The 66,944-nt window shown below is 41.6% G+C and overlaps 1 long non-coding RNA gene across 1 annotated transcript; it reads left to right on the top strand.

The window, feature by feature from the left end:
- The first annotated feature begins 35,278 nt into the window (after positions 1 to 35,278).
- Positions 35,279 to 55,069, top strand: LOC129644633 (uncharacterized). Its single transcript, XR_008710899.1, has 3 exons — positions 35,279 to 35,482; positions 54,043 to 54,132; positions 54,733 to 55,069. It is a non-coding gene; the product is annotated as an uncharacterized LOC129644633 (long non-coding RNA).
- Positions 55,070 to 66,944: the final 11,875 nt, after the last annotated feature.

Here is a 66,944-nt window from a genome sequence, read left to right as displayed (position 1 = left end):
TAAAACAGCAGTTTTCAAATTTTTGGTTTCTAGATCCCTTCATACTCTTAAAAAATTATAGGACTTCAGGGAGCTTTGTCATATGGAATATATCTATCAATATTTTCCATATTAGAAATGGAGACTGGTAGTTTAGAAATATTTATTAATTCATTAAAAATAACCTTAACAATGCACATTGTATTTAAATCTCTATACCATCCGTGCATGCATGCTAAGTTGCCTCAGTTATGTCCAACTCTTTGCAACCCTATGGACTGTAGCCCACCAGGCTCCTCTATCCATGGGATTATCCAGGCAAGAGTACTGGAGTGGGTTGCCATACCCTCCTCCAGGGTATTTTCCCAACTCAGGGATCGAACCCACGTCTCCTACAGCTCCTGCATTGCAGGTGGATTCTTTTACCGCTGAGCCACTGGGGAAACCCATATATACCATATTCATTATGAAAAATAACTTTGTTTTCTAAAACAAAAGAATAGTGAAAGGGGAGCCCTTACAGTTTTGCAAATCTCTGTAATGTTTGGCTTAATAAAAGAGAACTAGATCCTAATCTGCTTCTGTATTCCGTCAGCTGTGATATGCTCTTTTGATTGAAGTATATGAAAACAAATTTAGCCTTACACATGTATGTAGTTAGAAAAGGAAAAGGTATTTTAATAACTTGCTCAGATAAGTGTGGATGTTTTTGTTTGATACTACATCACAACCTGGTAATTAGTGACTTCATAGAGGTTAGTAAAACTGTGGAATCTGAAATCTTATCAATGAAATTTTTGTACTCTAGTTTATTAAAATCTCTTGATCATCTTGAAGCTTAAATAGATCTTTTACCCATTCATTTTGTAATATGATGCATAGGCTATTTGGCAAATACTTGTTTAAGGAGTTATGCTGATTTTGCAAATATTCGCACATTTCATTATACAAAATTGTAAAGTTCTTTTCATTAATATAACCACTGAGCTCATCAAAAATGTTGTCAACTGTTGGAAAGCTGACAAGCTTACTATGGTGAATACAAGTTTTCAGAATTATAATTTTCATTTAAAAGCTTAAATTTTAAGCTTAATAATAAACATTGTCAATTGTTTTCTTTAAACCTACATGCCCACTTCACTTTAAAAATATGTTTGTCATAGTTTTCCTGTCATTTGTTCTTTCAAGTAAAAATGGTGTTCCATGAAAAAAGTAGATTGAGTTTTATTTTTTTTAAATTGCCAAACTTCGAGTTAATAGTTTTTGGTTCTTAGAGTTGAGGATAAGGAATGTGGACCCGAACTACATTTCTTTCATTACTGATACCTACATTTCTTAGTTCACACTTTGGAAATTGTTTTGATGGACTGAATAATCGATTTATTTTACAAATATATATTTGCTGACCTCTGCTGTGGACCAGACGTTATTGTTCCTGGCCCCAAGTATAACACAGCCAAACTGTGAATCTTATATGTTCATGAGGTGAGACAGATTATAGTTGACCCTTGAAGTCAGAGTTGGAGGTGCTAACCATCCAAATATTGGAAAATCCTTGTCAGACTTTACTGTCTGCCCTCCATATCCATGGTTCTGTATCAGGGGATTCAACCAGGGATGGTATCATAGTGTAGTATGGATTTAGTGAAAAAAAAATCTGAGTCTCAGCAGACCCTCATAGTTCAAACCCATGTTGTTTAAAGGACAACTGTATAAACATTTAAACAGATAAATAGAATCCCCAGTAGTGTAAAAGTTAGCAGGAGGGGAAACTTCCCCGGTGGTCTAGTGGTTAAGAATCTGCCCACCAGTGCAGAGGACACAGGTTCGATCCCTGGTCTGGGATGATCCCACGTGGCTCAGAGTAACTAAGCCCATGCATGACAACTACTGAGCACGCACTCCAGAGCCTGCACTCCAGAACAAGAGGAGCCACCCCAAGGAGAAGCCCATGCACTGCAACGAAGAGTAGCCCCCATTCACTGCAACTAGAGAAAGCCTGCCCTTAACCAGCAACAGCCAAAAGACCCAGCACAGCCAAACATTAAAAACAAATAAAATAATTAAGCAATAAAAGCTATCAGGTGAAATAAAGCAGGATACAGACATAGAAAATGACACAGGTGTGATCAGGGGGCAGGGGTGAAGTGGGAGAGGAGCTGTGGAGGGTGAGCAGCAGAGCTGATGGAGCAGGGTGGTCAGGGGAGGGCAGCTTGGCCTTTTGACCAGAGTGCTGTGTGAAGTAGGGCAACAGACAATGTGAGTATCTGAGGGAAAACCTTTCTGGACAGAGTGAGAAGCAAGCAGTCTGGGAATAGGAATATTTCAGCATGGTGGGGGGTGGGGCATAAGAAGCCAGAGCGGCCCCAGCAGAAATAGCAAGGAAGAGAGTGGAAAGAGAGTCTGCAGCCAGATGCCATCCCATAAGGACTTGGAATCTTATTCCCAGCGGATGGCGCACCTTCTATGAGGGTGCTGACCAAGGAGGGGTGGGATCACGAGGCTTAAACTTGACCGAGTTGAAATGGACCAGTATAATAGGTCCTAGAGTCTGATGATCAGTATCTACTCCAGCCTCTTTCTAGAGCACCTCTTCGTCCTGGATACACCAGAAAGATAAAACCCACATTCCTGGGTTCCTGTTTAGCAGGAGCTCTGGAGGTGATGTAGGTTCCACCGAACAAATGCAGTCCCATGAGATTTAATAGGGTTGAGGCCGTGAGATGGCTGGTTCCTCTGTTTTCTGCTGGCTGGTCTCATTGCCAGGAGAAGCAGCTTCTGATCACGCTGGCTTCCTGTTTGTGGTGAGGCTGTACGGTTTGGGGTGTGTCGCCTCACCAGTCGAGTGATTATACGTGGCGGTAGCTCTCTTGGTGGCCTGGTTCTACCGTATGGATCATCAAAGTTTTGATTGTGACTCAAGCTGGTGTTTGTTTCGGTAGCCTTTTTACTGCTTCTCTTGAAACAGCTTCTAGTCAATTCCTTTCTGCATTATTAGCAAGATGAGATTCTAGTCTATGCCTCAGGAGAGGGAGCCATGGTGGAGTCTGGGAGGCTAATTAGGGGGCTTCTGCCGAACCAGGGTTGGGGATGCTCGGTATTCTGTGGTTTGGACCATGTTCACACACAGGGCTGTGTGAAAACAGTATTAGGAAGCAGTCTTGTCTCTTGTTTTGATGCCTGGTGGTTGCAGCATGGCCTTGTTTAAGGTGGATTTTCTGTGAAATTGTTTATGTTTAAGGGGAGTCCAGCAGTGCATGCAGGCCAGATACTGGCAACACCAAGTTCTGACTGTTAGCATCAGGCTAGCTCCAGGCTCTTGGCTGCCATTCTCCTTCTCAGAAGAAACCAGAAGAGTGTGGTGTTATCAAAGCCAGGATATCAAGATGACTCAAGAAGGGAAAAATGATCAGTTGTTTAAAACCCTGCCACAAAGTCTGGTGAGATGGAACTGAGACCGTCCTATTGGACTTTATAATACGGAGTTTTTGGAGACCGTAACAAAAATGTGGAAAGTTAATTGGATTAAAACTTTCTAGAAAAAAATTTGAGTTCTAGTTTTAGCTATTTAAAAAAAAAAAAAAAAAGCAAAACTGAGGAATTCTCTGGAGGTCCAGTGGTTAGAGGGCTTCCCAGATGGTGCTAGTGGTAAAGAACCTGCCTGCCAATGCAGAAGACACCACAGACTTGGATACGATCCCTGGATTGAGAAGATCCCCTGGAGGAGGGAATGGCAGCCCACTCCAGTATTCTTGCCTGGAGATTCCCATGGATTGAGGAGTCTGGTAGGCTGTGGTCCATAGGGTTGCAAAGAGTCAGACACGACTGAAGCGACTTGGCTTGCATGCACGCCGGTGGTTAGGATTCAGATTCAATCTCTGGTTAGGGAACTAAGATCAGATCCCACAAACCATGGTGTGGTGGGGAGAACCTACCAATTTGACCTTGGGAAAGTCAGTTTGCTTTTCTGAATCTAAGCTATCTATTTGTAGTAGATGAGGTTGACCTTGATGCTTCCTAAACTTTTGGGGGAGACAGCATGGGATAGACTTTATTTTCTTGGGTTACAAAATCACTGCAGACGGTGACTGCAGCCATGAAATTAAAAGACCCTTGCTCTTTGGAAGAAAAACTATGAACAACCTAGAGAGCATATTAAAAAGCAGAGACATTACTTTACCAACAAAGGCCCGTCTAGTCAAAGCTATGGTTTTTCCAGTAGTCATGTATGGATTTGAGAGTTGGACTATAAAGAAAGCTGAGTACCGAAGAATTGATGCTTTTGAACTGCATTGTTGGAGAAGACTCTTGAGAGTCCGTTGGTCTGCAAGGAGATCCAACCAGTCAATCCTGAAGGAAATCAGTCCTGAATATTCACTGGAAGGACTGATGTTGAAGCTGAAGCTCCAATACTTTGGCCACCTGATGGGAAGAGCTGACTCATTTGAAAAGACCCTGATGCTGGGAAAGATTGAAGGCAGGAGGAGAAGGGGATGACAGGGGATGAGATGGTTGGATGGCATCAGCAACTCGATGGACATGAGTTTGAGCAAGCTCTGGGTGTTGGTGATGGACAGGGAAGTCTGTAGCGCTGCAGTCCATGGGGTCGCACAGAGTCAGACACGACTGAGTGACTGAACTGAATGAACTGAAGTCATGTCTGACTCTTTGTGACCACATGGAGTGTAACTTACCTGGCTCATCTGTGCATGGGATTTCCCAGGCAAGAATGCTGGAATAGGTTGCTATTTCCTCTCCAGGAGATCTTCTGGACCCAGGGATTGACACTGAGTCTCCTGCATTTGCAGGCGGGTTCTTTACCACTGATTCACCAGGGAAGCCAGACACAGTACCAAATCCTGGTTCCACTTCCTAGCTAGTGTATTTTAAGGCTGCCATTCAAACTCTTGGAGTCTCAATTGCCCCAACTCTGTGTATTTGACAAGCTGCTGCTTCCCACACCTCTGGCCCTGGCAAACTCTGTTCTCAGTCCATGCCGTTTTTGAAGTAAGACTTAATGTTCCTCCACTGTTGATTTTATTAAAATATGGGGGATTTTTTGGAAGGTAGAGTGGAAATGGTTTATAGTGCAAATATTTAGCAAGAAAAAAATTTTAATTCTTTAAAACACTTTTTTCCCTCCTGACGTCCCTCCTTCCTGGCCTCCTCTTGGCTTCCTTCTCTTCATCCTTGGATGCTGTCTTATGCAGCCTCTTCTTTCTCTTCTTCTATTTATCTTCTCTATTTTTCTCTGCTTTTCTTAAGCAGAGGCATTTGATACCAAAATCTCCAAGTTATACAATACTTCTACTCTCTCAAGATCAGCACACATTGGGCTTTTAGGTGATCAGAGCTTACATGAAGTAACCCTTAACAGATTTGAAAAATCAAAAGCATTTAGCTTGTATCAAGTAACAAGTTAGTAAGACTGTTTCTACCTTTATGGGTGTTTGGAGGATTAAATGAGATCTAAAATGTGATGTGTCTAGCTTAGTGTTTGACCCATAATATGTGATCAGTAAAAACAAGTTCTTAGGCTTCCCTACTTCCAGATCTCAATTATTGTGATCTACGATTTTATCTCTTTTATGTTTTAAGAATAATCATGGAAAATACCGCACACGCAATTGGAGAGCATTCCCAGATACAGAGTCCTGCTCATCCCAGTGTTCCTTGCCCTTTCAGCACAGTTGATAAGGACTCACCAGTGGGTTGTTCTGATCCCTTATAATGGTTGCCTTGGGAGTCAGACATAAGGGAATATGCCAGTGGATCAAAGTAAGATAAAGACAATGTAAAAGACTTTTGGGGTATATTTTCATTTCCATCTCCCAGTTCTTATCTGTCAGTTCCTACCCGGTAGCTAAAAGATTGGAAAGCTTAAACTTAATGTTCTAGCTTAAATTCAATGTTCCCAAAACCTTCCAATCTGACAGCAGTAAAATATTTAAGTCTGTTAGTCGTATGGTTCCAGGAATTTCACTGAGATGCTTTTGTCAGATGATTTCCAGCAAGGACATATTAAGATGCATTTATCTCATCTGTCTGTGAAGACCTTGAGCTGAAAACAGACCGTTGCAGGGATTTTGCCATAGGATCAGGTCCTTCTTTCAAGTCCTCATCACCTGGCTCTTAGTTTATGACATCTGAAGCACTAACTCGCCAACAGAGATGAAAGGTAACTATTGATCCAAGATATTGACAGTGCGTGGTTGGACTCCTACGTATAACCCAGACACTGGAATGGATTTTTAAATTAACCTCGCTACCCAGTCTTCTCTTCAGCCCCCAGATCTGGAAAAACACTCCATTAACCATCAAATGCTGAGATAATATTTAAAAGCTGCATCTCTCTGTTACCCAGTAACCTCGGATATCATTCCTTTCCTTGCGCCTCAGATCTGCCTCCCACCTTGGAGATGCAGGCATCTTCCATATGCATTTTTCTCCCCCCAGGATGCAGTGTAATGCCTTATACATGGTAGAAGGAAATCAACAATTATTGAAGCCTGCAGAAAAAACTGAGTACTTATAAGATCCACAATTCAGAGTCCTGAAGTGGTTTATGATTTCTGAATAAGATCCTTGCATTTAGGTCTTATCATCTCAGGAAGCAAGCTGAAGCTCTTTATATAAGAATGCTCGGACCACCCCCACCCACCCCCCCCCCCCAAAAAACCTCTGTTTTCTCACAGGGAAGCAGTGTGTCCTCAGAGACTGCTTCACTAAATTAAAAACATGGTCCTACCTTCAGAGCCATGTAGCCCAGTTCCTAAATATCACCTTTCCAAATGTAAAATGCTCCTGTCTGAGTCCAGGGTCCACAGGTTTGGGACCAAGGGACATGGTCTACTGACGTTTTCTCAGTAAGGAAATTGTCACCAGACTTTTTGGACCATCGTTCAAACTCCACATTTATGAAGAGGCCCACCAGGAAGCATCTATGTGCAGGCCATAGAATCAGGATAGTAAAGGGACGTAAAATTTATAGGATTTTACATTGCAAACCACTTTCATTAAAGGTCTGGATTAAGGGAGGGATAATTTTAGCTACTGGCTTCCCTGATAGCTCAGTTGGTAAAGAATTTGCCTGCAATGAAGGAGACACCAGTCTGATTCTTGGGCCGGGAATATCTGCTGGAGAAGGGATAGGCTACCCACTCCAGTATTCCTGGGCTTCCTTTGTGGCTCAGCTGGTAAACAATCTGCCTGCAATGTGGGAGACCTGGGTTTGATCCCTGGGTTGGGAAGATCCCCTGGAGAAGGGAAAGGCTACCCACTCCAGTATTCTGGCTTGGAGAATCCCAGGGACGGGGCAGCCTGGTGGGCTGCCGTCTATGGGGTCACACAGAGTCGGACACAACTGAAGTGACTTAGCAATAGCAATACAGTCCATGGCGTCGCAGAGTCGAACATGACTGAGTGACTTTCACTAATTTTAGCTTTACATAAACCAATAGTTAAGATGGCTAGGAAATCCTCCAATTGAGCTGAGCTTTTTCTTTGTTTTCTTTCTCCTTTCATCTTCTCCTTCCTCCCTCTCTTCTTTCCTTGTCTGTAGAAAGGAGTAAACAAAACCATATTGCTATTTTGTGTTGGGAGCAGTATACATTCAGCTGGGTCGTAACCTTTTTGTTATTTTGATGCAATTATTTCATTAGCAAATGACATATTATTCCTGGTTGATTCCTCTGATCAAGATTTGTATTAAATCAATAGACGAGATTAAATCAAGGTAAACTGAATAGATTTGTAATTCTTTAAATGCAGTCATTCATTTCTAAATCGAATTCCAGTGACAAGCCTAGGCTTGAGTCATCTGCCTTCTCTGATAGGGAAATTTTGTACTAGGCAGGACCCACCTCTGGACAAAGAGGACATAGTAATGCTTTCAGGCTTTGGCTTCAGGAGAACAGACTCAGTGAATGCAGAATAGCTCTCTACAGAGTGCATAAGCAGTGAGAATTAAAGAGATGGTGGAGGACATTTGGAAGAGTCTTTCCTTCCTTTTCCCACACACTCTATACATGGATAGGCACATATACCTTGGTAGAGTCCCCAGCTGGTAAATGAAAAAACTGCACACAAATGTCCGGCCCCTCCAGGCTAGAAGGAACAGCTCAAAACGGGTGACCTTAAAGGAAATCAGTCCTTAATGTTCATTGGAAGGACTGATGCTGAAGCTGAAGCTGCAGTACTTTGGCCACCTGATGCGAAGAACTGAGTCATTGGAAAAAACCTTGATGCTGGAAAAGATTGAAGGCAGGAGGAGAAGGGGATGACAGAGGATTAGATGGTTGGATGGCATCATCAACTTGATGGACATGAGTTTGAGCAAGCTCTGGGAGTTGGTGATGGACAGGGAAGACTGTAGTGCAGTCCATGGGGTTGCAAAGAGTCAGACACGACTGAGCGACTGAACTGAACTGTGCTTGAGAGGCATGAGGTGGGTCGGGCCAGAGAGGCCCACCTCCCAGCCCTAAGATGGAAGGTGTAACTCCACTGTATTAACACAATCATTTAAAAATTCTAAAAATAATAAAAATTTTAGAATAACATCTAGTTGAGATCCTTTGTAGGAGGATATTCTGGTTTGCAGGCAAGTCACGTAGTGAAACAAGGTGTTAAGTGACTCTGGAGCATGGCAACAGTAGGTTGGGGAGCAGCAGCGGGTGGAGGATACTGTTTGCACTCTGAGAGGAGGGCCATTCAAACCTGATGGGAGCCCTGCTGCTCAGGAGCTTACCAAAGAGAACTGAATGGTTTCATCTGGAAATCATACTGCACGCCTTGTGACTACATTTTTTAAAAAAGTAAATTCTAACTTCCAGCAATAATCTTTATTTAGTCAAAGTATTGGCTAATTATTTGTGGTTTTGTTTCCAGATTCCTGCCAACAATTTAATGTTGATTTTTGCCATCTGTCACTTAGCTGTGTGTCTCTCAGATTTGTTTCAACTACATGATTGCTTACTATGTACATATCCAAATCACAAAAATGTTAAACAGGAGATCAAAGATGAGACCTGCATGGTGCTTTGCAATTACTTCTGTAGTTTATAAGCCTTAGAATTTTGGAGATAAATGGATTTTTCAGAATATCTCATGAAGCAGTCATATTGATGAGAAACAGAGACCTGGAAAGTGGGTTGAATGGTTCAAGGACATACAACTGGCTTTTCATTTTTTCAAGAATTGTGTGAGTGTGGTTGTTGTTTAATCCATTATTATATGAACTCACTTTTAGTGGAAGAGTCCAGATTCTCCCCTGACTCCAAGACCACTACTCTTTTCTACTAATTCTTTTGACAAAGACTCATGAATCATCACTGCTGAATACAAATATTTATTACGTAACTCTCATCTATCTGCAGGGATCTCATGGGGTCGTCTGTTAAATACTCTGCTAATATTAATGTAAATTTGACTGAGCCTTCTCCTGCCCTAATAAGTAAATGGTTTTGTGGATTTAACTTGGCGTTGCTTGTATGAAAATTAATAAAGAAAAACTTCACCACAACGGCGTCTGGAGGGCAGAAGAGGGAGCGCTCACATATGTAGATATGCACAAGGCCAGTATGTATTCCAGCAGGAAGTGGTGCACCTTGCCTTTCTAGAAGGAAGTGAACACTACGTTACTACCACCCACAGGAGCAAGAAAGATTTTGCTCCCAGTCTAGCACCAGCTCAGCCACTGAACTTCACACTTCCACTTTCATCCAATGAACTTTTTGTTTAGACATCCCTTCCCAATTTCCCCTTCTCCTCTATAAAATAGAGTTTCCTTCCTTTTGCTTTACTGATTTGTATATGGTTCTCCATAGTAGCACATTGCGGTTCCTTGCTGCTCTCAAGTAAACCTGTTTTGCAGGTAAAATAACTGGCTCTTTTATTGTTTTTAGATTGACTCTTGTGTTTTAGTGAACATGTTTATTCACTCCATCCCCCTTCCTCTTCCATGCTCTTCTATTCACCCAACTTAGGAAATCTTACTCATTGTGATGACTCCCACATACGTATCATCAATTCCTGTCTTTCCTTAAACTTTCAAACTTTTCTCTTCCCATGTATAGCAGACCTCAAACTCAACATATTCAAAACCAAACTCATTGTCTCTTCTTTGTCAGTTCCATTTCTTGTCCTGAACTTAATAGTAGACATTTCTTGTCTACTATTTCCTACTCTGTTCCTCCTCAAGTTATCTTTATTCTGCCTCCAAATTCTTTCGGTTTAGATGCTCATTTTATCTTGTTTTGATAGCCACGATAGCATCTTAACCAGTTTCCAAGATTCCACACTTCTGATACTCTCTCTGGAGTATTCTTTTTACAACATCTGTCCAGTTTTTTACCAAACTGGGCAGCTGTGAAATATTATTTTGCAATATCCTAAAATATTTTCCATGGAAAAAAGTTGCTTATTGTGGTAGGCAGAATTTTAAAATGGATCTTCAAGATTCTGGGTTCCTCAATCAAATGTCATTACTGCTGTGAAGAGATTTTGCAGATGTAATTAAAGGCCCAAATTGATTGACTTTAAAATGGAAATTTTATCCTGGTGGGCCTAAGCTAACCTATGAGCCCTCTGGTCGGAGACAGGAAAACAGAGAAATGTGCCCTGGCTTGCTTCAATTCAGTTCAGTCACTCAGTCGTGTGTCGGACTCTTTGCGCTCTTTGCGACCCCATGGACTGCAGCACACCAGGCTTCCCCGGCTGACTTAGAAGCAAGCAAGCTCCCCTCCCCTGCATGCTGTGAACTATGAGTGAGGCAGCAGGATCCACAGCCAGCAAGGAAATGGCATCAGTTCTGCAACAGCAAAGAGGCAAAGAACTGAATTCTGCCAACAATATTAAAGTTTGGTGGTGGATTCCCTTCTCCTCCCCCACCCAGGCCCCACAAAGCCTCCAGATGAGAATTTAACTTGGGCAACACATTGATATTAACCTTGTTAAACTTCAGCAGGGAACCTAGCTGTGCCATGTCAGACTTCTGATGCACAGACTGTGAGCTAATAAATAGACTTTCATTTTTTAAAACTGAGATATTTTGTTACACAGCAATAGAAAAATAATACACATACTTAATTGTATTTTGGAAATACTGTGCTAAACCAAGTTAAGCTTCTTTATTTTAAGAATTCTCAAGTGTGGGGAGTACAAATGAGCAGTATGAGATTAACATATACAAACTACCAGACATAAAATAGATAAGCAACAAAGATTTAGTGTGTAGCACAGGGAATTATACCCAATATCTTGTAATAACTTATGAGGGAATATGATCTGCAATAAAGATGAGAATTACTATTCAATACACCTAAAATTTATGCACTACTGTTAGTCAACTATACTTCAATTAAAAAGTTAAAGAAAAAAGTGCAGGGTACAAATATTCTTGCACATCCTCCTTCGAATGCCGAAAAAAAGAATTATCAAGCGTATAGTATGTTCATTAGAGTTTTTGTGACTCTCTAGGAAAGAGATACGTTGTGATATATTTCCCAAACCATGTTGACTGCAGGCATTGGTGAAAGCCATTGTTATACAAACAGCAGTTTGGGGAGCTTCTCACATAATCATTCTATTTCCTATAAAATCTGTGATAGCTTGCTGTCATTTGCCCCCAGATGTTCAAATATCCTAATCTGGTTTTGGGGGACTTGCATGCTGTGATGCTAACCTCTATTTCCAGTATCATTCCCATCATTTTCCCACATCCAGCGTGGCTCACTCTTGCATACCAAGTCATGATAGTTCAGGGCTTTGACTTTTCCTGTGTCTCATTCTTTTGAGACACACACATCCCTTTTGTGACAGGTCCCTGCCCACCTTCCTCACGGGCAGGCGTGCTTGCTGGGCATTGTAAACTGCCCTTGTAACTTTGTGCATGGAGCGCTCAGGTCCCAGGTCATATTACATGACAGTAACAGTTCACCTCCTCTTCCCTGATTGTGAACTACTTGAGAAAAGGGACTGCATTTCATTCATCTCAATCTTCTTCATGATAGAAGTGGACCTTAGGCTTCATCTTCTGAAGTCTCTTGATAGCTTATTCTTTCCTTATAAAAACTGGGGTGATGTTAGCTTGTCTCTAATCTTCAACCTTTTTTTCATGAATTAAATTTTCGATTTTTTTTGCATGTGACCAATTATGAGAAATAGAGTAGAGAAATGGAAAGAGGAATATTGATGCAATCCTAGGGAATAAGAATGACCAAAGGTTCAGTATGTGAAGAAGAGTTCCTGAAACTGAAAATCTAGCTATTCCTTGACCTTCCAGAAATACCTTGAAAATTGAATATCATTCTCTTTTTCAGACCCCAACCCTGTTTTCTCTCGTCTCTCCCTTCCCAGGGGCCACACATAACTTTCACTTCATTCTAAACTGAAACCAACCTCACTGCCTGTCCACACTTTTCACCCAATTATGAGTGTTCCACTTGTTCCCAGTAAGAATCAGTACCTTCTGTATCTATGCTTAGAAAATTCCAACATGCAGTGTTAAAGCAACGGCAAGCAAGCAGTAAAGGTACAATGTTAAAACAGTTTTCTTCCGCTCTGTTTTTCTACCTTGGGGAGTTATTTTAAACACTTATCTAATGTAGACACTGATGGTACCTAACAAATATCCCTCCCCTGTCTGTCTTCCATCCCTTCCCCCTTCTTTTGGATGAACAAATACCCATCCAACATGTCACAGTTCCCTTGCTGTTGAGCTCAGAGTCTGCCCATTAGACTCTGGAGAAAAGTAAAGCAAATCACATTAAGTCCTGGTACATAAAAGACCCCATACATTCTTTTTACCCTCTCTTCCCCTGTCACAGTGCCTTGGAGCCCTCCATGCACCAGATGATATCATTCCAAAATGGAAGACAGACAACTGGTCTACCTCACTTTGTGTAAAGCTGTTATTACATTAAACCTCTGAAGTTTCAGTGTTTAGTCATTCACGTGGCAGAGTGGAGCCTTCCCTTAGTTTAGTCTGTTAAACATTTAAAACTTGAAAATAGTCCATAAAAATGTACTGGCTATAAATATGTAAATGAAAATAAAAGGTGAATTTGAGAGAAGTCAGCCAGGAATCTCCACAGTTGTTTTTTTTCCAAGTGAAGCTTTGTTGTTAAGATTTAAATGCTAAACAAATGCTATAAGTGCTTAAGTTATAATTAAAGTAATCAGAAGGAAATAAATTTCCCATGCACAGATATAATTTTATCCAAGAACTAGGCTGTACCCCTTCCAGTTTTCTTTCGGAATTCTTAATTATAGAGATTACTAGCTCAAGGAACAGGAGGTTAAACATCTGCTTCCTAAAATGAAGCCAAAGGCATGAGACAAATAGTGTGAATCATATACTAAAAGGAAAGAATGAGAGGCTAAAATTAAACATCACCACCAGCAGCTGATACCATTTCTAATGAAAGAGTCTTACATCAAGAGCTTGATGGAAGGAATAGGGTTAGATATTGAGGAAACTTAAAAGAGAGGCCTTCTCAAGCCTTCTCAGCCACTCACGTTTATAATTGCCCCCCTGCACGTGCAGATGGGAGTGCAGTTTGTCCTCAGATCCTCCTGTCCCTGTGTGTTAAGGCACTTCAATTGTGTCCGACTCTTTGTAACTCCATTGATTGTAGCCCACCAGGCTCTTCTGTCCATGCCATTCTCTAGGCACGAATACTTGAGTAGGTTCCCATACCCTCTTTCAGGGCATCTTCCCTACCGAGGGATTGAACCTGAGTCTCTTGTGTCTCCTGCATTGGCTCAGACAGTAAAGAATCTGCCTTCAATGTGTGAGACCTGGGTTTGATCCCTGGGTTGGGAAGACCCCCTGGAGAAGGGAATGGCAACCCAGTCCAGTATTCCTGCCTGGAGAATTCCTTGAGCGGAGGAGCCTAGCAGGCTACAGTCCACGGGGTTGCAAAGAGTTGGACATGACTGAGTGACTAAGCACAATTATTTTTACTGCTCGCGCCACCTGGGAAGCCCTTGCACCTACCTGAAATGTCTGTTTATCCCTTTGGTAATAAAATTGATGAAAGTTAAAGTTCTTTTGATTTAATTGTCTGTTAAGTTTTTATATTAGATTTTTGTTGAAGAGTTTATTTTATTTAAATATTAGATTTGTTTTACTATGAGTAAAATAAGCTATAAGGATATATTATACAGCATAGGAAATATAGCCAATATTTTACAATCACTTGATTTTTTTATTTTTTCAAGATTTTTTTTTATGTGGACCACTTTTAAAGTCTTTGTTAAATTTGTTATAATATTGCTTCTGTTTAATGTTTTGGTTTTTTGGCTGTGAGACATGTGAGATCTTAGCTCCCCAACCAGGCATCAAACCCACACCCCTGTATTGGAAGGAGAAGTCTTAACCGCTGGACCACCAGGGAAGTCCTACAATAACTTTAAATGGAATATAGTCTACAGAAATATAGAATCACTGTGCTGTACACTATTATACTAATATAATAGTATAAGTATATACCAATTAAATATAAATAAATTTAATGATAGAGTTAAATATAAATAAATTTATACCAATTAAATATAAATCAATATGTTAATTTACCAATTAAATATAAATAAATATACTAATTATAAGTTTATTATAATATAAATAAATTTAATGATGGAGTTTCCCTGGTGGCTCAGTTGTACAGAATCTGCCTGCCATTGCAGGAGACACAGGTTTGATCCCTGTGTTGGGAAGATGCCCTGGAGAAGGAAATGGCAACCCACTCCAGTATTCTTGCCTGAGGAATCCCAAGGACAGGGGAGGCTGGAGGGCTACAGTCTACAGGATTGCAAAGAGTTGGACACGAGTTAGTGACGAAACAACAGCAACAGATTTAGTGATAAATAAATACCAGATGGTTTCAAATGCCAGAATATTTACAGGGTTGTATAACATGTCTCACTCCAGTACTCTTGCCTGGAAAATCCCATGGATGGAGGAGCCTGGTAGGCTGCAGTCCATGGGGTCGCTAGAGTCGGACGCGACTGAGCGACTTCACTTTGACTTTTCACTTTCATGCATTGGAGAAGGAAATGGCAACCCACTCCAGTGTTCTTGCCTGGAGAATCACAGGGACGGGGAAGCCTGGTGGGCTGCCGTCTCTGGGGTCGCAGAGTCGGACATGACTGAAGCAACTTAGCAGCAGCATAACACAGTCTGTTCTGTGTCTTTGGGATGACAGTCAGTCATGTGCAGCTGCAAGAGGGGCTCAGGGAGTCGGACCTGCGTGGTTCTCATGGGTCCTCAATATAGGAAGCTCAGCAGGTGGAGCAGGGCCAGGTGGGGAAGCCTAAGGATTGTCAAGAGACAGCAAGAGCAAAGGGAAAACCAAGACCAGAGCCTGTCTGGGTGCGCCCAAGAAAGGCAGGACAGGGGAAACAGTTTGCAATTGGCTGCTGCTGCTTAGTCACTTCAGTCATGTCCGACTCTATGTGACCCCGTGGACTGTAGCCCGCCAGGCTCCTCTGTCCATGGGATTCTCCAGGCAAGAATACTGGAGTGGGTTGCCAGGCCCTTCTCCAGGGGATCTTCCTAACCCAGGTATCAAACTCTGGTCTCCTACATTGCAGGCACATTCTTTACTGCAGAGCCACCAGGGAACCTCTTGTAATTGGCTAGTTGGAATAATTTGTTCAGGCTCTAAACTACACGGGTGGTCCCAGATGCCAGGTACGTGGCCTTGGGGTGATTGAGGCAGAGGAATGTTACCTCCTGGGGTGCACAGGCCAGAGAATGGAAGTGTGACTCTGGATCAGTTAGTTTGCATGTCAGAGACTCCCTGAGCTGAGCCCTGTCCTGTCTCAGAGGAGTGGCCAGATCAGGGAAAGGGCAGTCTCTCCCCAGCCAGAAAGGTTTTTTAAGATCTCAAAACAATGTACAGAATATTTAGACACATGTACCCCAGTGTTCATTGCGGCACTATTTACGATAGCTAGGAAGCAACCTAGATGTCCATTGACAGATGAATGGATAAGGAAGTTGTTTTACATATACATCATGGAATATTCCTCAGCTATAGAAAGAAACTAGTGGATGAACTTAGAGCCTATTATACACAGAGAAGTAAGTCAGAAAGAGAAAGACAAATATCATATATTAATGCATATGTATGGAATCTAGCAAGATAGTACTGATGATCCTACATGCGGGGCAGCAAAGGAGACGTGGACATAAAGAACAGATTTTGGACACAGTGATGCAGGGAGAAGGTGGAATGATCTGAGAGAATAGCATTGAAACATATACATTACCATATGTAAAATAGATGGCCAATGGGAGTTTGCTGTATGAAGCAGAGAACCCAAAGCCAGAGCTCTGTGATAGTTTAGAGTGTGGGAAAGGGAGGGAGTAGGGAGAGGGGTTCAAGAAGGACGGGACATATGTATATCTAATGCTGACTCATGTTGATGTATGGCAAAAACTATCACACTATTGTAAAGTAATTATCCTCTACTTTAAAATAAATATAAGCAATACAAAGTCAAACAATACAGAAGCACAAAAATGAAACATTAACAAAGAGCCATCCCCTTCCTCACCCCCATCTGCAATTCCATCTCACTGGCAGTGGAGTTAGCACTCTGTGTGTGTTCTTCCAGGCCTTTCTCTATGCAAATATATGCAAACAAACATGTTGATGCCAATGTAGGAATTTTTTATAAATATAAATTCACACTCTATACATCTCTCTGCTGCTTATGCTGTCACTGACTATATTTCATGAACAGCCCTCCAAATTAATACTTGTAATACGCTTCATTACTGTTAGTAGATGCTTAGTATTTTATAGACTATATTCTGGCTTATTCAGCCACTCTTTTTATAAACATGTTGGTTATTTTCAGGTGGGTTTTTTTTTTTTTTAATAACTGCATGTATGCTTTAATATGAGACCTCCCTGGTGGCTCATACAGTAAAGAATCTGCCTACAATGCAGGAGATCTGGGTTCAATCCCTGGGTTGAGAAGATCTTCTGCAGAAGAGAGTAGTAACCCACTCCAATATTATTGCCTGGAGAATCTCAGGGACAGAGGAGCCTGGCGGGCTACAGTCCATGGGGTCACAAAGGGTCGGACATGACTGAGTGATGAACACTCTGCTACATGTATGCTTTAATGCATATCCTGGAGCATAAATCGCCATGTCCCAATGCTTTTATTTCCCAGTGAGGTTGTTGGGTCAATGAGTGCATTGTAAACATGAAGAAAGATAATCGATAGCACCAGATTTTTTTTCCAGATTGTTGTAGTAGTTGAAACCAGTGTCAGCAGCATGGGAAGTTTTAACCACATTTTGAGCAGCCCTGGATGTTATAAATGTTTTAATTTTTATAAATCTGTTAGGTGATAATGGTTTCATTATTTTTCTAATTTATTTTTCTCTTGGCTATTAATAACACTGAATGTCTCAGAGCTTTCTTATTGAATTTTATAAGAACGCTGAGAACCATATTTTTCTCCTGGTCTCTTGTGAAGATGTGTTCCCAGTGAGGAAGCTGGTTGAGTTACCGCATACCGCACAGCAATGCTGAACTTGCTTTTTCCTCTGCAGGTCTGCGTTATATGTCTTCAGTCTCCCAGAGTGAGACGAAATAAAACTTAGCCATTTCCAAACTCATTTGATTCAGGCTGTGTATAGGATTTTTTTTTTTAATGCTGTTTATTATCTCATCTTGGAAAATAGGACAAGAGAATGGCTGTCAGCTACTTGCTTCTGAGTGTTATTGTAATTTATTTCCTCTGAGGAAGTAACACTGAATACGTTTAGCTATTGAATATACTTGGTTTAAAACGTACCATCATTTTGTGCTGACATTGAGGCATGATGACACCATGTTCTGTAGTTTCCGTATAAGCCTTGTCTTGCTAAGCAAGGTTAATCTAGGAGCAAAAAATAATTAAGCCCTGGTTTCTTTGGAGTGAGTCTAAGGTAAATAAACCTGTGAGGGTTCAGTGATTACTTCTGATGTAGCGGCCTTGGGAGGAGGGAGATTGGCAAGGTGGCAGTGGCCTTATATTAATAGCCAACACTCATCAAGGTGAGAGGGTGATGGTGAACTGATGGTATTAGTCAGAGTTCTCCAGAGAAACAGGATCCAAAGGATCTTTCTCTCTCACTCTCTCAGTGTCTCTCTCTGTTGATAGATAAGGAATTGGTTTACACAGTTGAGAAGCTGATAAGTCTCAAATTTGGACCACAAGCCAGCAGACTAGAAATTCAGGTAAGAGTGGATTTACAGTTTGGGGCCCAAAGGCTGGAAACCCACGCAGAATTTCTGCATTGCAGTCTGGAGGCAGAATTCCTTCTCCAGGAAACCTCAGTCTTAGCTTTTAAGGCCATCAACAGATTGGAGGAGGCTCCTTGTATAGAGTGTAATCTGCTTTACTTGGAGTCAACTGATTGTAAATGTTAATCACATCAAATAAAAAATACTTTTACAGTAATGGACACATTATTCTTGCCAAGTTGGCACTCAAAATTAACCATCACTGTTGAGTATGTTTGGTTCAAAGGAGTTCAAATGACACAAGTAGTATTCATTTCTCTATGAAGCAAGTAATTTAAAGTGAAGCCTGGCTATAGTCAAACTGTGGTCAGGAGAGATCTCTAATGTCCCATTCGTTTCCAGCATTTCTATCCCCATGAACAACAAATGCAGAGACCATGAACATACTCTAATTTAGGGAAAAGTAGGAAAGTCAGTGGACAGAGGAGCCTGGCGGGCTGCAGTCCTCAGGGTCTCTAAGAGTCAAACACAACTTAGCGACAGACTTTCATGAGAATGCATGATGCTCTTATTCCACAACTTTCCTTCTTTTCCTCCTTTGTCAGCATAACCCAATAAATTGACCTATTTTTCTTGTTTAAAATAGCTGGTGTGAAGAGTGCTCCATTGAAATGGAACAAACCATTTATTTTCTTGGCACAATTTTTCTGCCTAATGGGGAAAAAACATTCTGTACCATATGGTGAACTTTAAAATTTGCACCTAAATCATTGGTCTTACCATCCATATCAATGAAATACACTGGAGAATTTTTAAATTATCCACTTTTACTTCACTTGTGTAATTAAAATAATTGAGGTGAAATTCACATAACATAAATCATTTAAAAGTGAACAATTCATTAGCATTTAATACTTTCACAGTGTTGTGCAAACACCACCTCTCTCTAGTTCCAAAGCATTTCCATCTTTCCAAAGTGAAATTTTTATCCATTAAGCCATTTCTCCCCATTCCTCCCAGCTTTTGGCACCCACTAATCTGTGTTCTGTGGTTATGGATATATTCATTCTGGATATTTCTTATAAGTGGAATGATACAATATGTGATATTTTATATCTGGCTTCTTTAACTTAGCATAATGCTTTGGAAGAATAGCATACATTGGTCCTTCATTCCTTTCCATAGCTGAATAATACCCACTTAATGTATATACCTCGGCTTCCCAGGTGGTGCAGTTGGTAAAGAATCCTCCAGCCAATGCAGGAGACGAAAGAGACACAGGTTCAGTCCCTGGGCTGGGAAGATCCCCTGGAGGAGGAAAGGGCAACTCACTCCAGTATTCTTACCTAGGAAGTTCCGTGGACAGAGGAGCCTTGTGGGCTATAGTCCATGGGGTCACAAAAAGTTGGAGACAACTGAGCACTGGGCTGGAAGAAGCACACACTGGAATCAAGATTGCCGGGAGAAATCTCAATAACCTCAGATATGCAGATGACACCACCCTTATGGCAGAAAGTGAAGAGAAACTAAAAAGCCTCTTGATGAAAGTGAAAGAGGAGAGTGAAAAAGTTGGCCTAAAGCTCAACATTCAGAAAACTAAGATCATGGCATCTGGTCCCATCACTTCGTGGGAAATAGATGGGGAAACAGTGGAAACAGTGTCAGACTTTATTTTGGGGGGCTCCAAAATCACTGCAGATGGTGACTGCAGCCATGAAATTAAAAGACGCTTACTCCTTGGAAGGAAAGTTATGACCAACCTAGATAGCATATTAAAAAGCAGAGATATTACTTTGCCAACAAAGGTTCGTCTAGTCAAGGCTATGGATTTTCCAGTGGTCATGTATGGATGTGAGAGTTGGACTGTGAAGAGGGCTGAGTGCCAAAGAATTGATGCTTTTGAACTGTGGTGTTGGAGAAGACTCTAGAGAGTCCCTTGTACTGCAAGGAGATCCAACCAGTCCATTCTGAAGGAGATCAGCCCTGGGATTTCTTTGGAAGGAATGATGCTAAAGCTGAAACTCCAGTACTTTGGCCACCTCATGCGAAGAGTTGACTCATTGGAAAAGACTCTGATGCTGGGAGGGATTGGGGGCAGGAGGAGAAGGGGACGACAGAGGATGAGATGGCTAGATGGCATCACTGACTTGATGGATGTGAGTCTGAGTGAATTCCAGGAGTTGGTGATGGACAGGGAGGCCTGGTGTGCTGCGATTCATGGGGTCGCAAAGAGTTGGACACGACTGAGCGACTGAACTGAACTGAACTGAACTGAGCACTAACAAGGACTAAGAATGTATATACCACAATTTGTTTTTTTAATCTGTTGATGGGCCTTTGGGTTGTTTCTACCTTTTGGCTTTTGTAAATAGTGTGTACACTATTTACACGTGTGTGCATGTTCTTGTTTGAGGACCTGTTTTCAGGTATTTTGGGTATATACCCAGATGTGGAATTGCAAGGTTATATGGTAATTGTATGTTTAACTTTTTGAGGAACTATCAAACTGTTTCCACAGTGGCTGAACCCTTATACGTTACTATCCACGCTAGTGGGTGTGAAGAGGTACTTTATTGTGATTTTGATTTGCATTTGCTTAGTGACTAATTAACTCAACATTCAAAAAACTAAGATCATAGCATCCGGTCCCATTGCTTCATGGCAAATAGATGGGGAAGCAATGGAAACAGTGACAGACTTTATTTTCTTGGGCTCCAAAATAACTGCAGATGCTGATTGCAGCCATGAAATTAAGATACTTGCTCCTTGGAAGAAAAGCTGTGACAAACTTAGCCTATTAAAAAGCAGAGACTACTTTGCCAACAAAGGTCCATCTAGTCAAGGCTATGGTTTTTCCAGTGGTCATGTACAGATGTGAGAATTGAACCATAAAGAAAGCTGAGCACTGAAGAATTGATGCTTTTGAGCTGTGGTTTTGGAGAAGACTCTTGAGAGTCCCTTGGACTGCAAGGAAATCAAACCAGTCAATCCTAAAGGAAATCAGTCCTGAATATTCATTGGAAGGACAGATGCTGAAGTTGAAGCTCCAATACTTTGGCCACCTGATGAAAAGAACTGACTCATTTGATAAGATCCTGATGTTGGGAAAGATTGAAGGCAGGAGGGAAAGGGGATGACAGAGGATGAGATGGTTGGATGGCATCAGCGACTCGATGGACATGAGTTTGAGCAAGCTCTGGGAGTTGGTGATGGACAGGGAGGCCTGGCATGCTGCAGTCCATGGGGTTGCAAAGAGTCAGACATGACTGAGCAACTGAACTGAATTGAACTAGTGACTAATGATGTTTCATATCTCTTCAAACATTTGTGTAATTTCATCCTAAATTTTAGGTATATGGCAAGGTTTCTATTTGGTATGGCATACATAACAGAGGTCACAGATAAGCCGAATACTGACCCCCTTGAGTCCTTGGGGCTACCAGCGGAGACTTCAGATGGCCAGAGTCCCTGGGGTCATTTATCTCAGGTGTGAGCAGACCCTTCCACTTTCTCTATCCCTCTCTGTGTGTGCCAGTATATGAATAATTTAGGGAGTACTGGTTGTGGGGGTGTAGGAAACCAGAGTCGTCTTGAGCTATCTCAGTTAATGGGACAACAGATGGACTCTCAGCTGCTGTATAGCATTGTAATTTAATTTTTTTCACAAATTATAACAGAACTTTCTGTAATGTCTCGCTAAGAATAGCCATTCTTAGATTGTGTTCTTAAAATAGGGCTGTATATTAATGTAATATACAGACTTTTTTAAAAGGTAGAAAAGTCCAGTGATATAGTACAGTAATCATGGTAAGTCATTGAACTTTGGACAATTTTAATTTTCAAAAGGGCACACAACATATGGATACTTAAATACTAAAATGCAAAGCACTATGTATTTGTTTTATATGATGACTTATGGGAGATCGGTGTTTGAGATTAAATCCCAATTCTAGGCAGTGTAAGGATCATCCATCTAAAGTTAACACTGTGCTCAGTTGCCCAGTCGTGTCTGACTCTTTGCAACTTCACCAACTGGAGCACGCCAGGCCTCCCTCTATTCAGTTCAGTCGCTCGCTCAGTCATGTCTGACTCTTTGCTACCCCATGGACTGCAGCACGCCAGGCCTCCCTGTCCATCACCAACTCCCAGAGCTTGCTCAAACTCATGTCCATTGAGTCAGTGATGCCATCCAACCATCTCATCCTCTGTCGTCCCCTTCTTTTCCTGCCTTCAATCTTTTCCAGCATCAGGGTCTTTTCAAATGAGTCAGTTCTTCACATCAGGTGGCCAAAGTATTGGAGCTTCAGCTTCAGCATCAGTCCTTCCAATGAATATTCAGGACTGATTTCCTTTAGGATGGGCTGGTTTGATCTCCTTGCTGTCCAAGGGACTCTCAAGAGTCTTCTCCACCACCACAGTTCAAAAGCATCGATTCTTTGGTGCTCAGTTTTCTTTATGGTCCAACTCTCAACATCTGTACATGACTACTGGAAAAGCTGTATCTTCGACTAGATGGACCTTTATTGGCAAAGTAATGTCTCTGCTTTTTAATATGCTGTCTAGGTTTATCATAGCTTTTCTTCCCAGGAGCAAGTATCTTAATTTCATGGCTGCAGTCAGCATCTGCAGTTATTTTGGAGCCCAAGAAAATTAAGTCTGTCACTGTTTCTGTTGTTTCCCCATCTATTTGCCTTGAAGTGATGGGACCAGATGTCATGATCTTCATTTTTCGAATTTAGAGTCTCAAGCCAGCTTTTTTTTTTTTGTATTTCAGTAGATATTTCAGTAGTTTAGCTTAACAGATATTTTGTATACCTGGTGCTTAATCAATAGTACTGTCTTCGAGTAGCATTGAGAAGTATAATTCACTGAGCTCACAACATAACACGTTTATTTAGAGTTACATAGAAGAACATTTAGTTGCATTTCAAAGTCCTTCTGAAGCTTCCTCTGACAGAGACTAGATGTTATCATGTCTGGCTTCTGGGCAGTAAGTGAAGGATGTGGAACTGGGTGATCTTGGTGATGGAGAAACCATTGAGCCCGGCCCTTCAAGTCAGTCTCCAACCTAATCCACTCCTGGAGGACAGATAGGAAGGGTCGATGTTAGGTTTCATGGATTGATGGAAACATTATCTGAAACAAAATTCGGACATCTGAACATCAGGGGTCATGTTGATCAAGTTAACCCACCATTTCACATTCTTTTGGGTCCTAATCCAAAGCTCTTTTCCCCATCTAGGACATTTCTGTGCTCAGAGAAAATAGAAAACTTCCCCTCCTCAAATGGAGCCATGTTAGGTTAATTATATCAGATTAAAATGAACATTGTCTCCTTAAAAAAAAGTACACGACATGAGAGTTGCAAGTTAAGTTTTGTTTGGGGCAAAATAAGGATAGTAGCCCAGGAGACAGCACCTCAGATAGCTCTGAGAGACTGCTCCAAAGAGGCAGGGGGTGGGGGGAAAGGTCAGAATATATGATTTTTGGTGAAGGTAGAGTACATGCAATCAAACGTGTATTTCTCCAGAAGGTTTCTCCTAGTCTCGTGAAGCCTTTGCTAGTCACAAGGAACAGTCATCACCATGAAGGACTTTAGTGCTTTTCTAGATATGAGGAGATAAGATAAAAGAATTGGGCTCATAAAATCAGCTGCTGAGAATATCTAACTATCTGAAGACCTGTCCTGCCAGTTTTTCTCAAGCACAGAGTGCCTCATTTCCGCTCTCCACCCTGAGCTCCTTCAGGGGTTGTCAAAAGATCAGCAGCCTCCGATCTGATCTAATAGCAGCACACGATCTAATCCTTCTAGAGGTAGATGGCAAGCACCCATGGCACGTGCAATTTGTAGTTGACAACATCATAGACAATCTGCGGTCAGTGCAATATAGAAGATCAAGATTAGTAAAGAAAACAGTGGGAAGTGTCTCAGCGAGGCAGTTAGCAGCCTGATTGGTAACCTGGTGCGAATGGCACTATGGATGCAGAAACCGACCCTACCGGCAGCCTCTTCTCTTAGCCCTGGCTCGGAGCCCTTCAAAATTCAGAACTGTGGGAAATGGACATTCTAGTTCTAGAACCACCCTAGTATCAGTATGAGCCCAGGAAACATATAGCATTTAGGAAAAGAGTCAGTGCCAGGCACAGCCAGGAAGGGAAATCTATTGGGCAAAATATATTTAAGATAAAAAATTTCTAACTATCTACAGGGTGACTTGCACTAAGGAATGTTTAGAGGTAGAAACTATAGGTGATCTGCTCTTTCTTAAGACAAATTGCAAAAGACAGGAATCTCCCACAGGAGCTGAACATGTCCGCCTGCCTTCCCAAACACAACTTGCTTGCATTTCTTAATTATGCTGTTTTACTGAAGAAATTAAGTTATACTGTTTAGTCATTAGCTAAGTAATAGTATGCATGAATATGACGTAAAACTTGGCTTCTGGAGAATATCTGCAAATAAATAATAAATCTTCTTGTGAAACAAATGCTAGAATAGTATATTACCTGCTTTAATGGCCTTTTGTCCTAGAACAAATCTCATAAGAATCCATGATCAGAAGAAAAATATGGCAATGTAAAAAGAAGTAAAACAACAAAAGCATCAAAAACAAAACCCTTATTTATAGCATCATTTTGTACTATCACAAGAACATTCAGTTAAAAATCAAATATCTTACCCGATGGCAGAAACAATTTTGTAAGTCATAAGGAACATCTTGTTATGAACATTTTCTACTTGCAGTAGAATGGAAGAAATTGAAGGTACAGTGAAATCAAAAGGTCAAATTGTCCATGTGATGTCTGAAAAATTCATGTATTTGCATTAGCTCAAATATATGAAACATCAGTAGCTGCTGACCTCGAGTTTAGAAATAGCCAGTGATGGAGGTTTAGGAAATAAGGATACCAGGAAAATTATTTAAAATGTGGATAATAAAGATATTTGCATTGTGACGAGGAAGAGAAAAACATAACCAAGGCTTTCTGTGAATGAGGTGCTGTGTGTAATTCATAATTTTAATTTTAAAAATGAAATGGCTCATTAATAACAACTTATTCTTTCCTTCATCAAGTAATTTTGAGGACCTGCAACGGGTCAGGCAGTTTCAGGAACTGGGCGTATACTAGTGAACAGTAGTGAAATAGCCCCTGCTCTCAGGGAGCCTATGTTCTGCTGGGGGTGGGGAGTAGATTACAGAGACGATGCATGATAATGTGTCAGTTTATGTAGTATTTTGGAATGGAAAGTGCTGTGGAAGAAGAGAAAAAAGAGCAGTCTGGAAGGGGATGGTAATGGGAGGAGGTGGGCAGGGTAGTTCAGGTTACATTTATGTGCTGGGGTCATGGGGACACATCATAGAGGTGACACCAGAGCCAAGACTTGGTGTCAAGAGTTGGCCATATGCAAACCTGGGAGAGAAAATGTTCCCAGCAAAGGCAGCAGCAAGTGCAAAGAGCAGAAAGAGAAAAGACCTGGGGGCAGGCGAGTGCAGTACGCACCCTGGAGTGCCTTGGAACCATGGAAAAAATGCTTGCTTTAAAAAAAAAAGTTTTTATTTGGATCTTCCATCTTCGTCGCGGCACGTGCAGCATGTGAACTCTTAGTTGTGGTGCAAGGAATCTAGTTTCCAGACTGGGAATCGAACTCGGGCCCCCTATATTGGGAGCACAGAGTCTTAGCCAGTGGACCAACAGGGAGATCCCCAAACTGTAGCCTTTTGTCTAAGAGAAATTGGGAGGCATTGGGGGAGTTGAAACAGAAGAGCAACTTGATCTGGCTTCTATTTGAGGGCGATCACCCTGGTGGCTGTGCAGCTTGGGCAAGGGCAAAATTCAGGCGACCGGGTTGAAATACTGCAGGGGAGAGAGGAGGTGGCAAAGACCAGGGAAGAGGCAGCTGGGCCTGAGATGTGCTCTGATTCTGGAAGCATCAGTAAGGCACGTTTCCTCAGACCGCAGGTGTCATAGACTCCCCTCCTGTTTCTGGAGCTAATAAACTGAGACCAAGCAGGGCAAACCTCCTCTGCAGAACTGCTTAAAGAAACTCATCTTCAAAGGTTAGTGTAACCAGGAAAAACTTCCATGATTTTAGTAAGCATTTACCCTTCTGAGAAATGAACACTGTTCTGTTAATGCAGCCTTCCTAATGAGTAGTAGTGAGTAGTGAAGTCGCTCAGTCGTGTCCGACTCTTTGCGACCCCATGGACTGTAGCCCACCAGGCTCCTCCACCCATGGGATTCTCCAGGCAAGAGTACTGGAGTGGGTTGCCATTTCCTTCTCCAGGGGGGAGGGATCTTCCCAACCCAGGAATCGAACCTGGGTCTCCCGCATTGTAGGCAGACGCTTTACCGTCTGAGACCAGTTTTATTTCTTAAGTTATTTAAAATATTTTTTGTTTTCATTTTCATGCCTCTGAATTACTTATTGTGTATCTAGTAAGGTGAAGACACCTGGTCATTACCTAAAACATTGTTTGGGATAATCTAGGTTCCAGAGTTTATTTTTGTCAGTTTGAGTGTTTTATGTTGGTCTTTGCTGTTACTGTCTAGTCGCTCAGTTGTATCTGACACTTTGCAACCCTGTGGACTGTAGCCCACCAGGCTTCTCTGTCCATGGGATTTCCCAGGCAAGAATACTGGAGTGGGTTGCCATTTCCTTCTTCAGGAGATCTTCCTGACCCAGGGATCAAACCCACATCTCCTGCCTTGGCAAGCAGATTCTTTACTGCCGAGCCACCAGGGAAGCCGCATATTAGTCATATAAATAATTTATTTTCAAATGTCTACTTGATTTCATACTATTTAGAAGCTACCATAGTTATAAGGGGGGAAATCTCTTTTTGTTATTCATGTTAACAGCAAAATGATTATGAAAGGAATATTTACTTCAAAATATTAACTCACCAGTTACACCAGGATCATAAGATCAGTAAGGTTATAATGAAAAATGATGGTTGCCATTTCTATACCTTTTCTCATTTTCCTTTATATTTGCTCACATGAAGTCCATGAGGGGTTTTGGGTTCAGATTTATGTGAGAACTAAGAGTTTTCTTTAAAGAGAAAAGTAAGGATGCTTTTGAATCTTAGTTGTTGGGAAAAAGCCTGTTTTTACCTTAAGAGCAAGATTTCTTTCTTGCAATTCATATTTTATTCAAAAGGCTCAGGCTCCTAGAGGTTTAATAAAACACCAGTTCTCATAGACATAACTTCTATATACAAGCTTTTGCTGTACCAGCTTCCTCCCATTCTTTGAAATCATTAGGATCAGAGACGGTCCACAGATACTGGGAGGAATCACTGAGTGTGATGTGAATAATAAACACAGTCTAGCAACACGAACTCGTCTGTGCTGACCAGAAGCGAGATGAGGATGCCCTTATTAAGATCAAGGCCCAGTGGTCAGGAGGTTGAGTACTGGAGTCAAATAGAGCTGCATTCAAATCTCAGCTCAGCCATTTACTAGCTCCTTACCGTGGTTGCATGTCTTAGCTTCCAGTTTTTAATCTGGTAGCAGCCTACCTGTGGTGCAAAGTGGGGAAACGACATAAATATCAGGACCTTACCCTGATGTTTAAGGAAAGAAGGGCAAACAACGCTCTTAAACCATGATCTGGGTATTTAGTGCTACTGAGGTTCCCACCTTGGGCTTTCTCAGCAGACGGAGCTGGGGTACAGCTGTACATACATTCAAACAGATACATGTTTGTGGGCACATCTCTGTGTGTGTACATACGTATCTTGCACATAATTTCAGTGTTTGCACTTACATGGACACCTGGGTTCATTTTAGCAGGATTTCTGTTGTGATCTTTAGGCCTTTTTGGCATGTTGTTTTTGTTTAGTTGCTAAGTCATGCCCGACTCTATGCAGCCTCTTGGACTGCATGGCCCATCTTGTAGACCTTTTTGCAGGATATTGGAGCAAATATCCAGATAGCAGAGAGTTCAGTTAGCAAGGGATTAAGAGGTATCCGGTATATAATAAGCATCAGATAACCAATTTTTATTATTTATTATAAGCATGGGTGGTATTGATTCCCTCTTTGTCCTTTGTGGGCATACCTGCATGCATGCTAAGTCGCTTCAGTCATGTCCAACTCTTTGTGACCCCATGAACTGTAGCCGCCAGGCTCCTCTCTTAATGGGATTCTCCAGGCAAGAATACTGGAGTGGGTTGCCATGCCCTCCTCCAGGGGATCATCCCAACTCCAGGAATCGAACCTGCATCTCTTGTGTCTCCAGCATTGGCAGGTGGGTTCTTTACCACTAGTGCCACCTGGAAGCTCCTCTGTCCTTGGCTCTGAGGCAAATAATTGGAAGGATGTGATTAATGATAAGAAGAGTTACAAGTCAAAGTTATAGAATGGAATTTCTGACATCCTTCTGTGTCCCTGCAGCAGACATCATTATTTATGTGAAAAAGAGGGATTATAGATGTATATCCAGTATGCCTAAACCTCAGATCCTCTTTTCTTTTTTTTTTTTGGCCATAGCACCCAGCTTGGGGATCTCAGTTCCCCAACCATAGGTAGATCCCAGGCACTTTGCGGTGGAAGAACAGAATCCTAACCACTGGACCACCAGGGAAGTGCCTCTGCTTTTATTTTAAATCAAGTTGTGATTTCTGGGCAGTGAATTGGCATCCTCCTTGCTGAATATAAACCTGTTAATGGGCAAATTTTCCTGGGGATTATCACTAGATGGAGTACTGTCAGACCTTTGCCAAGTTTCTCTAAATAGGAAATTGGCCACTGCAAGCCTAAATATTATTTTACTATATTATTTATTAAACTAATACTTCTGTGCTTAGTCGCTCAGTCGTGTCTGACTCTTTGCGACCCCATGGACTGTAGCCCACCAGGTTCCTCTGTCAAGGGGATTCTCCAGACAAGAATACTGGGTGGGTTGCCATGCCCTATTACCTAAAAACGACATTAAGGTAAAGTGAAAATGACTTACATGCTGTCAGAAGTAATGTCTCAAACTCATGTTGTTGATGAACCTGCTATTCATCAGTAAGTCACCAGCTCACAGATATCAATTTTTTAAATAATATACTCATAAATCAGTTTGATGGATTTTTTCCTTATAATGAGCAGAATATTGTGCTTATCAGATACAGTTAAGTTAACCATTAACCTGCTGCTAAGTCGCTCCAGTCGTGTCCGACTCTGTGCGACCCCATAGACGGCAGCCCATCAGGCTCCCCCGCCCCTGGGATTCTCCAGGCAAGAATACTGGAGTAGGTTGCCATTTCCTTCTCCAATGCATGAAAGTGAAAAGTGAAAGGGAAGTCACTCATCGTGTCCGACTCTTAGCGACCCTATGGACTGCAGCCTACCAGGCTCCTCCGTCCATGGGGTTTTCCAGGCAAGAGTACTGGAGTGGGGTGCCATCGCCTTCTCCAACCATTAACCTAGGGGTCATGAAAAATTTGGTCTGGTATTCCCATCTCTTTAAGAATTTTCCACAGTTTGTTGTGATCCACACAGTCAAAGGCTTTGGCATAGTCAATAAAGCAGAAGTAGATGTTTTTCTGGAACTCTCTTGCTTTTTCAATGATCCAACAGATGTTGGCAATTTGATCTCTGCTTCCTCAGTTCACTTCAGTTCAGTTGCTCAGTCGTGTCCAACTCTTTGTGACCCCATGAACTGCAGCACACCAGGTCTCCCTGTCCATCACCAACTCCCGGAGTCCACCCAAACCCATGTCCATTGAGTCAGTGATGCCATCCAACCATCTCATCCTCTGTTGGCCTCTTCCCCTCCTGCCCTCAATCTTTCCCAGCATCAGTATTCTTTTCCAATGAGTCAAGTCTTCGCGTGAGGTGGCCAAAGTATTGGAGTTTCAGCTTCAACATTAGTCCTTCCAATGAACACCCAGGACTGATCTCCTTTAGGATGGACTGATTGGACCTCCTAGCAGTCTAAGAGACTCTCAAGAGTCTTCTTCAACACCACAGTTCAAAAGCATCAATTCTTTGGCACTCAGCTTTCTTTGTAGTCCAAATCTCACATCCATACATGACCACTGGAAAAACCATAGCCTTGACTAGACGGGCCTTTGTTGACAAAGTATGTCTTTGCTTCTTAATATGCTGTCTAGGTTGGTCATAACCTTCCTTCCAAGGAGTAAGCATCTTTTAATTTCATGGCTGAAATCACCATCTGCAGTGATTTTGGAGCCCCCCCCCCCCAAAAAAAAGTCTGACACTGTTACCACTGTTTCCCCATCTATTTCCCATGAAATGATGGGACCAGATGCCATGATCTTCGTTTTCTGAATGTTGAGCTTTAAGCCAACTTTTTCACTCTCCTCTTTCACTTTCATCAAGAGGCTCTTTAGCTCTTCTTCACTTTCTGCCATAAGGGTGGTGTCATCTGCATATATAAAGTTATTGATATTTCTCCCAGCAATCTTGATTCCAGCTTGTGCTTCTTCCAGCCCAGCATTTCTCATGATGTACTCTGCATAGAAGTTAAATAAGCAGGGTGACAATATACAGCCGTGACGTACTCCTTTTCCTATTTGGAACCAGTCTGTTGTTCCATGTCTAATTCTAACTGTTGCTTCCTGACCTGCATATAGGTTTCTCAGGAGGCAAGTCAGGTGGTCTGGTATTCCCATGTCTTTCAGAATTTTCCACAGTTTATTGTGATCCACACAGTCAAAGGTTTTGGCATAGTCAATAAAGCAGAAATAGATGCTTTTCTGGAACTCTCTTGCTTTTTCAGTGATCCAACGGATGTTGGCAATTTGATCTCTGGTTTCTCTGACTTTTCTTAAACCAGCTTGAACATCTGGAAGTTCACAGTTCACGTATTGCTGAAGCCTGGCTTGGAGAATTTTAAGCATCACTTCACTAGTGTGTGAGATGAGTGCAATTGTGCGGTAGTTTGAGCATTCTTTGGCATTGCCTTTCTTTGGGATTGGAATGAAAACTGACCTTTTCCAGTCCTGTGGCCACTGCTGAGTTTTCCAAATTTGCTGGCATATTGAGTGCAGCACTTTCATAGCATCATCTTTCAGGATTTGAAATAGCTCAACTGGAATTCCATCACCTCCACTACCTTTGTTCATAGTGATGCTTCCTAAGGCCCACTTGACTTCACATTCCAGGATGTCTGGCTCTAGGTGAGTGATCTTACCATTGTGGTTTTCTGGGTTATGAAGATCTTTTTTATATAGTTCTTTTGTGTATTCTTGCCACCTCTTCTTAATATCTTCTGCATCTGTTAGGTCCATACCATTTCTGTATTTTATTGTGCCCATCTTTGCATGAAATGTTTCCTTAGTATCTTGAATGTTCTTGAAGAGGTCTCTAGTCTTTCCCATTCTATTGTTGTCTGAAGCAACAGTTAGAACTGGACATGGAACAATGGACTGTTGTTTGGACTGTTGGACAACAACAGTTCCAAATAGGGAAATGTGTACGTCAAGGCTGTGTATTGTCACCCTGCTTATTTAACTTATATGCAGAGTACATCATGAGAAACGCTGGGCTGGATGAAGCACAAGTGGGAATCACGATTGCCGGGAGAAATATCAATAACCTCAGATATGCAGATGACACCACCCTTATGGCAGAAAGTGAAGAAGAACTAAAGAGCCTCTTGATGAAAGTGAAAGAGGAGAGTGAAAAAGTGGACTTAAAACTCAACATTCAGAAAACTAAGATCATGGCATCTGGTCCCATTACTTCATGGCAGATAGATAGGGGAACAGTGAAAACATTGACAGACTTTATTTTGGGGGGCTCCAAAATCACTGCAGATGGTGATTGCAGCCATGAAATTAAAAGATGCTTGCTCGTTGGAAGAAAAGTTATGACCAACCTAGATAGCATATTAAAAAGCAGAGACTACTTTGCCAACAAAAGTTCATCTAGTCAAAGCTATGGTTTTTCCAGTAGTCATGTGTGGATTTGGGAGTTGGACTATAAAAAAAGCTGAGTACTGAAGAACTGATGCTTTTGACCTGTGGTGTTGGATAAGACTCTTGAGAGTCCCTTGGACTGCATGGAGATCAGACCAGTCAATCCTAAAGGAAATCAGTCCTGAAAATTCGTTGGAGGGACTGATGTTGAAGCTGAAACTCCAATACTTTGGCCACTTGATGCAAAGAGCTGACTCATTGAAAAAGACCCTTATGCTGGGAAAGATTGAAGGCGGGAGGAGAAGGGGACGACAGAGGATGAGATGGTTGGATGGCATCACGGATGCAATGGATATGAGTTTGAGTAAACTTCAGGAATTGGCGATGGACAGGGAGGCCTGGCATGCTACAGTCCAAAGGATCACAGAGTTGGACATGACTGAGCAACTGAACTAAACTAACTGACAGCTGTCATGTGGGCCTTTATTACTTTGTTAGACACAAAACTTGCTGATTTTTCTCTAATGCTACTGTGAGGTAATACAAAAACATATGTATTTAGGTCTCTGCCCCACTTCCTGGCACAGGGGTCCTAAAACTCTTGCAATTTCCTAGTGATTAGAGCACTGGGAGCACCTTCTGTTCTAGTATTTGGTCTTTGAGCCCCTGTCCTGACAGAGTTCCTCTATCCCTTGGAATTTCCTGGGTGATAACAGTGTCCTTTGTTCTAATGAGGTGACTCTTGATGGGTTCCCGAATGGGGGCTGGTCACCAGAAAGACCAACAAGCCAGGATTAGAATCTTAGGATCTGCAGCACCATCCCCTTCTCCAGCGAGGGAAGAGGGGCTGCAAGTGGAGTTAATGATTGAACATCCCTATGGGATAAAACCTTCCACAGAATCCCAGGGGTTTGGGGTTTGAAGAGCTTCTCAGTTGGGGGCTACGTGGCAGTGCTGGAAGAAGGGTACACCTGGATGGGACATGGACTCTCCCCCACTTCCCACACACCTTCCTACACACCTCTTCCACCTGGGTGTTCATCTGTGTCCTTTATCATATCCTTTTAAAAAATATTTGTTTATTTGTTTATTGCTTCCTTGTGGCACAAGGGCCAGTTGCTCCAAGGCATGTGGGAATCTTAGTCCCCCAACTGGGGATTGAACCCACATCCCCTGCACTGGAAGGAAGGTTCTTAACCATTGGACAACCAGGGCAGTCCCTATCACATCCTTTTTTAATAAACTGGTAAACAGTAAATAAATTGTTTCCCTGAGTCTGCAAGCTGCTCTAGCAAATTAGTGAAACCCGAGGAGGGGTCATGGGAACCTCTGATTTATAGCTGATTGGTCAGAAGCACAGATAACAGCCTGGCTTTGCACTTGGTGTCTGAAGTGGGATGTGGGTAATCTTGCGGGACTGAGCCCTTAACCTGTGGAATCTGATGCTATCTCCAGGTAGACAGTGTCAGGTTTGAGTTATTGTGGGACACAGCTGGGCTTCCCTGGTGGCTCAGTGGTGAAAAATCCGTCTGCAATGATGAAGACCCAGGTTCGATCCCTGGGTCAGGAAGATCCCCTGGAGGAGGGCATGGCAACCCACTGCAGTCTTCTTACCTGGAGAATCCCATGGACAGAGCCTGGGGGGCCACAGTTCATAGGGACATAAAGAGTTGAACGTGACTAAAGTGACTGAAAACGGCACGGCACGGCACAGGACTCAGCTCATGTTGCAGAGAATGACTTGATGGGCAGGAAACTCTCTCGTATCTGGTGTCAGTAGTGTTGTGAGTGTGTTGGTTGTATGAGAGTAAAGGAGAAACACACATGAATAGTGTAGGTTTTTCTGTACAACTAGTGTGTTCTATTTGTTAATGTTAATAAAAAGTACCACAGGTTTTATAGCCAGGGTATTATTATCATTTTTGTGGGTAAGAAAGTTGTGTTTCTATATCTTAATAAAATGATTTTTATCATTGAGTATTGGTATTAGAGTCTCATGTATGTGTTCAGAAGTTGTCATGTGGCCCAAGAGAGTTCACAGGGTCTTTCTAGTTTCTAATTTATTAGAGAAGAATTTTGGCATTACCTGTATTTGGCATAAAATTAAGTAATTTTAGAGTGTAAATGTTAACCTCGAGGCACTCTACTATCATTTTGTAATTTTACAGATAATTTTACAGATTCAGGAACCTGAGCTCAGAAAGGTGATGTAACTAGGACAGAATAACAGTGGAAGAGCTCAGTCCAGAATACAGGTGTTGGACTGTGGTCCCCAAAATGTGCCTCCTTAAAATGTAAGAAATGAGTGAATGAGCTACAAATCAGATCTGTGCAGCAGGCACTCTGAGAGAGGTCTGTCCATGACATCTTCAGCTGGAGCAAAACTTCAGCATTCATAACCCTGAGAGGCTGCAGCTCGTAATACTAAGGAGAATAAGAAAAGTATATTGACTTGCTTTTAACAAGTCTGATTTTACTTTCTCTAAAATGATTTGCATTTGTAGCCATTGCAAACCTAACCAGAGAATTAGAAATACATTTTTATTGTCAGAGATCTGATTTTTCAAAAACCATGATTTTGTAACCATGTTATTAAGCTATAGTCCATTAGCTCTACAAACTCAGTTAAAATTATGTTTTGATGCTTTCTTGGTTTTTTGTTTTCTTGGTCTTTGGATGTTAGGTTGTGATTAATTTGTTCTTGTTTGTGGTCTTATGTCAGTGCTGCCTAGGATATGGCAAGTTTACTAATGATGTTTGCTAATGATGGCAAGTTTGCTAATAAGTTTATACATTATTTAGTTTTTCTTTTTTTCAGCAGTGACTCTCCACGTGGATGTTGCACTGCTCATTGTACCATGGAACTCAGAAGTATGCTCTTTTTTGTACATCAAATACGTCCACTTAGCATGTAAAACTAGCGTGGGTTTAGTTCCCTTTAGACATTTGATGTTTGACTATGCAAAAGCACAGTGAAAATAACCAAGGTTCAGAAGGTCTTTTTATAGAGCAGAAATAATGAGCCTGATTCCCTGACTCACAGGCTACAGATGGATCCCCCTGTCAGATGAGCAAGAGAGGAAGAAAGAGAACCACTTGCCCCAGCTTGCTGGTTGGGAACAGGTGGTAACCTCCTTGCTTCTTCTGTCCCCACAGCCTACTGCACCCCTGAGAAGAGAGCTTCCCCTCAAGCCCCTCAGCTCCAACTTCCCAGCCTGACCACTGTTCAGGGGAGCTCTTGCGATGCTGCACAGGGGGCGACCAGATTCTCAGGGCCCAAAACAGCTGCCAGGCAAGCCTCTCTCTGTTGGCTGTTCTCCGAGCTCCTGGACACTGGCAGGATCCTTATGATCATCATCTCAGACAGAAAAACAAGTGAGTTTTTGTTTTTATTGCCTATTATTGTTCATGTCACTTAGGGCTGAGATTGAGTTTTTAAATCACAGTAGATGCCTTTGAAGAAGCTTAGGACCAAAGACAGACTTTCCCCCAAGGTCTATAACCAGCTAGTGGCAGAGTTTGTATTCATTCCCGTCTCTACCACACCACCCTTTATTTCTGTCTCTCTACAGTGTCTACATACTAGTTGCTCAACAAATTGTTAACTGGTTTAATCTGATGCAGTTAAGTGAATCATCATATGAGTTAATCTTGTCACAGCATTTGGCTCTGCTGCAAAGCTCCTGCCCAGGGAGTAACTCCACTCAGACACGAGCCCCCTCATCCCTCTTCTGAAGGCCGGCTGGAGCTGTGAAGAAGCCCAGGCTGCCATCCCTGCATCCTTGAGACTGAGGGACGGTGTGGCAGAGGAGAACCATCCCCCCTGACCATCTGTCTAACCTCTCTGGGTTCTGTTTACCTTCCCTGGGAGATACTCATCCTCCCAAGTTTGTGGAACTGAATGCAAGTCAATCAGTTCACTCATGTGATCAGCAGACATTTTCTGGTGCCTCCTCTGGGCCTGGTACAGTGCTGGGCTGGGAGTATAGAGATGCAGGACATGGCTCTCATTCCTTCCAAGGATCTCAAGGATGGAAGGATGTGGCTGGCCAGGGTGGAGCTTTTGTAGGCCTGATGAGCAGAATGCAGTCTTGCCCGATTGAGGAGTAGGTAGAGCCTGGAGAGCCAGCCTGATACTTACCAGGCAAGTTCACCAACTTCCCACCAAGTTCATGGCTGCTGCTTTCCTTTTCCCACCCAAGACTCGTGTTGGGGCACCTCTGTGGGCACTGGGTGAGGCACTGGGAGGTGAGGCCACTTGGCTCACCGATTTTTCCTGCTGTACCGATTTTCCCTGCTATCCAGAAATGCATCGTTCCTAGGAAACCTTTCCTAAGCCAGAGTGGCATAAAGGGAAGAAGAAATTACCTTCAGTCAGTCAGTCAGTTCAGTCACTCAGTCGTGTCCGACTCTTTGCGACCCCATGAATTACAGCACGCCAGGCCTCCCTGTCCATCACCAACTCCTGGAGTTCACTCAAACTCATGTCCATTGAGTCGGTGATGCCATCCAGCCATCTCATCCTCTGTCGTCCCCTTCTCCTCCTGCCCCCAATCCCTCCCAGCATCAGAGTCTTTTCCAATGAGTCAGCTCTTCACATGAGATGGCCAAAGTACTGGAGTTTCAGCTTTAGCATCATTCCTTCCAAAGAACACCCAGGACTGATCTCCTTTAGGATGGACTGGTTGGATCTCTTTGCAGTCCAAGGGACTCTCAAGAGTCTTCTCCAACACCACAATTCAAAAGCATCAATTCTCTGGCGCTCAGCTTTCTTCACAGTCTAACTCTCACATCCATACATGACCACAGGAAAAACCATAGCCTTGACTAGACGAACCTTTGTTGGCAAATTACCTTAGGACACATCTTTTTAACAGATGCTCAGAATACATCAAGGTAAAGCAGAGATGTCCACAGCCACAGTTCACAGCTCTGGTGGCTTCATGCTGAGTCGTTGAGATGCTGAGTGTGGTTCCTGGGGAAGGAGCCTGGAGAGGCCACTCCAGGTGCTGGGGGTGGGTGCTGCCTCTGTAAAGGCTGCTGCAAAACACCTGCTGAACACTATTCTTTGCTTTTCACCTATTTTCATAAACAGAATTTCCTCTTCAGATTTCTTTTGGTTGGAGAAGAGAGGTACTAATTAGGGTAGGTCTTTAGGAAAAGTAGCGTGGAACTGGCATAAAGCAAATCTTCGAAAAACAGGCATACTTGTATCTAGACTTGTTGCCCAGGCTCGTTACACGTTTGAAGGAAAATAAAAGTAAAGGCAGTTTCAGTCCTAATGGTCATTCTTTTTTGTCTTTGATTTCAGGACCAGCTGTTTATTGCCTGGTTCAGTTCATTTGGAGTCAGTAGGGTGGGCGAGAATAATTTGCACTTTAGCAGGAATAAGAGCGGGGTAAGAGTTGGCTTTCCTAGCTGCCAGGAGGCCTGCTTCCTTTTTTTTTTCATTTCTTTTCCATTATGGCTTATCATAGGATATTGAATATAGTTGCCTGTGCTGTGCAATAGGACCTAGTCCTTTATCCTTTCTACTTACAATAGTTTGCATCTGCCCCTCCCAGACTCCCAGGCCAGCCCTCCCCGTTCCCCCCTCCCCCTTGGCAACCACACATCTGTTCTCCATGTCTGTTTCTGTTTCATAGATTCATTTGTGTCCTATTTTAGATTCCATATAAAAGTGATATCTTATGGTATTTGTCTTTCTCTTTCTGACTTACTTCACTTTAGTATGATAATCTCTAGGTCTACCTATGTAGCTGCAAATGGCATTATTTCATTCTTTTTATAGTTGAATAGCAGGAGATCTTGCCTGGAGAATCCCAGGGACGGGGGAGCCTGGTGGGCTGCCGTCTATGGAGTCGCACTAAGTCAGACACGACTAAAGCGACTTAGCAGCAGCAGCAGCAGGAGGTCTGGGTTCGACCCCTGGGTGTGGAAGATCCCCTGGAGGAGGGAATGAGAACCCACTCCAGTATTCTTGCCTGTAGAATTCCCATTGGCAGAGGAGCCTGGTGGGCTACAGCCCACAGGGTAGTAAAGAGTTGGACATGACTGAGTGACTAAGCACAGCACAGCCCAATATTACAGGTAGAGATACACTCACACCATCTTCTTTATCCATTCCTCTGTACACGGACATTTAGTTTGCTTCCATGTCCTGGCTATTGTGACGAGAACTGCTGTGAACGTTGGCGTGCATGAGTCTTTTTGGATTATAGTTTTGTCTGGGTATATGCCCAGGAGCGGGATTGCTGGATCATATGGCAAGTCTGTTTTTAGTTTTTTGAGGAGCCTCCATACTGTTTTCCGTAGTGGCGGCACCAATTTACCTCTCCCCAGCAGTGTAGGAGGGTTCCCTCTTCTCCACACCCTCTCCAGCATGTGTTGTCTGTAGACTTTTTAATGATGGCCATTCTGACCAGTGTGAGCCGGTACCTCATTGTAGTTTGGATTTGCATTTCTCTAATAATGAGCAATATTGAGCATCTTTTCCTGTGCCTGTTGTAGGAGGTCTGCTGCTTGCCCTCCGTGTTCCAGCTCAGAGCAGCCAGACTCTGTGCCCTGAAGGCCGTGGCATTGCGGGAGGAGACTGTGGTAGAAGACCTAGTGCCGCACTCAGGTCCCCCTCTTGGCACCAAACGGGCCCAAAACACAGATCAGATGGAGAATGTCCAGGTGGAGGAGAGCACGGCTCAGGCTGCCTACTTGAGGCCTCAGTGCTGGTGGCATCAGTCCCAACTTGGTCCCAGCTGCTATGCTGTCACAGCCATTCTTGGAGACCCCAAGGTCCCCCCTCGTTCATTCCCTGGGCAGGTTCCTAGACCGGGGCGTCTCAGCAATGGTGCCCCACCGCCAAGGACTAGCAGCACATCTAGACTTGTGACAGGCAGCGAAGGTGGAGCTGGTGGGAACCACTCACTGCACTGTGACCCAGGACATGCTGGTGCGCCTGTGGGGCGCCTCCGTTACTATGGAGATGAGATGCTGGCACCATCAGATCTTGGAGCTGGAAAGAGGCCTGAGCCTTGTTAGGGGGATGGGCACAGAGGCTGGTCGCAGCAGTGTCATCTACGCTGCATCAAGTTACAGAGCCCTGAGGAAGTCCAAGGCTGAGGGCTGATGGGAGCGAGCCCTCCTCTCAGGGACACAGTAGGGAGGTCCTATTCAAAATGAGTCTGGGCGAAGGAGCCTGGGCCTCCATTGTCACATGGAAGTGGGTGCAGTGATCACAGGAGCTCCCCGCCTGACCCTGGGGTCAGGCTGAATTGGAAAAGAATGACAAATTATTCAGGAAAAGGTGGGTGGGGACGGATGTGTAGGAGAAGGGGATTCCAGGCAGAAGGGTCCCTGTGGGTAGGGTGTGGAGTTCAGGGAACCTGTGGTAGGGCTGCTCAGACTTTATTTTCAAAGTTGTTAAATATCCTGAGACACTCAGAAAGTTTCTAGAGAGACTTGTCTATCATTAAGGCATTCAGTCATTCAGCAGACGTGTATTGAGAGCCCACAGGGTAAAGGCAAAAGGAATTAAGAGATTAATAAGGCTTGAGAGAAAGAGGTAAGGCAGATTAAGAGGTACAAACTTTATGCTGCAAAATCAATGAGACATGGTTGGTTATGAAGTGTACAGGTGGGGAACATAGAAAAAAAGAAAAAAGAGAGAGGTATAGTGTAAATGTGTCCAGCTTTGTTGCATATCAATTATACCCCCATGAAGCGAAACAATTTTTCCCTAATGTTGCAAACTTAAAAAAAAAAATAGATAAGACTTATTCTCTGTCCTCAAGGAACTCACAGTTTAGCAAATATTATTTATAAAGGAACATGTGCAGTGATAGACGTTAGAACACAGTGTTACAGGAACACGAAGAATGGAGTGATTACTTGTGATTAAGCAGGTCAGGAAGGCCTCACGGGGAAGAGATTTTGAAATTACCAGATAGAATGGGAAAGGGCCATTTGCATTTCCAAGATGTTTAAACATGTCCAGACTTATTTTAGTTTGCCCTATTTGCAAGAATGTTGCAACTGTTGAGATGCTTATAAATTAGATGTTAATTAATGAAGTGAAAATGACGCAGGGAAGAGATCCAGATTGCTTTTAGAAATGGTGTGGTAGAAATGAGCTCCTTTCTAACTTCAAGTTATGTAAACGAAATGAACTGCATTTATAATTGTAAGAATTGGAAATGTTATTTAATATGTAAATATATTCTAACAGATAGGGGATATTTATAATGCCAACAAATATTCTATTTAAGATAATGTATATTTAACTTCATGCATTTCTAGTTTTTTTTAAATAATTTCCTCCTCAATATTAATGTTTTTCTTCTCTTGTACATAAGTGTCGTGTATTTGCTATAGCACAGTTTCTTAAACTTGATGGGCCCTACTCTGCTTTCATTTTCTACCCTTGCTTTAAAAAATATTTTTATTGGATCATAAGATACATACTTGTACGAATCTTAAGGGTATCATTCAATTAATTTTTACACGTGTATCTGTTTATGTTAACTACCATTCAGATTAAAACATTTCCAGAACCTTCCAAGGCTCCCTCATGCCATCTCCCAATTAATACCAGATCCTGCTAAAATGATTACTGTTGTGAGTGTATCACTGTGGATTAGTTTTGTCTGTTTCTGAACTTTACATAAATGGATGTACTTTTTTTTTAAGTCTGGCTACTTTCCTCAACATTGTCTCTAAGACTGAACGCATGTCCCACTCAGTTTTTTCTTTCTCGCTGATATGTTATTTATGAATATACCAAACTTAGGTATCTGTTTCTGTTGGTGGCATATTTCCAGTTTGGGGCTATTATGAACAAGTCTTGGAGATGTCTTTGGTGGACACATGCATTGATTTCTCCAGGGTAAATAGGAGTGGAATTGCTGGGTTACAGGGTAGACATATGTGGGACTTTAGTAAAAACTGCTACTGAGTTTTCCAAGTGCAACAATTTAAACTCTTCACAGCTGGAATGAGAGATTTGATATTCTGTCTTTTCAATGTTAGCCATTCTAGAGAGTGGATAGTATAGCTCATTGATTTGATTTTCATTTTGCTGATGCCAGTGTTGAGAACCTTTTCATTTGCTTGTGGCCAGTTGGGTCAGAGAAGGCAATGGCACCCCACTCCAGTACTCTTGCCTGGAAAATCCCATAGACAGAGGAGCCTGGTAGACTGCAGTCCATGGGGTCGCGAAGAGTTGGACACGACTGAGCGACTTCACTTTCACTTTTCATTTTCATGCATTGGAGAAGGAAATGGCAACCCACTCCAGTGTTCTTGCCTGGAGAATCCCAGAGACAGGGGAGCCTGGTGGGCTGCCGTCTATGGGGTTGCACAGAGTCAGACACGACTGAAGCAACTTAGCAGCAGCAGTTGGGTATCCTCTTGTGAAAGGCCTACTTTAATATTTTGCGCATTTTTTAAATTGGGTTGTCCTTTTTTACTGAACTGGAGGGCCCTTTGACAGATATGTGTATTGTACGTCTTCTCCCGGTCTTCAGAGTGCCTCTCACTCTTTCAGTGCTGTCCTTTTCTTGGGAAGAAGTTCTTAATTTCAATAGCATTCAACTGGAGCAGTCTTTTCTTTTGTGGTTAGTGCATTCTGTGTCCTTTTAAATGAATATTTGGGTCTTCCAGAGAAAAATTCTAATGAAACAGCATCAAAGATTGTAACATTTCTCATAGAACCCTCAGACCTCTATGCATGCACTTTTAGGTTGCCACCTGAGAGCCACGCTCTACTGTGCTGTTGCAGAACATTCTAGCCATAGATAGATCCCCCGAAACAACACCACAATACAACCATGGTAGGATTCCATTTTAAGCCAAGGAGGCAACAGGTTTAACTTTAAAGAAGCAGCTACTTAGAATTATTATATAGTAAATAAATATAATATAGGTAAATATATATTAAATAAGTATTTTTGCCCCATTATATTTCAGAGATTCAATAATATGGGAAAGTTCTAAAAAAAAGAGTGTGAGATGAGAAAATCAATTCACTTGAAAACGCTGGAGCAAAACGTTGGTCCTTCCCCATCTGTGCCTAATTAGGAACACTCGTCTCTCCCCTTGACCTACTTTTATCACTATTCCAACACACACACACACACACACACACACACACACATACACACAGCACTAGTCCCAAGGAAAAAACACAACCGAGATATTTATGACTTCTGAAACCTGCTCCAACTTGACAGTCCACAAACATAACAGATGGTCTGTAATAACTGAACTGTTGTTGAATGTGTCTTCAGTGGTTAATTACACACTCATTTCTTAAAATTTAAAATACATGGAGAGCAATTATTCTTACCAAAGGAACATACTCATATTTTCATATTCTATAAGTCATATTATCATACAGTTTTAGATAGACATAGATAGATGATAGAGAACAAGATAGATAATAGATTTCAAACAGTTAGATGTATTTAAAACACAATTACCATTTGTGATATCAAACATAACTTTTAATTTTCAAGTCTCTGAAAAACTTATAAATATCAGGGTCTTGGGTAACTAGCCTGCCTTTCTTCATGATACCTTAAAATTCAGAGTTGTCTTGCTATTCAGACTTTTTGTATAAATAGGATTTCATAATCTACAAAACATTTCTCTTTCTAGCAAGTTTCCAATAGAAAGCAAGAAACATACCAAGAATGCATATGCCTTACAAGGGTCAGAGCAAATTACTGAAATATTTGAAACTATTGTAAAACTGGACAGAGAGACCTCTTAATATTCAGATGAAGATAATTCACGATACTAAAACTGTCTTCTTTTTAGTATGATCTTTTCCCAATTCATCATGATTATTTTGAAGGAAAAAAAGCCCTCAGTGCAGGAATATTGTCTTTATTTTTCATTTGTTCATTTTTTAATCCCTCACTTATAAAAACTTTTGTTCATATGTAAATAATAAATGCAACCACAGTTACATATGCTTGACAGAAGAGGGTATGGAGAGCAGTGGGCCTTAAAAGAAGGAAGAGAGGAGTTTAGGAAAGTTGGGCTTCCCTGGTGGCTCAGATGGTAAAGAATCTGCCTGCAATGCAGCGCTGGAGACCTGATCAGTCCCTGAGTTGGGAAGATCCCATGGAGAAGGGAATGGCTACCCACTCCAGTATTCTTGCCTGGGGAATTCCACGGATGGAGGAGACTGGCGAACTAAAGTCTATGGGATTGCAAAGAGTCAGACATGACTGAGAAGCTAACACTTACAAAGCCATAGAATGACTCTTGAAAATCAGTGGGTTTTTCACTTGCCCGTGTCTGCTCTTCCTGGATTTTCTTTTTCCGTTCTCTTCACTGCTGTTCTGTTCTCCAAAAAATGTCTTCATGGGTGTCTTATCACTGGTACAACCAGTGGAGGTGGACTCTAGAAGATCTCTTTAATACCAACACTGCAGAATTCACATCTATTCCTGGGCTGAGTGTCAACAGATCACCCGCCAATAACAAAATACATAAGAGACTGCTTAGGGTAGATACTTGAAAAGCGACAGGTTGGAAGGATACCTTGTATTAGTAGGAAAGCTCTGGAAGTCTGACTTGGGTAGCAGACAGACAGAAAATTTGGTGGACTTTGGTTTAGCTTTGAATTTCTAACGAAGGCTGGGTTTTTAGTCATCCATTCCATATTGTACTGTTCCTTCTTGTGCTTAAGTGCATTTCATTCTGTTCTCCTTGGAGCAGGACTAAAGTTCAGATTGCAAGGAGCCTAATAATGCCAGATTTTGAACAGTTAGATTCTGCAGGGGTTTTAGTTCAATAATTAGTATAGAACTGAACCAGCCCAGTTGTTCTTCCTCAGATTCAATTCACCAGGATACTTTAGTTTCAGGGAGGAAGCGTGAGGGGCAACTTAGAACTCCACCATGTTTCTTTTCTTCTAGACTTTTCCTGAAACTTTACAACCAATTGTTGAACAGCGTCCTCTGATTCTGATAATTAATTTGCCTGTTTACAAAAGAAAAATGAAATACAGAGATAACAGTCTGAGCTGAAGAAATCATGTATTATTCATCCAACCAAAAAACTCTTTGCTATTGCTAAGATAATGGGCTAGACTTTTCAATCCTGCCAAGTTTTTTTTTTCTTTTTAATTCTTTCCCAAAGGGCTATGCTTATTTCTTTTTCACACTATTATCAGACGCATTTTCTACTTCAAGACTTGTTTCTCCGCAAGTTTAAATTAGGAAGACACTTTTCTTAAGCAGGAAAGCATTTAGGATTTTTTAAAGTTTGAGTCTTTTGAACAGAGGAAAGGAGAGAGAGAGAGGAAGGGAATAGAAGAAGGAGAAAGTGTGTGTGTTATCTTGACAGATGTAGGGACCTAATACGGGGAGGACAAAGACATTTTCAAGAAAATTGCAACAGTTATGATAGGTCTTTTATTAGTGGCTGTTGAAAAAGTGCTGGTCTTCTTTGGGTGTGGTGTTGACTAGATCTGGTGCAGTAAGCTTGAGAAATGTAGTACCTAAGGTCTCTGATCACTTCGCTGGGGTGAAGGTGTGTAGGTTAACCTGGAAACTTTATGGTCTTGTTACGATGACTTTGTTCAAAATGTCTTTGCCAGCTATATTTTTGTTGTACTAGCTTCCAGTCCATGGGGTCACTAAGAGTCGGACACGACTGAACAACTTCACTTTCACTTTTCACTTTCATGCATTGGAGAAGGAAATGGCAACCCACTCCAGTGTTCTTGCCTGGAGAATCCCAGGGACGGGGGAGCCTGGTGGGCTGCCGTCTATGGGGTCGCACAGAGTCGGACATGACTGAAGCGACTTAGCAGCAGCAGCAGCTTCCAGTGTTGTTTCTTAAGGGCTTCAAGTCAAAAATCGCGATACCATTGGCATTGTTACTGGCAAAAGCTTGATGCTTCAACAGATAATCACAGTCAAAATTCAGACACCCCATGTGAGTAGAAAAGGTAAGGCTCATCTTTAACTGAGACTTAGTCTCATTTTGATGGACAACTCCTGACGTTTGCTCTGGTTCACAAGGTCTCTGAGGACACTATAGAAGACATGAGGAAACACTGCTTTACTTGTACATGGGTGAAGTCAACAGCCACCTCCGTATTCAATTAAAAGTTCCCCAAGTTCCCTTAGTTTAATATTATTTGCATGGTTTTGAACTTTTGCTTTGTCAGAGCTGGCGTTCTTGCCTTGAGGTTAGTATTTCCCTTGCAGCCTCTGAGTTTGCTCATTGCTCTGTCTCCTCTGTTAGCTCTGTTTCCACAATTGGTAGCGCTCCTAAATTTGGGGCTGCTCCTTCATGACGTTATTTTTCTGAAAGGTTGGGTGATTTTTAGTTGCTTTTCCATATTAATATCTATCTTCAAGGTGAAGGGAGGTGAGACAGGTGAATGGACAAGACTTGTCCTTGAATGGGTGGTTGTTGGTGATAATCTGTACATGTGGGATTCATCATACTCTCTACCTCTAACATTGAATAATATTTGTTTTCAATATTAATATTCGCTGTCTGTCTTAGGGTAGGTGGAACTTGCCATTGCTGTTCTTTGGTGATACGAGTGTGAGTAAGTGTGATAAAAGTGGTAAGAATATGTGAATAAAGTCTAATCACTAGCACAGAGCAGGGCTCTCCCTCTGAAATCAGCATATCATCTTAATTTCTTTTTTGCCACTTCTTTCTAGCAAGTCGTTTCCCTGCCTAACCTTTCTCCCGTGGCCACTGTGTGTTCCCTCAAAATGTTTACGAGCGTCATTATTGAGAGATCCCAAAATAAAAGCTTTAAAGCCAATTTTATTGTTGGTTCAAACTGCCATTTTGTGTGATCACATGGGATGTGCAGTAGAATCCTCAAGGTTACACCACAGATACTGGTCTTATGTTAGGCGAATGTCCTACAATGTCTTTTGGAAATACACTGTACATTACCTGGGACACATAGGATGCAGAAATAACCCAGATTAGCTGCATCTTAATCTGGGAGTAAAGAAGGAGGGGAACTTGGGGCCCAGCCATTTTTATGAGCGGCTCAGAACTGAGAACTGTTTCTACTTTTCAGTTACAATTAATATAAAACAAAATTCTGCTGTTAATAATTTTCAATTATTTGAAAATTTGAGCCCTATGTCTGGATTTAGAACAGTGATAAATTTTATTTCTCTGCATCAGACTTTCTGGGGGCACACCTTGCTAAAGTGCATATCCATGGGACACATCCACAACCTGGAGCTCTGTGTGATGGTGTTGGGCCAGGGATCTCCTTTAGTAATAGAGCACTCCAAATAGTCTTTTGAAAATTGAATTTTCGGAACTATTGATCTAGTGATTTCTTCCCTGTTTCTGTCAGACATCAATTTGATTGACACTTCAAATAGGGAAGCATACACTCGTATTTAATATATGGCTCCAAAGGGACCTCTACAAGGGGCCAAATGACATAGAACCTTCAAGGCCAAGGTAAAATGTTTGGGTTTTATTCCAACTGGGAAAGAGATGAGTTTTTAAATAGGTCTATAGGTAAGAAATGTGATGTAATGTGATGTGATTCTGTTAAGGCTCTGTACCTAGCATTGTTTTTGTAACTTGGTATTCTTTTTGCTAAAGAAGGCCCCAGGTTGGCTGTCTTAGACCTGCAAAATCCTGGGTCTGCCTGGTGATATGGCGCATAAAGGGCCTGCCAGGGGGCCTGGCACACACGGGTTCTCAGGAAGTGGAGGTGTTCCCACTCTGTTTCTCTTCGTCTTGAAAGCTTTATCTCACCCTAGATGTGAATACTTCTTAATCTCCAGCTCAGTGACTGTCATCAAGGGACATTCTTAAATATTTGTTGAATGACTGATGGAAAGCAAGACAGGAGGGAAAGAGAACTGACTCATTGGTATTTTTCTTTATATACCACTACGGGTACCAAGTAGCTGGCTTTTCACATATTTTAACTCGAAAATGCAGACCAATCTCATATTGATGCATAGCAGAGCCTCCTCAATGTGTATGACTCAGGTTTTCAATGGACAGAGTAAAAAGTGGTAGATAAGAATTTTATTGGGAAATACTACTGATTTGCCAAAGTGCTAGAAAGTCATGACAGTATGTTAATAGAGGCAGTCTGTTTCCTTGATTATGAGGCTGATAGGCTACTGACCTCTTTTTAGGAAACCTTCACATTTTGTCAAAGAAATTACCTGGGAGAAATAGGAGTTCTCTTGTTTATGTATATAGCATATATGTCTTCCACTCCCCCAAAAAAAATCTTAGACATTTTGCAAACATTAATCAATATTATTTGATCCCAATTATTACTCTAAATAAAAACTTTTAAAATTGCCCTGTCTTCACAATGTGAATTGTGATTCCAGAAATACTCTGACAACCACCTCAGCAGAAATACAAAAAAAAATTTTTTTAAAGCTTCCTCTTATTCTGATTACTGGGATGGGATTCCTACTTTTTCCTACCTTTCCTACCTTTCCTATCCTTGTTCATCTCTTTATGGACTCCTATTATTTTCTCCCCCTTAAATTCAAAATCACCTCAAACAATTACTGCAGCCATAAAATTAAAAGACTCTTGCTCCTGGGAAGAAAAGCTGTGACAAACCTAGACAGCATATTAAAAAGCAGAGATATCACTTTGCCAACAAAGGTACATCTACTCAAAGCTATGGTTTTTCCAGTAGTCATGTACGGATGTGAGAGTTGGACCGTAAAGAAGGCTAAGCATCAAAGAATTGATGCTTTTGAACTGTGGTGCTGGAGAAAACTCTTGAGTAGTCCCTTGGACAAAAAGGAGATCAAACCACTCAATTCTAAAGGAAATCAACCCTGAATATTCATTGGAAGAACTGATGCTAAAGCTCCAATACTTTGGCCACCTGATGCAAAGAACTGACTCATTGGAAAAGACCCCGATGCTGGGAAAGATTGAAGGCAAAAGGAGAAGGGGACGACAAAGAATGAGATGCTTGGATGGCATTACCAGCTCAAAAGACATGAATCTGAGCAAATTCCAGGTGACAGTGAAGGACAGGGGAGCCTGGCGTGCTGCAGTCCATGGGGCTGCAATGAGTCGGACATGACTTAGCACTGAACAACAACAAAAATTCAGACATTTTCTAGGCTTATGTCCAAAGTTTCTTTCCTACTTTCTATGTTCTCCCTGGAAAATTGCTGTATGTATGTCTGTAGCTTCATCAGCCTCCAGTGTCTCCAGGTCTCCATCTCGAGCTCCAAGCCCTTTCTTGCTCTAATGAGACTCAGTCTGGTGCTCCTGGGAGTTTAAGACTCAACTTGCAAGAGCTCATGGATAGTCAAGAATCAGTTGGTTTAAGATCCTTAAGAAAGAGTGCTGTGTTCTAGCCATGGGGCTCCAGATGAAGCTGATGGTACAGAAATGGAAGCCAAACAGATGCACACAAACATACTGTTTCACGGTGAAATGATGCAAAGATGGATAATACTTCCTAATTAGTTCCTGCAGTTGAAAATTGTAAAATTAACGTGAATTAATTATTTCTATTTTCACTAATTCAGTTGTCTGTCCCCCATTATTCTGAATTAGAGTGACTCTTCTTTCCAATCTTTCCCTTCAAAATAAACTTCTGATAATTATTTTTGAAACATATTATACCTGAAAGCCCTGTGGAAAGTAACTAAGAACATTGTGTTCCAGCATTAAAATGACATACAAACTCCAGATTAAAATATAATTCCTCATTCCAAAGCTTGAATAGAATGAAACTCAAAAAGAATTGTATCTGATAAAATTCAGGTCATTGAAAAAAAGTTCAAAAAAGAACATTCTCTATAACAAGTAGCACTTTTATTTGATTATTGGTTCCGTTAGATTTCATCCACTTTAAATGTTGAGGTTAGCAGCCTCAGATATTAACAATCCTGGTAACACGTGGAAATAACAAATTTCAGGTAGATTGCAATTAGTTATGAAGGAGTTTAACCTCCATCTCCCTATAAGGTTTGTCCTCATCACCTTCTCCCATTTCTAACCTTCTCTTATTCCTTCCATGATCACTACCCCAATATCCATGAGGCAAGGACAAATAAACAGAGCTTAAATATAAGCCTCAAAAGATCCATATTTTAACAAACATTGAGGAAAGAACCTCTTTGTGGTTCATAAATTTAAAATGAGTTGAGGTTGAATTTCTAAAACTGTTTCAAGTGGATACAAAAAACACCATCTCCAAATCCAGTTGGTTTTGACACCGGTTCTAAAGATAATCGATGCTCATGATTCTCTGAGCTGTGTTCCTCCATCATAGAACTTTTGTCTTTCCAGGAACAGTAAAGCCACTGAAGGACCTGCTCAGCCCTTCTAATCAAAAATGTGCATGAGTGATCTATCAAAGTACCTCTTGGCACATGTGACTCACAAATCCTTGAGAAGTTGTTAAGTGAGCCTTGAATCTGCGGACCTGATGACTACATTCTGATAGGAATGGGGGTATCTCTTCAGGGAACTGTCATTTTATATAGTTCAGATAAACTGTGACTGCATAGGTGATATCATGTGAGAAAGATTATTTTGGAGTGTAGATACTTCAAAAGAAAAAACCTGTAGTGGTATCATGAAACTAAAGCAAGATAGGAATCAAATCTAGCTTGAAATCACCCGTTGAAGAACAATTTTGAATGAAGAAGAAAAGGTGGTGCAACAGAAATGATTCATTTGCCCTCAGCATCTGCAGATGGCTCCCCAGAGCTCCCGTCCCCACTCCTCTCTGCTATGTAATTAAGCAGAGAGAGGGGCCCCATGTTAAAAAAAAAATCCTGCAAAATTCTTTATAACTGAGGCCACTAGCTAAAGTCGGAATAACACTTGAGAATGGCTGCAAGTCACACAAGAAAACCTTCCAATTCAGCCCCACTGGGAAAAGACTATTCTTTTCCCTTCAGAACATCAGTTTCTGAGTGGAGGGTAAAATATTAATATGAAAGGAGGCACAGATGTGCAGGCTCCTCTCATAGAGCCTTCTGGGAAAAAACAGCTTGCTAACCAAATTAAAGACCTCTGTCTGGAAGAGATTGCCAGTCTCAGTGTTCAAAGAATAAAGTCTGCAAGTAAAATATGCCTTCAAGACTAGGAAAAAGAAATTAAGTTAGATTAAATAGAAAATAGACTTGAAGATAAAGTAATCTTATATATTACATTTTTAGAAGATAAAAACATGAAAAATAGTGGATGGAAAGTAAGTTTTCTGCTATCAGAGTAGATAAAATATCTAAAAAAAGATTTTTAAAAGTTCACTAATGGCTTATTAGCCTTTTTTATTCTAGGGTCTTGTGATGAAACCACTTAAAATTATCTCTTTGGCTTTTTCAGGTAAATGCTTATTTTTTAGGGATTTGTTTTTATTGAAGTACACTCTGGGCTACAGAGGATGAGACGGTTGGATGGCATCACCGCCTCAATGGACATGAGTTTGAGCAAACTCTGGGAGATAGTGAAGGACAGGGAAGCCTGGCATGCTGCAGGCTATGAGGCTGCAAGGAGTTGAACAGGACTGAGCGACTGAAATGAACTGATAGTTTTGTTTTGTTTTTTCTTTTGGCTGTATTGGGTCTCTTTTGCTGTGCTCTGGCTTTCTCTAATTGTGGTGAGCCGGGAGCTAGTCTTCATTGCAATATGCGGGCTTCTCATTGTGGTGGCTTCTCTTGTTTCAGAGCACAGGCTCTAGGGCTCATGGGCTCAGTAGTTGGCAGCTCACAGGCTCAAGAGCACTGGCTTAGTAGTTGTGGTAAATGAGCTTTAGTTGCTCTGCAGCATGTAGGATCTTCCTGGACTAGGGATTGAACCCAGGTCCCCTGTGTTGGCAAATGGATTCTTAAATACTGGACCACCAGGAAAGTCCTTTATTGAAATATAGTTGAATTGCAATATTATGTTAGTTTCACATGTGTGTGTGTGTATGTGTGTGTGTGTGTGTGTGTATTCAGTCATGTCCAACTCTTTGAGACTTGATAGACTATAGCCCACCAGGCTTCTCTGACCATGGAATTTTCCAGGCAAGAATACTGGAGTGGATTGCCATTCCCTTCTCCAGGGGAACTTCCCAACCCAGAGATCGAACCCTGGTCTCCTGCATTGCAGCCAGACCAGATTCTTTACCATTTGAGGTACAGAGAATTTTCAAATGTACAACATAGTAACTTTATATTTTTATAGACGCCATCAGGAAAATTATTAGAGCTAATAAATGAATTCAGTAGAGTTGCAAGATACAAGATTAATATAAATAAATCTGTTGTGTGTCTATATGCTGCTGCTGCTGCTGCTAAGTCGCTTCAGTCATGTCTGACTCTGTGCGACCCCATAGACGGCAGCCCACCAGGCTTCCCCGTCCCTGGGATTCTCCAGGCAAGAACACTGGAGTGCCTTGCCATTTCCTGCTCCAATGTGTGAAAGTGAAAAGCGAAAGGGAAGTCGCTCAGTCATGTCTGACTCCCAGCGACCCCATGGACTGCAGCCCACCAGGCTCCCCCGTCCATGGGATTTTCCAGGCAAGAGCACTGGAGTGGCTTGCCATTGCCTTCTCCGGTGTGTCTATATACTAATAGTGAATTATCAGAAAGAGAAATCAAGAAAACAGTTCCACTTACAATTGAATCAAAAAAGAATAAAATATCTAGGAATAAATGTAACCAAGGAAGTGAAAGACCTGTGCTCTGAGAAGTATAACACACTGCTGAGGTGTATTGAAGACTATACAATAAATGGAAAGATAGGGACTGGAAGAATTACTATAGTTAAAATGTGCATGCTACCTAAAACAATCTATAGAGTTAATGCAATCCCTGTCAAAATGCTGGTGACATTTTTTTCACAGAGCTAGAACAAATAATTCTATAATTTGTATGGAACCGTGGAAGATCTTGAATAGCCGTACCAATCTTGAGTAAAAACAGCAAAGCTGGAGGTATCATTCTCCTTGGCTTTATATTATACTACAAAGCTACAGTACTCAAAACAGTATGATATTGGCACAGAACAGACACATAGATCAATTGAAAACAACAGAGAGCCCATAAGTAAATCCACTTATTTATTGGATCCTTTGATCCATATGACCAATCCAAGACAAAGAAGGCAAGAATATACAAATGGAGAATAAACAGTCTCTTCAGTAAGTAGTGTTGGGAAAGCTGGACATAAAATAATGAATAGTTGAATAACTAATGAATAGAAACTTTTTTGGAGAAGGCAATGGCACCCCACTCCAGTACTGTTGCCCGGAAAATCCCATGGATGGAGGAGCCTGGTAGGCTGCAGCCCATGGGGTCACTAAGAGTCAGACACGACCAAGCGACTTTACTTTCACTTTTCACTTTCATGCATTGGAGAAGGAAATGGCAACCCACTCCAGTGTTCTTGCCTGGAGAATCCCATGGATGGAGAAGCCTGGTAGGCTGCAGTCCATGGGGCTGCACAGAGTCGGACACGACTGAAGCGACTTAGTAGTAGTAGTAGAAACTTTTTTAGAGCTAAATGATTCTTGAAGGAAATTTCTCCCCAAATTTAAAGATCTGAAGTAATTTGTAAAGTAGTTATTAACAACCATTGAAATGCCATTAAATTTTTTTAAAGTCTTTTATCACAGAGATATCAAGACTGGTTCCTAGAGATCACCTCTCAGATGAAAAGGGAAAATTAAGCAGAGAGGCGAGAATGAGCTGCCTGTTCTGCATTTGCCTGCCCCATGCTCCAGGATGGTGATGGATTGTCACCACTGACTCTCCGTCTCTGCAGTGCTCCTGTTTTGACTGTAGAGACAGGACAGTCTCTTGATTTTCTTCTCTTTTCCTCACAAGTGACATTTCAGTCTTTGATGCAGGTTCTTCCACTTTGGCCCAATATGAAAGCTCTTCTCTTTTATTTACCTCTCTTATGGAACTGACTGGAAAATACAAGCCTTCTCTTGGGTCAATTAAAAAAAATGTTTCCATAAATGTTTATATGTTCTGCAGTTTTCTCCTAAGCATCTATAATGTTTTAAACTATGTCTATATAAAACCCCCAAATATTCTTAATGAGTAAAAAATCAATGGGGGGGGGTTATGATTTTGATCTGAACGTGCTTTCAAACATTGTCATCCCAATGGATGATTCATCCAAGATGGCTGAAATGATTGCTCTTTAGTATTTCCTGAGGGTAGCCCACAACTACTTACTTTTTAAAAAATTTAAACATATTCATTTATTATGTTGATAATAAAAACATAATAAGTAATACCAACATAATAATAGTGATCTGCTGCTCCAGGCCCCAGTTGCCGCATGGGGGAACTTTAGCTTAGCATGTGAACTCCTAGTTGTCCTTTGAGGGATCTAGTTCCTTGACTTGGGATGGAATCCGGGCCCTTTGGATTGGAAGTGCCAAGTCTTAGCCACTGGACCATCGGGAAAGTTGCTACTATCTTTAATTTTTATTTGTTTCTTTGCCTTTTAAAATTTATTTTTAATTGAAATATACTTGATTTACAATGTTGTGTTAATTTCAGGTATCAGCAAAGTAACTCAGTTATATATATATGTATTTTTTTCAAATTCTTTTCAGTTATAGTTTATTACAAGATATTGACTATAGTTTTGCTTTACATTTCTGGCTGTGTTGGGTCTGTGTTGCTGTGCAGGCTTTCTCTAGTTTCAGCGAGCGGGGCCTACTCTCTAGTTGCAGTGTGAGGGCTTCTCATTTCAGTGGCTTCCTTTGACTCGGAACACAAGCTCTAGGGCACGTGGGCTTTAATAGTTGTGGCACAAGCCTGAGTTGCTCCATGGCTTATCAGATCTTCCCAGATCAGGGATTGAACCTGTGTCTCCTGCATCTCCTGCACTGGCAGGCAGATTCTTTACCACTGAGCCAACAGGCTTTTGTTGGTTATCTGTTTTGTGTATAATATCAACTACTTACCTTCTAGATGAATGGTGCAGAGAAGTGATTGGCAGGTGTGATAGACATCACCATGGCAACTCTTCATAAAGGAAATTGATGGCTGAGCAAGTTGAGGGTTTGTATTAAGAGCTTAATAATCCCCAGGCTGTTTGTTCAGGTCCTGTAACTTCCTAAGGATTTCAGAGGAGGGATAATGAATCAAATATTTTGTTAGTTCAGAAAGCCTCACCCACAAAATACATATTTATCACTTCAATTTGTTTTTTGGCTGCCACATAGTTTAGCCCGCTGAAACATTTTATTTTTCTGTCAGTGGCATTTGCGTCAAGAGCTCTGACCAAATATGACCCCGGTCAGTGCTGGATTCCAGCCAACACACACCAGACACCGAAAGGGTCACACCCTGTCTTCAATTTCCCCTCCAAGACCAGCTACATAATTCTAGGGACTCAGTGCAAAGTGAAAATGTAGAATCATTTGTTGAAAAATTAGGGAGAATTTCCAAACAATGACAGCACGGCATTAAGGACGCCCAGTCCCTTTGGCACAGCTGTACTTTGTTCGTCCACAAGGGCAACCAGGCTCCCCGTCTCCTTGCCCTCTCCTTCTTTCATCCAGGCTGACATTTTCTTCTCTCCTGCTCATTTTCAAGAAGGTGAAAATAGCTAGAAGCTTCCCCAGGCAGCCGAGTCTTACTGAATCCTCATTATTCCAGGTGAAAGAAAAGAAAAAGGCTCACTCCTCTTGCAGATTTGGGTGATGAAAGCGAACGCCACTTCTGAATGCTGACTATACAAAATTATTAGCCTGAAAAAGTCAGAAAACGTTGCCCTGAAAGGATCCCTGCCTTGACAGAGATGAGACGGAACAGCCTTTTGGTCTTTTTCCACTTTTAAAAAAAATTTCTAGAACTCTGTGCAAATGTGTCTAAGTATAGTCGATACTTAATATACCAAATCAGAGCTCTGATTGTTTTAATAATGGGAGAAACATATCTATGGTTTCGAGCAAGCCATTGTCTTTCCTTCAAGTATATTAACAATAAAAAGAAAAAAAGAAAAGTTCTTTTAAGAAAACATTTGAGAACCAGTCTCATCCTAATTCCGTAGTATGGATACAAGAAAGGCATTTGTGGTTGAAGGATTTATGTCTCTGATGGAGGATAACTTAGTATTTCCCTAAATGTGCCTTGCAATTGCTAGTGTTCCATGATTGTGAGAAGGACTCCATACTCAAATAAGGCTGGGAAATTCTGCTTTAGAGATCTGCATAAAAGTCTCCTGGATGTCCTGCAGCTTAGAAAGGGAAAAAAGAAAACAAAAAGAGAATCTATAACCCATCTGCTCTTTGTTTAACCCAGTTTTGCCCAAACACATTTAATCACAGAATGCTTTCATTGTGTAGTAACTATTAAAGTCATGGTGTTGATTAGGCACACTGTGGGAAATGCTGATGTAATGAATCCATGGAGATCATTGGAAAGGATTTTGTATTGTTGGTCACCTGCTAGATTTCAACCACTGTTTTATGCCACAGCCACGCCTTCACTCAAATAGAACCAGCCCTCAGAGGTGGTTATTGTAATCCTGATTTTATATACAAGGTGAACAAGTTAAGTGATTGACTCAGACATACACTTTAGGTGGCATAGGGTTTCTGAACTGGCGTCTGACTCTCCAGCACAAGGCCCCTTCCTCCACAGCACTCAGAATTTACTAACAGTGGTGAAACAGGGCTGCATAAAGCATTTATAACATCTTATGAATGCATGCTCTCAGTTCTGAAGGTTGAGTCTTTCTTAAGATACGTGGAATTCTCTTGACAGATTTTTTTCCCACAAATGAAACAATAAATCTGCCTTCTCTTGTGGTTTGCCATCTGTTATGAAGCCCAAGAGAAAAATCTTTCTCTTTACAGCAAAGCTTGGCTGAACATTTATACCAAGTAACTAAGGTGCAGAATGCAGAATACCTCAGTGGAGAATCACAGCTAATAGGCTGGTCTGCATACTGTTAGACTGAAACTGATACTGAGAATGTTGTACTTCTCAGTAAGTAGGTTCATTAGCCTCTAGCAGAAATTTGCAAACTTTTATTAACCAGCTACCAGAGGCATATGTGGGTACTGCTGCTGCTGCTAAGTCGCTTCAGTCATGTCCGACTCTGTGCAACCCCAGAGACAGCAGCCCACCAGGCTCCCCCGTCCCTGGGATTCTCCAGGCAAGAACACTGGAGTGGGTTGCCATTTCCTTCTCTAATGCATGAAAGTGAAAAGTGAAAGTGAAGTCACTCAGTTGTGTCCGACTCCTAGCAACCCCATGGACTGCAGCCTACCAGGCTCCTCCATCCATGGGATTTGCCAGGCAAGAGTACTGGAGTGGGGTGCCATTGACTTCTCCATATGTGGGTACTAAGCTGGATCAAAATCAAAGGAAATAATTAGGTTTGCATTAACTTCTGCTCAGATCCTGATTTACCCTTAAAAAAAAAAATTGGCTGTGCTGGGTCTTAGTTGTAGCACACAGGATCTTCGCTGTGTCATGTAGGGTCTTTTGTTGTGCTGCATGGACTGTCTAATTGTAGCTCATGGATTCAGTTGCTCCACGGCATGTGGGGATCTTAGTTCCCTGACCAGGGATTGAACCCATGACCCCTGCATTGCAAGGCAGATTCCTAACCACTGGACCACCAGGGAAGTCCCCTGGTTTACTCTTTACACTTAAAGCTAAAAATGATATTTACTGTTGAGCATCTTTTCTCACTTGATCTGAAATAATTCAGTGTTTTAGACTTACTAGTTTCTCCAGATTTTCAGGAAAACTTAATTGGTGAATCATTGCACATATTAATATGAAAGGAAGTATTCCATAAATAAAGCCAGTCTAGGATAGAGGCTGCATCAAGTAGGCACCTGTACAAACAGCCATAGCAAGAAAGAAGAATACACAGTAAGAAGGGTTAGAATAGACTGCTCAGACCAGAGGTCACAGAGAGAGGAGACCCACCCATTTAGAGAAAGCTCAATTCATGTCAGCACTTGAGGTATCTTTAGATACCAAGTGGATTGGCTGTAAAGCAGTCTGTTTGAAACACTGACATATAACTAGGAAGCCGTAGACCTAAGATTACAAGAGAAACTGCTTCTCCTGGCAGCTGGAGGCCCTGAGAGCAGTGTCTCTTCTCCAGTGTGGGTTTTAGGGTAAAATAGCATCACTGTGGGCTTCCCTGCTGGTCCAGTGGTTGAGACTTGGCCTTCCAGGGCAGAGGGTGCAGATTAGATCCCTGGTTGGGAGCTAAGATCCCACATACCTCAGGGCCAAGAAACTGAAACATAAAACAGAAGCAATATTGTAGCAAATTCAATAAAGACTTTTAAAAAAACACAGCAGTCACCCATGCAGGACTGTTCTCAAAAGAGCCACACCATCATGAAGGGGCCGCACCAGAGACAGCAGCCAGGAGTCGAGATGGGGAGACAAGGGCCAGAAAAGCTTATTCTGGAACATACAGGAGAAGAACCTTTCAAAACTCTCTGAAAGAATTGAAGGGATTCTTGAGGGTGGCTAATTTCTAGCTGTCAATTAGAGCCTATACAGGAAGTATCAATATAAGTCTGTTACAGAGGCAGGCTGGAAAAGGAAGCAGGAACTAACCATCTACTTTGGGTTGGATCGGTTTTACTGGCTGTGGTTTGTGTCTCTCCAGCCCCGGCTTAGCCTGTAACAAAGTCCTCTCCTCCTGACCAGGGTTGTGAACAATCACAGAATGTCATGCATGCCCACAGGGCTCTGCAATTAATAGAGATGTGAGCATGTAACCAAGATGGAGCCTTTTAGGATATATCCCGGAGCTTGTTAAGAGCTGGATTCAAATAGTACCAAAACATTTATAATAAAGTTTGGGAAATTAAATGCTGACCATTTAATGGAATTGCAATTCATGTGTTAGGTGCCATGATGTGTGTGTGCTCAGTCGCTAAATCATATCTGATTCTTTGCAACCCTGTAGCTGTGGCCCACCAGGCTCCTCTGCCCATGGGATTTCCCAGACAAGAGTACTGGACTGGGTTGCCATTTCCTCTTCCAGGGGATCTCCCTGACCCAGGGATCATCTTTGGTATTGGCAGGTGCATTCTTTACTCCTGAGCCACCTGGGAAGTCTATAAATTACATTTAGTGTATTGTACATACAGACATATATAAAATAATATATTTAAAACTTTAGTCCATCTGGACTATATTTTAGAATATGAGAAGCATATAACTTTTTGTCTCCAAATAATTATACCAACACCGTTTATTGAGTGATTCACAATTTTCCCACCAGTTTGATATGTCATTGTAATCAAATCATCAGTATTTAGGTTCATATAATCCATTATGTTCTTTTGGTCTATATGTCTTAGCACATGTGTGATAGCATGTTAATTATTACTATTATGCTTTATGACATGATACAAAATCTGAAAGTTCAGATTTTGTAAAAGTTCCCTCTTTAAAAGTTATTTTCATTTTTCAGTATTTTAAATGCCTTCATAATGTTTTATTTTGGGGTGTAAAATTTAGAATAATCTTGTGAAGTTTTTAAAAGTGCTATTGAAATTTAGATTGTAGTCTCATTATATTTATATATTGTTTGGAAGAGTTTTTAGAACCTTGAATATTTTAATAAGCTTTCTGAAAATTGCATGGTTTATATATAGGCCTAGATAAGAGAATTCAAAATGCGTAGTACTTCTGACTTTCTTTTTGAAAAAGCTGTCATGACTTTTTAAAATTCCAAGTTCTTTGTTTAATGTTTCTACTAGATATTTTTGTATAAGCTTCTCCTTTATTTCCATTAGCATGGGTAATGCTGATTTGTTCTGCCAATATAAATTTATTTGAATGGCATTTATCTCTATTTCTAATGTATGTTTGAGTTTCTGGTGAACTTTTATCAAAGCTGAGTTTTCTGTTTTTCATTCGCATTGCTGCTGTATTCCAAGAGGAGGCAAAGAGCACATATATGAGAATTAGGCTCCCCCTGCTGGTAAATTTAACACCCTACAGCATCTTACTCTTCAGTTACTCAGTCTGACTCTTTGAGACCTAGTGGACCATGGACTGCAGCACGCCAAGCCTCCCTGTCCATCACCAACTCCTGGAGCTTACTCATACTCACGTCCATTGAGTCAGTGATGCCATCCAACCATCTCATTCTCTGTCGTCCCCATCTCCTCCTGCCTTCAGTCTTTTAAGCATCAGGGTCTTTTCCAGCGAGTCAGTTCTTGGCATCAGGTGGCCAAAGTATTGAAGCTTCAGCTTCAGCATCAGTCCTTCCAGTGAATATTCAGGACTGATTTCCTTTAGGATGGACTGGTTGGATCTCCTTGCAGTCCAAGAGACTCTCAAGAGTCTTCTCCAACACTATAGTTCAAAAGCATCAATTCTTTGGCACTCAGCTTTCGTTATAGTCCAACTCTCACATTCATACATGACCACTGGAAAAAGCATAGCTTTGACTAAATGGACCTTTGTTGGCAAAAATAATGTCTCTGCTTTTTAATATGCTGTCTAGGTTAGTCATAGCTTTTCTTCCAAGGATCAAGTGTCTTTTAATTTCATGGTTGCAGTCACCATCTGCAGTGATTTTGGAGCCCCCCCAAACTAAAATATCTCACTGTTTCCATTGTTTCCCCATCTATTTGCCATGAAGTGATGGGACCAGAAACCATGATCTTCATTTCTTGAATGTTAAATTTTAAGCCAGCTTTTTCACTCTCTTTCACTTTTATCAAGAGACTCTTTAGTTCCTCTTCACTTTTGGTCATAAGGGTGGTGTCATCTGAATATCTGAGGTTATTGATATTTCTCCTGGCAATCTTGATTCCAGCTTGTGCTTCATCCAGCCCAGCATTTCTCATGATGTACCCTGCATATAAATTAAATAAGCAGGGTGGCAATATACAGCCTTGACATACTCCTTTCCCAATTTGGAACCAGTCTGTTGTTCCATGTCCAGTTCTAACTGTTGCTTCTCAACCTGCTGACACTTCTCTGCTACATGGTCTGCATGGATGTTGATGTGAAAATTAGGAAGGCACTATAGTTTGAAGATAGTGGTATGCTGACATATATTTAGCAGTTAACACTCTGAAAAGCACTGATTTGTAATGTTTGCTGATTTGGGGGGTATGAATACTCCATCATGGCTCACTTAAAGTCACAGATCTGAAGTCAGTGAACGTGCAGCCAGAAACATTTATAATTGACTCATGATTGGTTCTGACAAGCCAGCTCCAGTACACTGCTGGTCAAGGCTGGTAAAGGCTTGAACTAGATTTTATATTCTGCGTAGGGTATGTGGGGCTTCCCTGGGTGGCTCAGCAGTAGAGAACCCACCTGCCAGAGCAGGAAATGCAAGAGACGTGGGTTCAATCCCTGGGTCAGAAAGATCCCCTGGAGAAGGAAATGGCAACCCATTGCAGTCTTCTTGCCTGGGAAATCCCATAGACAGAGGAGCCTTGGCGGGCTACAGTCCATGAGGTCTCAAAGGAGTCGGACACGACTTAGCAACTAAACAACATCAACAACGTAGAATATGTGGGAGGCAAGAGTGCATAGCAGGAAAAAAAAATCAAGTGCTTTAAAGTTAGACCCAAATTTAAATCTCACTCCACTGATTTATAGCTTTGAGCAGAATGTTCTTTGAAATTGTGTTCTAGCCTCTAAAGTGAGTTAATACCTCACCTGCAAAACTATTATTGAAATTAAATAGAGTATGTATGTAAATCACCTCAACAAAACATTTCTCATAATTTTTTCTAATAATAATAAGTATTTCTAATAATGGCAAGTTAAACATCCACATCTAGTCTGGAGTAAAGATAGACACCAAGATGCTAATTGAACGCTGAAACAGGAGCTGCTAACCTGACAGATGCTCCTGACCTCTGATCTCAGGGAGTTTCTAGTCTAGGATGAGCCTTCTGCTCAGCTGACTCTGAGGAAGTCCTTCTGATTAATAAGACAGGAAAATACTGGAGGATTATGGAGCAGTAACAGCAGATAAATAATCTTGTATTTGGTTTTAGTTTTCTGGGTAAGAGGCAAGAGAAGGCAATTAACCGTGGAATAACAGTGAGCACTTTGTCTTGGATGTCAGGTTGGGGCCCAGTGGCAGAAAGAACAAAACACACCTGGCTCCTGGCTGTGTCTCCTGCTGCTAGGCTGGATTTATTAATGGTGTTTTGAAAGTTCTTCCTTTGTGCAGGCCTCTTGGTTCCGAATTCCCACCTGATAAAGACCCCAGCCTTCACTCACTTCCTGACTCTGTTTAAGTATTAAAAGACATGCTCTAAGGAGCTGGGCTTCCCACGTGGCCCAGTGGTAAAGAATCAGCCTGCCAATGCAGGAGACACGGGAAAGCAGCTTTGATCCCTGGGTCGGGAAGATCCCCTGGGGGAGGAAAAGGCAACCCACTCTAGTATTCTTGCCTGGAGAATCCCACAGACAGAGGAGCCTGGTGGGCTATAATAGTCCATAGGATCGCAAAGAGTCAGACACGACTGAGAGTGACTGAGCACACACGTATCTAGGCAGCTGAAGGCAAGCAGGTCACTGGGTTACTTGTATGAACAGAACAATAGCCATTCCACAGCCCCGCCTCTCAGGAGTTTCAGCAGGAGGGCTCCTGGGAACACCCCCAGCGAACTGAGAAAGACTCCCTCAACAAAACGTGCCTGGTCTTCTGTAAGTTTAATTTCTCCACAACATTAAACTCAGAAGATGTCAAAATGTCTTTTTTTTCTCCCTCTGATAACTGTTAGACAGGAATGGACCTCCCAGACTCATTTCCCCAGCAGGATTCCTAGCTGGAGAAGCCTATAGAATGCCAAGACTTTTTGCTGGGGGCAGGGTTGGAGGGTGGAGGGCGGCTGCAGCCAAGCGCCCAGTCCTAACCAGGGGACCTCCAGGCAACTCCCAACCAAGACTTTTTTTAAGGCTTTGTCTTTGTAATAAAAAATAAGCTGTGACAAGTTATTTTCTGAGTCCCTAAGCTAAGAGTCGGACATGACTAAGCGTCTTCACTTTCACTTTTCACTTTCATGCATTGGAGAAGGAAATGGCAACCCACTCCAGTGTTCTTGCCTGGAGAATCCCAGGGACGGGGGAGCCTGGTGGGCTGCCGTCTATGGGGTCACACAGAGTCGAACACGACTGAAGTGACTTAGCAGCAGCAGCAGCAGCAAACAAAGGGAAGAGGGGAGAGATAAAGGGTCAGTGAAAGTAAAGACAGAACAAGACTCTGATTACCCATGCCTTTCTAGCCAGGGCAGAAGGATCACAGTCTGCCCCGATCAAAGCAAGAAGGAGGGCGGTCAGACTTCAGGAAAGACGTACAGGAGTCAAAGATGCACAGTTGACAAGTGATCAGCACCCTGTAGCACCCGAGGGGGCACTTCTGATGTCCAAGGTGGCAGCTGCTTTCAGAGTGGAATCTCCAAGAAGATTTTCATCTCCTGGTTGTTCAGCTGTTTGACATTTATTACTATGGGATCCTCTAAGATATTCTTAAACAGCCCCCAGCCCCCTGTACCTTCCCAGAGAAAAGACACTTTTAAACTATTTCAGTAAAAAGCATGAAAATATACCTAACATTTTTACTTCGTTAGCTCCCACTAAGCATGTCCTTAAGATGATTGCAACGAATTCAGAGAGTTCATTTTAAACTGGGTATACTTTTTTTATATTTATTTTGCAATCAAACACAAGATCATTTTGGAAGGGCCCGAAGAATACAACATGATAAAGAGATTCTGAAAATTCCAGTCGTTTTTTGACATCCCAGTTGCCACTCCAGGATGTGCTGTCCTCCTTACGGATCCTGAATGAAGCAGGATGTGGGGGACTGGACGTGGAGAACAGGTGCCACCTTAGAGCTTCTTTTGGAATATCTGCCCCACAAAGGTAGATCCCAGGAGCGTGTGCATTGGGTTCCGTTTCAGGTGTCAGCTCCGCAAAGCCCTAAATCCTGCCAAATACTGTTTCTTTACTTCGAAGCTATCAGAGGAGAGGGAAACAGATTTTGTGGCCAATTTTAGCCCTTTGTAATTGACTTCCAACTCAGGAGATGGTAGATTTTTATTTTTGAAAGAAGATTTTCTCATTAAAAAACAGTGTTTTTTTTTTTGTTTTTTTTTTTTAAATAAAACTTTTAGAGAGGAGGTTTGAGAACATTTAGGGGAAGCCTCCTTAGGGAAGAAACTTAGTTTGTGTATGAATTTAGTTTGTATGCTCTTCTTACTGTTTGTTTTCATTGGAAACTGAACTTGGTAGGTTTTTGCAAAACATTTAGCCAAGTTTTGCTTTGGGGCTTTGGGCTGCTATTTTTGTGGCTTGTTTTATTTGAAAACTTTATTTGTTTAGAAACTGAGGCCACAGGACTTTCAACAAAATCAAGTTTCTAAAGAGGCTCTCCATTTTTTCCTCCCTACTTCAGGTCCAAAAATATGGTGGAAGATTTCTATAAATAATTTTTTTTAACTTCCGGACTTGAGCTTGCCCATTTTTAATTGGAAACTGAGGCCAGGGAATTTCAATATGTCTTTTAAAATCTGAATCTTTCTCTGCTATCTTTATTCTTTATATCAGAAGATTTTTGTTTTCTTAGCGTATGTCTGTACTTTGTTTTATATTGGTAACAGTAGCATGGGAGCTTGAAATACCATCCCACATTGGAAAACTTTAAAGGTACTTAAAAACTGTACAACCAAACTTTGGGATGCATATTTTTGCTATCTTCATTTTGTTTGAAAGCAGAAGTTTTGATTGCATGTTGTGTATTTATACCATATGGTATTTCAGTGTGAATGGCAGTTAAATTCATTTCTTCTTTATTTTACTTAACATGTATTTATTGAAATCCTTCTTGGTGCTAGGTACTCCCCTGGGTATAGCAGTGAGCAAAAAAACCAAGCCCTTGGCCCTATGATTGGATTCAGTGGGTTCTTGGTCAGATATTCCATTTAGGAATGGGGGCTTTTGATTTGGGGTTTCCCAAGTGACGCTGGTGGTAAAGAACTCGCCTGCCAGTGCAGGAGACATAAGAGACTCGGGTTCAATCCCTGGGTCGGGAAGATCCCCTGGAGGAGGGCATGGCAACCCACTCCAGTATTCTTGCCTGGAGAATCCCATGGGCAGAGGAGCCTAGCAGGCTAGGTGTCCATAGGGTTGCCAAGAGTCAGACATGACTGAAGTGACTTAGCATGCACACACAGTATTTATGGCTGGACAGGAGACTGAGGGTTGAAGGATGTCAGAGACAGGTTTCAGGTTGAGCTGGAGTTGGTGGTCAGTGCTGGTTGTAGAATTGGGAAGGGTGGGCTGGAAATGGGAGAGTATGGGGAGAAGGATGAAGTCCAGATTTGGGTATTTGGATTGAGGACTAATAGGGTCAGGGTTTCCTAATGTCACCCAGCGTATGGGATGGTAGAATGCATGCCTGTTTTTACAGGTATGTCTCTTTAGTGCTGACTGGACGATCTGAAAAAGATCCCACTCTAAACGTCTAGAATTGCCCTTCACCCACCTCAGCATATACACACACACACTAGGGAGTGAGTTACACTCATTAATTCTGTCTTCATTTCTTTTGACAAATATTTACTGAGCTCCTGCCTTGTGCCAGGTACTTATCCAGGCCTTGGGGTATGTCAGTGAACAAAACAGATGAAATCCTTGACCTCCATCTAATGATGCTTAGATTGAAGTGAGTGTACATCTAAATAAATACTCTTTGAAATGCATAAATGAGCTAGAAATTAAGACAAAATAAAGTTATGCTTTGCTGGGATGTCAGGCAGAGTCACGTAGGGAGTTGAGTTTAATGCTTGAGGAAATTAGACTCTGGGTCTACACATGAAAGAGTTATAACCAAGACCCTCCCCACCCCTTGAAAAGTCATGACATCTCAGTTGGACCAAGGAAAACATCACACTCTGGCACAGAGGGACCACAGGGAAGCTCTGCCTCAGTGTGGAGAATCTGCAGGGAAAAAATTCAGCTCTTACTCTCAAAAGGCACAGACCAGAACCTCACCTGAATTTGTGGTCTGAAATGCAATAGCCAGGACATTGGGAAGACTTAAGAAAGTCAAGTCTGGGGGGTAAAAATAGAGCCACCAGGAAGAGCAGATGTAACGCTGCTTAAAACGACGTTCCTCCAGCCCACACCACAGAAGGGTCTCAGGGAGAACCAAGCTCTGATAAAGATGAGCTCGTTGTAAAACGTGTCAACTTATATAAGAGGACAGTGAATGGCAACTTATATAAGAGTGAGTGAATGGCAACAGAAACAATATAATGTGAGTTTACAGTTTTGAGAACTAAGTTGAATGGAATGACCGTCAGAAAGAGGATATAAAGAAAGGCTGTTCAAAATAATTTAAAATGTGAATAAAAACTTTTAGGAATGAATAAGACCCTGAGTTGACAGAGCCAGCAGATTTGAAAAAAACCATCAAATAGAGATTCCAGAAATAAAGAACACAGACATTTAAGCTTAAAAAAATATCCTGTGAGAAGTTAGGTTAGACATAATCAGTGTAAAAATTATGAGGGGAAATTATCTATAATACAGCAAGAGAAACAAATACATGGAAGTATTTGAGATTAAGAGACATGATGATTGAGAATGGAAAATTATAGGTATATATAAAATGAGTTTTAGGAAGAAAGAATAGAGAGAGAAAAATATTTGTTGCAAATGATAAAAGGAATAATTCATCAGGAAGCTATATTTCTAAACTTGTGTGAACCTAACAATAAAGAAAATTTTGTCATAATTACATAAAGAAATTGTTTTAAAAAACAGAGTGATTTCTAGTTTTAACACACCTCCCTTCGTTTGTGCTATTTGTTTGAGGCAAGATTAGTAAGGATACGGAATGTATAAAAAACACAAGATAGACTTGATATAGTGAACCTGTATAGAGCTAAACACTAGCTAGACATTCTTTTTTAAGTAAGTACACTTGAAACATCAGCAAAAACTGACCATATGCTTGTCCAAAAGGCAAATCTAAAAAACAATCCAAAGAGTGAATAGCCAAACAACCATGTTGTCTAAATGCAAATTTATAAAATTAAAAAGGAATAAAATAATCTCTCCCCAAAATATTTAGACATTTTTAAATCATGTATTTAAGTAATTCACAGATCAAAGAAAATTTTAAATCAAAAATGAGAAAATATTTAGGCGGACAAAACCATCACACATGAAAACTGGTATGATACAGCTAAAGCCATACTTAGAAGAAAATCTAACTGCATGTTTTAGGTGGATTTTGGCCAAAGGTAGAGAATACTAGCTTTCTTTCTACAGATTCAAATAATTAAGAAGTTCTTTTTAAAAGAGTCTCTGTTATTAAATATTTTAAACATATGTGAACGTGTGTGTGCTTAGTTGCTCAGTCGTGTCTGACTCTTTGCGACCCCATGGACTGTAGGCCTCAAGGCTCCTCCGTCCATGGGGATTCTCCAGGCAAGGATACTGGAGTGGTTTGCCATGCCCTCCTCCAGGGAATCTTCCCGATCTAGGAATCAAACCGGGGTCTCCTGCATTGCAGGTGGATTCTTGCAGTGAGCTCAACCAGCTGAGCTACCAGGGAAGCCAGGCTATCTAATGAACCTTCAAACACCTATCACCCAGCTTCAGTAGTTACCCACTCACAACCAGTCCTGTTTCATCTGTATCTCCGGACTGCCCCCCTCCCAGACACGACTGGATTATTCTGAAGCAAATTACTGGCATCATACCATTTCATCCACAAACATTTCATTATGCATATCTAAAGATGAGGGACAGGGAGGCCCGACATGCTGCAGTCCATGGGGTGGCAAAGAGTCAGACACAATTGGTGACTGAGCAACAACATCAAAGATAAA

Source organism: Bubalus kerabau, chromosome 2 (assembly GCF_029407905.1).
Source record: "Bubalus kerabau isolate K-KA32 ecotype Philippines breed swamp buffalo chromosome 2, PCC_UOA_SB_1v2, whole genome shotgun sequence".
Lineage (NCBI taxonomy): Eukaryota > Metazoa > Chordata > Mammalia > Artiodactyla > Bovidae > Bubalus > Bubalus kerabau.
Note: the sequence above shows the minus strand (reverse complement) of the source record. Positions and strands in the feature narration are given on the sequence as shown.